The sequence below is a fragment of the Thalassophryne amazonica genome, chromosome 15, assembly GCF_902500255.1.
Source record: "Thalassophryne amazonica chromosome 15, fThaAma1.1, whole genome shotgun sequence".
Lineage (NCBI taxonomy): Eukaryota > Metazoa > Chordata > Actinopteri > Batrachoidiformes > Batrachoididae > Thalassophryne > Thalassophryne amazonica.
Window position 1 is genome coordinate 27301344 of NC_047117.1, and position 72089 is coordinate 27373432.

Consider the following 72089-nt stretch of genomic DNA (forward strand, 5'->3'; position numbering starts at 1 on the left):
ATGTTACGGCTGCAAATAAGTATTTGAACACCTGTGAAAATCAATGTTAATATTTGGTACAGTAGCCTTTGTTTGCAATTACAGAGGTCAAACATTTCCTGTAGTTTTTCACCAGGTTTGCACACTGCATCAGGGATTCTGGTCCACTCCTCCATACAGATCTTCTCCAAATCTTTCAGGTTTGGAGTTTCAGCTCCCTCCAAAGATTTTCTATTGAGTTCAGGTCTGGAGACTGGCCAGGCCACTCCAGGACCTTGAAATGCTTCTTACGGAGCCCCTCCTTAGTTGCCCTGGCTGTGTGTTTGGGGTCATTGTCATGCTGGAAGACCCAGCCATGACCCATCTTCAATGCTCTGAGGGAAGGAGGTTGTTTGCCAAAATCTCGCAATACATCACCCCATCCATCCTCCCTTCAATACGGTGCAGTTGTCCCGTCCCCTTTACAGAAGAGTACCTCCAGAGTATGATGTTTCCACCCCCATGCTTCACGGATGGGATGGTTTTCTTGGGGTTGTTCTCATCCTCTAAACATGGTAAGTGGAGTTGATTCCAAAAAGCTCTATTCTGGTCTCATCTGACCACATGACCTTCTCCCATACCTCCTCTGGATCATCCAGCTGGTCACTGGTGAACTTCAAACGGGCCTGGACATGTGCTGGCTTGAGCAGGGGGACCTTGCTGCCCTGCAGGATTTTAAACCATGACAGCATCATGTGTTACTAATATAATCTTTGTGACTGTGGTCCCAGCTCTCTTCAGGTCATTGTCCAGGTCCTCCTGTGTAGTTCTGAGCTTTCTCAGAATCATCCTTACCCCACAAAGTGAGCTCTTGCATGGAATCCCAGACCGAGGGAGCTTGACAGTCATCTTGTGTTTCTTCCATTTTCTAATAAATAATCATAACAGTTGTTGTCTTCTACCAAGCTGCTTGCCTGTTGTCCTGTAGTCCATCCCAGCCTTGTGCAGGTCTACAGTTTTGTCCCTGGTGTCCTTAGACAGCTCTTTGTTCTTGGCTATGGTGGGCATATATGTGGCCCCCCCCCACACACACACAAAAGTTCTACTCAAACCGTTACTATTTATTAAAGTGTTTAAGTTTAGCATTTAAAGCTACATCAAATCAGCAAAGCCAACGCAACCTAGCTTAAGCAGCACCACTGAACATTAAGTAATCAAAACAATTTAAACCTTTAACACGTACTTACCAGCAAGGGATGCACGGGCATCATCTTTTTGTTTCTTTTTCCTCCGTTTTTCAGCTCCAGACTCCTGCTGTTGCTTCATTGTTTAATTGTGGCATAGTGGCAACTTGTCCTCTCGTGTCAGAATCGAATGTGGGCTAGCAGTGCTACTTCAGTTAGGCGCAGGGTTGCCAGATTGGGTGTTTTCCCATACAATTGGTTTGTTTAGGGTAAAAATATGGCACTGGACGAGTTTTTTGTATAGAACTGCCACACACATTTTAAAAATCAGTTCAAATTGTGCAGGATTTAGTGCCTTCATGCATTTTTGAGCATTTATTGGACTGGAAATCGTCACATCTGGCAACCCTGGTTAGGCGACACAGCGAACAGAGAAAGACGCAAACAGGGCTGTACCATTTCAGGAAATCGGGGCGGGGTGGATGGGGACTTTATATTAGGCAAAAAAAAAACTGTTAATTTGCCCCAATTAAGTAATGGGGTAGGGGCCGACACAATGTTTAAAGACAAAAACGATGGGCTTATATCATATTGATTTTGAAATGTAATAATCAGTGTTGCCACAGTTACTTTGATAAAGTAATCCAATTACTGATTACTGATTACTCCTTGAAAAAGTAACTTAGTTACTTTACTGATTACTCAATTGTAAAAGTAACTAAGTTAGATTACTAGTTACTTTTTTAGTTACTTTCCCCAGCCCCTGCTTTGGCGTTTGAGCACAAAGAATGGATAATATTTATTTATGCAGAAAACATGACCAGATTTACAGGTAAGAAGGTTTTATTGTGTTTTCACATCATGTGGTCCTCAGAAAGAGAGTTTAGGTGCATTTGAGTGGAAAATAGTGTTAGTTGTTGACACGTCGCGGAGGATCAGCTGTTTTTAACGAGACGATACTGAGCGGCTCAGCTCAGAATTCTAAATAAAGGAGAAAAATAAAGCATTAAAATGACTTTGTAAAGCTCAGTGCAGGTGTGCTGTTTTCACCGCGCTTTAAGAGGTGAGGACGAGTCGTAGCTGATGAAAAGCTCACAGCTCGCTGGGCAGTTCATTCGAGCCCCGACCTCCTGCCCACGGACCAAGTTTAATGCTGCTGTGGACCCACAATGAAAAATAATAGTAACGCACAGTGATTTGGAGAAGTAACTTTAATCTGATTACTGATTTGGAAAGATTAACGCGTTAGATTACTCGTTACAAAAAAAAGTGGTTATCACTGGCATCACTGGTAATAATGTAATAATTTCAACACATTTTTCAGTCAATTGGAGGCCCTGCACACTAGTGCAACATGGTTGGTGCCCCACGCAGGCTGCGTAGTCTGCTTATGCCGAACGGCGGCTCTGTGTGAACAGGTGTCTTTTATACAGGTAACAAGTTCAAACAGGTAAAGAGTGCAGAATAACAGGGCTTCTTAAAGAAAAATTAACAGGTCTGTGTGAGCCAGAATTCTTGCTGGTTGGTAGGTGTTCAAATACTTATTTGCAACAGTAACATACAAATAAATTATAAAAAAAAAATCATACATTGTGATTTCTGGATTTTTTTTTTTTTTTAGATTATGTCTCTCACAGTGGACATGCACCTAAGATGAAAATTTCAGACCCCTTCATGATTTCTAAGTGGGAGAACTTGCAAAACCAAAATACTTATTTTCCTCACTGTAGATAGACAAATCATAAATTTGTACTTCCATAAACCCTACTTCTCTCTCTCTCTCTCTCTGTGTGTGTGTGTTTTAATTTCTGTGGCTTCCAAAAGGGTCAGCTTTTTTGAGGGCCAAAGATATTGGAGTGTATAATGCAACAAAAATATAGGTTCCACTAAAGAGACCTCATGGAAGAGAACTGATGTGCAGAAGCTACATTGGTATTTTAATTTACTCCTGTTTGTTTCTTCAAGTCCTTAGTTGTTGACAAGAGCTTTTTCATGTAATTTGAATGTAGCTGCTGCTGGAGAAAGTATTTCAGACTTTCACTGTTTTTAAACTACTCCCTAATAAAATATGTTAGCAATGTTTTAGTCTTGAATTATTAGTCCTTGTAAATCTGAGTGTCTCTCCACAAAATGCATTACTGCATTGCTTTTTCAAATAACATCCCTTTTCTGTATTTTCATGAAAAAAAAAACCCTGCAATGCCTGCATACTGGATTTGTCTTAACATATTATTTACCTCTGCCAAAGAAATTGGAGGAGTTAGCTAATCAGCTATCTCAAAAGTTAACTTTTATAATGCTAAACTGATAAACCACTAAAAAAACTTAGTGGAAGCTACAGCTAACCAATAACTTCAGTATTGTCTCCAGTATACGCTGCTATTGACAGGCCAGTTTTGAGTTTAAACACTGCCCATTGTCAGATCCCGTTATATAAAACCAGCTCTCCGTCTCTGGGGTCCGACCTTTGTGTCTCCGCGGGTATTACCCGGCAGGGCTGCACAAAGGCTGTTCAAGCTGGTGGTGAGGAGATTCGTCTAGCCGCTCACTGCCTCCATCCGGACGTCCACCCCGCTGACGCTGATCTCGCACCCCGGTCGAATAGCCTCCTCTGGAACCAGGATATGAGCCGGCCACACCCGTTAATGGCAGCTCTCTTCTTATGGATCAGGGCTCTTGGAATGTTGCTAGATTTTAAATTTAGTGACTCGTACAGCGAGTCCCCAGGATGCGTTAATTTCATTAAAAACCAGACTAACCTTTTAGAGCACTTTTTGATGTTATACACCCAAAAAACTTTAACTTTTACACCTTAAGAAGAATCAATAAATCCAATGTCCGAGCCTTAACACTTTAACTGCATGCTTGGAAATTTATTTCAGGTTTTGCAAGTGCTGACAACATAATTTCACAACAGTAATTCAAATATAATCAGAATAATAATTGGCAGAGATTTTTGTTTTTGATTCAATAATGCTGTCTGATCTTACTCTGACTGGACTGGATTAACTTCTTAACAATTTTTCTAGGAGTGAGGGAAGGAGGTTTTTTGATGTTAAAATCCCCAGTTCGATGAACTTGATTTCCTCTTCATCAGCTATTAGTTGTTAGCTGACCACGATCCTTGTGTGATGTTGTAATCCTTCAGGAAATAAATCCACATAAGAGTTTATTCCTTCTTCAATCAACCAAAAGTTGATCTAATCCATTCTGGTATGATGTGATGATCCTTGAGAGAGAAAACGTTGAAACTTCCCCACTCAGACTTAAGGCCAGTGATTATTCTCCAATGCTCTGCTACTCTGTGACTGGACGGCCTGAGTGGGAGTTGAAAACTCTCTCAAATAATCTCTTATGTCTCCAATCCTCTCGCTCCTCGATTCCAATTGCAGCTCACAAGATGGTCAAGTCTTGTGATCTCCTCGTAGCAGTGGAGAAGTGACAACAGCACCTCTCCCTGGAAGAATAACCGTTTCCTGTTGTTATACAGTTTTTATATGAAAACTCTTGTTGTTGTTGAGTTGATCTTGGTTACCATGGGGATGATGGTGACTCAAAACCTCCCCCCTACTCCTTCCTTTTACTGGAAGACATCTGGAGAACTCATCTCCTGGCTGCCAGTAACTCTATTGTGCAAGTTCCTGTTTTCTGCTTAACACAGCTTTTTCCGAGAATTCATTCTTTTTAAATCATGTCTTTTAGAATCACATCAATCATATTCAATCATTTCATTACAACTTTCTTTCACATAAAAACAATTCATATGATCATATACAACATTTTCATTCCTTATTATTCATTTCATATCTTATCACATCTTAATCATTTTCAGTTGTTTTTATCATCAGCTCTTCTGGCCTCGCTTGCGACATCACTAACTTCCTCTTTTTTCTCTGCCTCTACACTAAAAACAACTTCTTTCAGTTCCTCTTTCTCTGTAACTGCACCCTTTATGAAAAACAACTCTTTCCTCTTTCTTCTGACTGCATGAAAAACAACTCATATAATCATTCATTTTACTTATTTGTTAAATACTTTTTCTAATCAACTTTTACTTTTTATTACATTAATAGTTCATTTAATCATACTTTGTCATTTTAGAATCATCTTAAACATATTCCATCGTCTTCACCACTGAGTTCATTCCATGGGCCTCCCCATCTGCAATGGAAAAGTCCGGTATGACCTCACTTACTCCAGGAAAGTACCAAACACTGTTCAGTTTATTCCAACAACATGTGTATTAATCCCATGGCACGTATTATATATATTAATATATATATAATATATATATATAATATATTATATTATATTTTTTTTACAGATGATTCAACTACCTACAGAATAAAAATTATTAGATTTGCAAGGTCAAAGGCCATGGTTAATGGCCAAGTGGTTAATGCCCTTGGTTTCAGTGCAGAAGGTTCCGGGTTCAAATCGCACCCCTGCCACATTTCTCCATGTAATGTGGAGTTGCGTCAGGAAGGGCATCCGGTGTAAAACCTCTGCCAATTCAACATGCAGATCCACCTTGGAATTGCTGTGGCGACCCCGAGTGCAAACAAGGGAGCAGCCGAAGGGACTTACTAAAGGCCATGGTTAGTGTAATGCAACATGTGGAAAAATGTAACTGGCCATAATGCTGGAACTAGGAATCGCAGGGCCTTCCAACTTGGCTCATATTGCTTCTCGTAGGAAGGCGCTTCTTATGAGACTTTGACCTTTGACCTTGACATCCAAAAGTTCAGTCAGTGTTAAAGTTGATCAAAAATGATTTTTTTCCCCCCATTTTTAAATCTGCTGCTTGGAGAGGATGCCTTGGCTCACTCTTTATCAGAATGCCAATATTGAGTGCTAACAGTCCAGTTGATATGATGTAATTGACGTTTTCATGTCAGTATAAGACAATAGATGATTTTCAAGTTTTCAAGTTACATATGCATATGCATGATGATGTCATATCTATATCCACTTAGGGAAACCCACATGTTTGACATATTCAAGCCAAACAAATTCCTTGTGTATAGTCGCTGTTTGGAGCTGTGAAAGGTAAGAATTGCTTTTAAAATGTTTTGCTTGATGACAGCAGACATTGTTATTGTTTCTTGAGGCTGGCAAGCATGTGAGAGAGCGCTCCCTAACCAGAACTCTTGGTTCCACGACTTCCGGTTAGTGAGCGCTCTCTGTTGACGTATCTTGAAAATCCCCCATTTCATCAACATGTATTTGTAATTTTCAAGTGGAAAGTCTAAATGACCTTGAGCTGGTATTTGCAAATGAGCCTGTAGCAAACTCCACTATAACATAATGATATATTTGGAATAAAGGATCAATATAATTTTGTACTACACCAGTATGACATTGAAAAATGTGACCACTATGTTGGTGGAAGTACTTACGCTTTCTGAGCACAGCTCTAGTTTTTTTCTTTTGCTTTGATATGACTACTCATTTGTCTAGTGCTGTGCAATGTACTTTATACTTTCCAGTGACATCACTTGCAGCTTCACTACTATACAACAATACAAGGAGGTTAGAATGTGAAACCTTTTGTTGTGACGGTAATGATTCATAGTTTTATTACTGAGACAGTATTGTTTATGATGAGATGAAAGCAAGGAAAAAGAAAAGAATGGGGCACTAAGTATAGAAATTAATAAGAATAAACCTGGTTGGAATTTAGCAGTGAATTTTGGGTTCACAAATTATCGTTATTTCAAGTGTTTTTGATCCATAGGGACTGTTTGATGAAGCTTTCCTAAGGCGTCGTAAATTCAGCCAGGAAATGTTTAGAAGACTGGTCACTTTGTGAAAATTTGAAGGCTTTGGTGCTTGACACCAAGCCACGTGACAGCACAATCATTCAGCTTAAGACATTCCGGCTTTAGAAATGTCTGGAGAGTCAGTTGTTTGTTAAAAGTGGAAAATCATGGCAACTTTTGATTCTGTGGCCATATTCCTTAAAGTACATCCATGCACAAAAGCTGCCCTAAACAGAGTTTGCTTCAAACTATCTGATCATGATCAGTGTACCCAGAAGGACCACACATAAAGCCTTGGTCCCACCAAATAATAAAGCCATGAATTATTCAGCTCGGACTGAACCACGGGTTCCTGAACAGTCATCTCTGCGCTTCTTCTCACTGGCTTCATTTCTTCTGTGGCTTTACAGTCATTTTGATACCTTGATCCAACTTTTAACTTTGTGTTCATTCATTATTGTCTGCAAAATCGCTCTTTTGCATGCTCACGTTGTGTGTAAATGCTTGTCTTGAGTGCGAGTCATTGCGTCAGCGCACACAGAGCCTGCCTTATCTGATCCATTGTATCATAAACATACATTTACAGCTGCTTATTTAATTAAATTTAATTAGCTTATAATGCGCCAAATCACAGCAAAAGCCGTCTCAAGGCGCCTTACATAAAACAAGTTAACATAAAATTGAATAATTAAAAATGAAAAAAATAAATAAATTCAAATACATAAATAAAAACAGAAGTAAAGAATAAAACAAATAAAAATAAAAACTATCCAGAAGAAAGAGAATAAAAATAGGTTTTGAGTCTTGACCTAAAAGTGTCCACGGACTCAGATTGCCTCACAGTCGCAGGAAGACTGTTCCACAGGGTGGGTGCACGATAAGAAAAGGCTCTCTGACCTGCTGACTTCTTCTTCACCCTGGGAACACAGAGAAGTCCCGCATCCTGCGACCGCAAAGCCCGGGCCGGCACATAGAGTTCCACCAGATCAGCCAAATAAGATGGCGCCAGTCCATGAACAACCTTATAAGTCAATAGCAAAACCTTAAAATCTGCTCTCACAGAGACAGGGAGCCACTGCAAAGATGCCAAAATGGGTGTGATATGTTCAGACCTTCTGCTACGTGTCAGAAGTCTGGCGGCAGCATTCTGAACTAGCTGAAGACCCCTAATGCTGGACTGTGGTAACCCTGAAAATAGAACATTACAATAATCTAGTCTAGAAGAAGCAAAAGCATGAATCAGGGTCTCAGCATCAGCCATGAACAGGATGGGGCGGATCCTCGCTATATTTCTCAGATGGAAAAAAGCAGTCCTAGTAACATCCCTGATGTGGAGGTCAAAAGACAACGTGGGATCAAAAATTACCCCAAGGTTCCTCATTTTGTCCATATGATGTATGACACACGAACCCAGGCTGAGCGCCAGCTGGTTAAACTGATGCCGATGTCTCGCTGGACCAAGAACCATCATTTCAGTCTTATCAAAGTTTAAAAGTAGGAAGTTACTAGACATCCAACTTCTCACTGATAGAAAACAGTCCTCCAGGGATTTTATGGGAGTGAGATTTCCCGCAGTTATCGGCATGTACAACTGAGTATCATCAGCATAACAATGAAAGGCAATCCCAAAACTCCGCAGTATACGCCCAATGGGTGCCACATACAGGGAGAAAAGCAAGGGGCCTAAAACAGATCCCTGTGGAACCCCAAATCTCATGTCAGCAAGGTCAGAGGTAGTGCCATTATACAAGGGCTTTGGGCCTTTGGCCCTTGCCAAATTTTTTTTTTTTTCCATGGCCCACATTCATCACTCATATTAAAATGTACTGTATGTGTTGTCCCTGAGTGTATTTCTCTATTTGCTCTAACATTACAGTTATACAGCAAAGTGAGCCTGTTCCAGTGTTTTAATCAATTATCTTTATCTTTTAGATTTGCTTTTACACTCTTTAAAAGGACACCCACTCTAAAAAGGATCTGGGAGATGCAATAACTCTTTTCTCTGTTAGAATGTTCATCTAAGTCATCTGAGTATTTCTCATCACCACTGTCATCAGATGATGACAAGAAGAAGAGGAAGACCAAAAACAGGATGAAAGAAAGATTGTCAGAGGGGTAAATTTGTTACAAAAGCACGAAACAAAAACGCATGGGAAATTAAGTGGCAAACACGTGATAGAATGTCAGAGTTGTTCAGAGTTGGACCTGAAAAGAACAACTGTTTACACAGAGAAATGATCACGCAAGAGACACTGAATTTCTTTGTCCTGTACAGGAGAGGACCAACGAGAAGCTCCTTCAGAAAGAACTGTCGTCCGTCCTAAAGGTCCCGCCCATTTGCCTCTCCTTTTTATTGAATATCATTACATACAGCATATAGGAGTGACAATATCACAAAACAATGGAAAGACACAAAGTCTGGTCTCACATTGATATGAAAACTGTTATGGCTTTTGAGCCCTCAGTCTCCTAAGCTTTCCATAACAATGTCCAGCCCTTGAACCGTGTTCCAGTTACAATGCTCTTCTTCAAGGCTGAGCCATTAATTAAAAGTACACATCTGCGATTAGCCAAACATGACCCTAGCTAACCAGTCTGACATTCTGGCAAAACAATCTGCACATTGAATGGTCAAAGATCATCTGCTCACTTTTCTCGTTTGACAGTCTTAATGATCACTTGAACCATTCAGCGTGTATGATTGCTTTTGACACTAAGTAATTATTTAAAGGAATAATGGTACATGAACTTTCACACATGCATATACGTATATATGAAAAATAGAGAACAGAATCAAAGACATGATTACAGAGAGTACATCAAAGTGAAGACATTAATATTTGATAATACATATATTGACAATATAGAGAAAAACCCTGTCATACAACTCGATGGACAAAAACAACTTCTTTCGGCTGCTCCTGTTCAGGGACGCCACAGCAGATCGATCATTTGTATCCTTCTCCATCTTCTTCTTCGCCCAGCCGTAGCCCGATTTCTGCCGGCACTCTGTTGGGCAACGGCCCTGTTGTTAACCCGGGCCTCGACCGTTCCGGTATAGAAATCAGATTTTTCATCTGCATGGTTGGGTTGGCATGTTTTAAGCCAGATGCCCTTCCTGATGCAACCCTCCTCATTTATCCAGGCTTGGGACTGGCCCTCAGAATGTACAGGTTGGAAAACGGTGGTCATAAAATAATGGACAATCGAAGGTGAGAGGGAAATCAAGAACAAAACCCCACACCAAACAGTCAGAAGAAAAATAACCACATGGAAATAATCTGACACTAAAAGGTGAGTGAAGCAGAACAAACATGAATGAGAACAACCAAGAAAGCAATAACAAAGTGATCAAACATAAATCACAATCTGTACAAAAATGATGACAAAAACCAAACAACAAGTGACAAATGTTAATGATAAATCTAAACCAAAGACGCAGGATCAGGAACCGGATCAGAGACAATAAATTACGTGCAGTGGGCGGAAACATACACAACACGCAGCCATAGCCCAGAGCAGAGAAATGGAGATCGCAGAAACACACACACACACACACACACACACACACACACACACACACACACACACACACACACACACACACACACACACACACACACACACACACACACACACACACACACACACACACAGGATGCAGGGAGCTGAATTACAAACACACACACAGATCCACCCAACGGAGGAGTGAGACGACAAGACATCCACAGATACACTAACAGTGTACACTATGGACGCCAAGAGACGCACCCAACACTATGACAACACACCCACACGAATGTCACTGACAAGACACACACACCCGTCCACATGACACAGACGAGGGACACACCTACACACATCGGGGTAACAAGGAAACACTCCCACACAAAAGAACCAAAAATAATGACATATGATGAAAAACCCCAATGACAAACAAACTCAAAGACACAGGGTGGAATCACCACACAAGTATTCACAACCTTTGCCATGAAGGTCAGTCAGACACAAAGTTTTTAAACACAGGTTTATTATGAAGCTTGATAACACAGCACAACACCATTCAACGTGTAAAAGAGAAAAATAAAGACAGTAAATTAAGAAACGTAATTTACCCGTATCATTGCAAAAATACAACATCAGCACTTTTGTGGCACTTTCTACTGTTACTGGAGATTTTGTAATGAAAGACGTGTGGAGGATTTCGTGCGTCGGCACGGAGCCGTTCATAGCGCGCAACAAAAAAAAAAACACCTCCGTGTTGGAAACCATTCAGAAAATTCAGACGGCTTTTGATGGCTTTCAGTTGAGTGAGTATCTGAGAAATTGTGTAACAGTTGGACATGCCACAACATGTCCTGTGAGACTTCCAACACGGAGGTGTTTTTTTTGTTGCGCGCCATGAGCGGCTCCGTGCCGACGCGCGAAATCCTCCGCACGTCTTTCATTACAAAATCTCCTGTAACAGTGGAATGTGCCGCAAAAATGCTGATGTCCAGCTCTCTTGCCATTTCTGTGGTAGTCCTACAATGTCCCGGATCAACACAGCGTTCAGTTTAGAAATGATCTGGTCGTTCCAGCTTGTCGATGGCCGCTCGGGGCGCCGCGCGCCCTCCGCCGCTGTGGGCCGTCTTTAAAAAGGTTTTAACACTCCTTATTTCATGTGACGCAGACAGAATCTTCACCGAAATCCATCTGAATGACGAATGACGCAACCGACAGGCGTGAAAAAACTCACGCATGCGCACGAAGGTTCAAGCTTGGCTGATGCAATCACACGTGATTCGAATCCATATAGTTTTTGAAAAAAATAAAAAGGTCCGTTACTTTTTGGACAGACCTCGTACATGATTTCACATTGTGTTCTCTTTCATTGTAAACTGATGTTTATTTCTTTTATAGCAGACAAAATTGAGTGGAAAAAGATAGATCCCTCATAGATCTTTACAATTGATAATCTGCTCTGTAAATGCAGCATTTATGGTCAAACACAGAAGTGGATTACTATTTAACTCATTTTCACACATAACAACAAAGCTGCTTTTGTTCCACTTGACCATCAGCTCAAAACAAATCACCTCTTTTGATGCTCAAATGGCCACGCTGTTTTCTGTCTGTGCTGGATCCAGGTATGTGTACGGGACTTCCAGACCCTTATTTCTGAGTTTGATCGCTTGACTCAAATTTTTAAGCTCTTCTTGGAAATCCTTGATCAGCATACGTGGAATCTCCTCCGTGAAATGCTCTTCTGGGTAATTGCCAAGAGGAACCTGAAGTCAACAACGATATATATGAAAAACTAGTGTTATTTCTCCTAAATACACCTCCCCCCCCCCCCCCCCCCCAAAAAAAAACAAAACAACTAGCAGCTACGCTTGGGTGATTCTTAGACTACGGGCACTTTTATGTCCCTTGATCATATTTTATGAAAAAAAGAAAAAAGGGGAAATTTCACACTTTTATAGTTATCTTTACAATGAAAGTGTTTTAAGAAATTTGTCCTAGTAGTCTATGATGACTTTTTCACCTTTTTTCAGCATCATTATATGCAAATATTGCCGTTTTGTGCTTGTCCCACACCCAGACTTATGATCTTCAATGATAAAAATGAATAGTAAACAAACGTTTTTTTCTAATGTTTTAAAATATCTCTGAATAAAATATCAGTAAAATAATCAAAACATAATTGGGGTATTCAATGTCATACAACTGTTGATTTTTTTTTAAACGAAATGTAGTTGTCCCACACTATTGCCGTAATTTCCACCACAACAATAATGTCCCTTTAAAAAGTTTGTATGAAAGGTTGTGTGGGTAGTTTCTATGGAGATAAACAGTAACATCAGAGCACATGTATATAGCGCCAAATCACAACAAACAGTTGCCCCAAGGCGCTTTATATTGTAAGGCAATGGTGTGGTGGAAATTACATTTACAAGGCCAATAGTGCCCGTAGTTAAAGAATCACCCGCTTATAGTTGAGGTTGGCAATGAAGGTCATGGTATTCGCCTCTTCGGGCATTTTGTTTCTGGTCTAGTTCAATTTCAAATTCCAGTTTGTTAATCGGTGTTGCAGCTGAATCACTAAACCTGAACTCTGAGTCCAGCCTCAGGTCTGAATCCAAGTCTCTGAAGAAGAGACCAAGTCAACTTCCTGTTCCCTGAGTCCGTGTCCTCAAGGTCGAATCTGAGTGGAGGTCTTCTGAGACTAGTTCCAGTACTTCAGTCTGACACAAATGACACGCCTGTCACTTTTCAAATGTCAAATAGCACCAGTGCGGAACTATTTAGAAGTGAGCAGTGTGAATCTGTCAGACATTATGAACAGTTAAAAAAATAAACAATCAGTAATTTTCAGGTATTTAGTTCAGGTTTAGATGACGATACATAAGCAAACGTTACTAACGTTACTAAATGTGCCCCACCCATTTTTTTGTCCTGTATTTCTGGTGGTGGAAATGCACAGATGGCTTTGAGCACATGAGACAAGTCACAAATATATCAAACTCGGAGATGATTAATTAATCAATGTTGGGGGCTTTGTTTTCATTCAGCCATGTGTCGCAACTAAACCAACTCAGTTCACATTAAAGAATCACACTTTTACACTAAATTTTGCTTTCATATGAAAATGACTTTGTAGCAACCAACATTCATCACCATTCACAACAACACTGAGCAGCATTGGTTTTTACTCACATAAAAATAGTTCACCTTGTGTGCACCTGTTAACGCTCAGAGAACAAAGGTTTTTTTCTGGATTTTATGATTTTTCATGCACTTCCCTTGCCAATTTCCACTAACTAGTAGGAAACGAAACTTTAGGTCCAGGTTCTTCTTTGTTTGCATTGTTGGGAGTTGTTGCTCTGAGCCAAGTATTGTCAGAGCAGCAAATACCTCTTGATGTAAATGGGCTGCCTCAAGTGACGCAAGCGCTTTTCGGTTGGCTCATAACCCTCCCCAATTGTCACAATGCATTTGTTATTTTCTCACAGCAGATGATTGATTTGTTAAGGTAATGATTACAGTAACTGGAAGTGACATTTAAGACTTGACATGACCTAATGCTGCCTTCCATGTGGTGTTTTCTGTGCATGCACAGAGCTGTGCCTTGCTGATTTTGTCTGAGTGCAGCTCATGGCTCAGAGCAGGTGGGCAATGGGTGCGCATAAATCACCTCAATTGGAGGAAAATATTGCACTTGCTTGATGAGCCACTCTGGTAGCACCTGATACAGATATGATGACATGCTGCTAAATTCAGTCATGTGGCTGTGATGTGGATATCCACCTTGGCTAATGCAGTCAGAAGGCTTTTCGATGTAAGTGACATATTAATTTGCTTCAACCATGGAAGAAATAAATGATTTACGTATTTGATTTTTGGGACACTTACAAAGTCGCTGGACTGATGGCTGAGCAGCCACACAGTGGCCATGCCTTGAGCTGTTACATTAACATCAGGAAAGGTCTGCAGCATTGTGGCTTCACTTGTTGTCCCCTTTTTTGTTGGTGGAGGATGTTGCAAAGAAGAGGGGCTGTTGGGCATCCAGCCACCATAGTCAAACTATAACGATTAAATTCACTGGTTATTACTGAATATTTGAAGGACAGAAAGATTATAATGTTGACAGAATTCTGATACCTGTCCTGAGTTTACAGCAGCATGCTGAGCTGAGCCCGTGAAAATCACCATGGTGACAAACTTGATCAATTCAGCCACAGTGGACAAACTCCTGGGAATTCCTGAGAATTAAAAACAGTCAATTATTCTACAAGCTGTTCTGACTTACAGATGTCTCCATATATCTTAATGCATTTTATGAGAGTGTGAAATAATTATGGCAAATTAAAATATTATTTACTGTCACAATGACTTTGGATGTCTTGTGCCCACCTGAGTTTTCTTGTGAAAACAATCCATATTCAAATATGTCACTGATCCACTTCTGCAGTTCAGAGTCTTTCTGGACATCAGTGTCACTCTTGTAGTAGTATTTAAGTATTTCCTGGACAAACCTTTGAAAAATGTGAATAAGGGCTCAAATAATACAAAGATTATAGGTTTAATTATGTTCGTTCTGGAAACAAAATGTGTTGATGCTCTGCTATGCTGCATTTCCCACACTATGTAACAGCCTTGGATCTTGAATGGCAACCACCCATGCAGACAGCCAGTCCATCCCCACCTTTCAAAAGTCACAACTGTCTGCTGCAGCCAGGTGAAATGTGGGTGTCCAGTTGCCCTTTTCCACTTGCTGGAGTACCAACCATTATAGCACCTGCATGTTACATCATGCACAGGGAAAAGTGCCACGTGGCCAAGATGCTGTATTTGTGGTTCCCTCAAAATGATACTCATCACCTTAAGTGTCACAACTACAGTGTAATCAATCAATCAATCTTAATTTATTCTGATGGCTGAGTCTGATGGCTGACCCAGTCAAAAGCCTGGCTCTTAGTCTTGATCCAGTATAACCCCAATCCCGTAAAAGAAAACATACAAACAAACAAACCCTGCTTTTTACAGGAGGTGGTCTGGATAATAACAGTGAGAACAGAAATATGCAGATCTTCCAGTGAATTATTGAGTGTACTGAGATGATGCGCACCAGCACATATGTGTATGTATACATACGTGTACGTATGTATAAGGGAAAGCTACGACTCTATGTGTAAAGTGTGAGCAACTGCCTAAATTAAAGTACCTATGCTTTAAATAGATGGTGCCCTAATAACTTTGAGGTAATCCTTGTGAACACCAACAATCTTTCACTGACAAATAAAATAAAAAAATCCCCCAACTGTAACACGTGGACATCGGGACCTTAAATATGTCATTCGCTTCAATATGGCATATTTTACTGTGTAATTCATTCTAACAACAAAATCATAAAAACATGATTAAAAACAACATGACACAAGGCGGCCAACAGTACCTGTGGATGATGTCCCAAAGTCTGAGCCCGTCATCTCTGTAGTAGAATTTCGGCACAGACTCCAGACCACGCTCGGCGATGTCATCTGGTATACAGAGTGAGGTGTAGGTGAGTGAAGACAGTGATCTCTTCAGGAAGGTCATCATTCCCTCTCCGCCAGATGCTGCAAACTAGGAAACAGACAAATATACAGCAGATATTTTTAAAGGCACAAAGAAAAACATTGAATTGCTACTTGTCTAATAACAATGCATGTCATTTGATACCTTTGTGAAAATTCCATCCTCTGATATGAGAAGAGTTCGGGCTAAGAAGTTAATCTGCAGGGTGTAGCGAGTGTGAGCAATGAGGAGCTGAAGAAAAGAAGGGATAAGTCACAAACTATCACATTATTACCATTTAAAATGAAGACGACAAGGTAAAAGGCAAATTTAAAAAATCTGTAATATGAAAAAAAAAGTTTAAATGTAATAATTCTGTATCTTCTCTTGCTCACCTTGTGGAGAGGATGCACCATGGGTAGGTTGCAAAGCATCGACACTGCAAAAACTTCAGCCAGCAGGTGAGTGCGCAGCAGGTGAACATTGAGTTGATGTTCATTGAAATCCGCACCTCTGACAAAAAGCTTTGCTGTCAGCCAGTCATACTCAGAATCAGTTGGCAAAAAGATCGGATTGTCTTCTGCTGGTTTCTGCTTCAGCTGCAGAGGAAGAAAAGTGATCATAGGAAATAAGTCATCACATGTTCTATTACCCCAAAAAATTTAAGTGATGTTATACTACATTCTACTTTGTACAGGCCCAGTCACACCGGGGGGGAACAAACACCCTGATATGGTAGGGGGATGGTTACTGAACAAGAGAACCCCCAATATGGAGGTCGGCCCGACACAAGGATGGAGGAAACAACAGTTTATTTACACAAGGATTATACAGATCAACTCAGTCACATGCCGGTAAAAGTCAGAGGAGCCTTCTTCAAGGTAGGAACAGATGTAGGGATCTACAGTGAGTAGGTGAGCAGAAACAGAGGGATCTTCTTCACAAAAGGTGGATTCTGAAAAGAGGTATCTTTTTAATAGTTGATGTAACAAACTCAGGCTTCATACAAGGAAGTGCAAATAGGAATCTTCAAGGTGGGAATAAACACAAAATCCATCTTCAGTACACAGTGAGGAAGAACAGAAAAATCTTCTTAGAAAGTCAAACCAACAGAGTCATTAATGCCACAGGTGCTTGCAAACTCAGGAAGCCTTAATAGGACAGGGGAAACCAACCTGAAGAATAGTCTTCATAAGCAAAAATACAAACTAAGGAATCTTCTTTATATAAACCAGGAGAGTTCAATTGCAGTCACAGGATAACTGAGGAAAAAAAAAAATCTATTTTAGGGCCCGGTCCCACTGGGGAGAGGATTAATTGCGCATGAATTGAGTATACAAATTTCAGGCGTTTGTTGTCGTCCGCAACAAAATTGGCCTGAAATGACAAATCCTCAGTATGCATTACGGATATATTAATAATGCATAGCGAATATATGACGAACAATCACAGATGTATAATGCATGTATTGAGGAAACGGATTGGACGCATTGCGATTATCACGGAAGTATTACAGATGTATTGTGAATATATTGTGCACGTGATGCGAGAACAGCACTTGCATGCGCATGCAATTGCTGTAATCACACAGAGAGCCCGTCAGGGTGAAGCAGATATGCGCCAACTTAGAAGGCCAACACAGACAAAGGCTCATAGTAATAATTTTAACCTGATGATCACACAGAACCATAAATAATGAAGGAAAATGCACAGATAAAAAACAAACCAAGTAAAAAGTGAAATAAGAAGATGTAGAACAGGCGGGCGCTGGGATAAGCAGAGGAGCTACACAGGAGCTCCACTTAAAAATTTTTGATTGCACTGAACACAGATTTCATAATATTGAATATAATATAGATCCGGATTGTTTTTTTCTTAAAAATATTACTCATCACTGCAATTATTTTTCTGAGGAACAATTTAGCAAACTTACTGTGTTAAATGGGACATTCTCCATCATACATTTTAATAGCAGAAGTCTTCCCATGAACTTGTCAAACATTCAGGATTGTTTAAATAGTGCAAATAAACAGTTTTCAGTTATAGCAATTTCTGAGACGTGGTTGAAAGAGGAGCATATGGATATTGTCCAGTTTGAGGGTTATGATTTCTTCCCAATAAATAGGATGAACAAACGGGGTGGTGGTGTCGCACTTTATGTTAATTCTGCTTGTCACTGTGAAATCATTCAAAACATGTTTCTCTTTGGAAAACGTCATGGGATGTGTCACTGTGGAAATTAAATGCGAAAAATCAAGAAATATAATTGTAAGTTGTGTTTACAGAGCAACAGGATGAAACATAAAAATGTTTGTGGGAAAGTTGATTGAGATGTACAACACTATTAAAAATAAGTCTGTATTTGTTTGTGGAGACTTGAACATTGACTTCTTAAATCCTCACGGTCAAATACATATAACTGAATTTATAAGTTCTGTGTTTTGTTTGGGAATGTATCCAGTAATTACTCATCCAACTAGGATAACTGCAAACACAGCGACACTTATTGATAATATACTTACAAATGTTGCTGTGGGGAATTTAGAGGGGGGATTACTTATTAGTGATATCAGTGATCATTTGCTGTTTTTTGTAGTTTTGAATTCTTTAATTGACAAAATTGACCATACTGAAAGTACAAATTTCAAGAGGAAAATAACAGAGGAGACTTTGGAAAATCTTAGAATGGACTTAAGGGATCAAAACTGGAGTGACATTTACATTGAGGATATTGATCAATCCTATGAGTCATTAATTTCTATTATTTCAAATTTATATGATAAACATTGCCCTTTGGTATCAAATGTTGGAAATAAGCATAATGTTGACAAACCGTGGATTACTAAGGGACTGCAAAATGCATGTAAAAAGAAAAAATTTTCTGTACAAGCAATTCTTAAAACTAAGAACATTTGATGCTGAGAAAAGATATAAGACATATAAAAATAAGCTAACTAATATTATGCGATCTTGTAAAAGGCAGTATTATAGTGATTTATTGGAAAAAATAAAACAAACATTAAGGGTACTTGGAAGATTTTAAATGAAGTCATAAATAAGAGAAAAGGTGTTAAAGAATATCCTGCCCTTTTTTACACAAGTACTGGTACAGTTGTTAAGGAAAATAAAGGTACAGTTGTTAAGGAAAATAAAGCTATAGCAGGGTTCAGTTCTGGGGCAGTTGTTGTTTCTTCTGTATATTAATAACATATTGCCCATATTGGCCTCTCTTCATTGGCTTCCTGTTAATTCTAGAATAGAATTTAAAATTCTTCTTCTTACTTATAAGGTTTTGAATAATCAGGTCCCATCTTATCTTAGGGACCTCGTAGTACCATATCACCCCAATAGAGCGCTTCGCTCTCAGACTGCAGGCTTACTTGTAGTTCCTAGGGTTTGTAAGAGTAGAATGGGAGGCAGAGCCTTCAGCTTTCAGGCTCCTCTCCTGTGGAACCAGCTCCCAATTCAGATCAGGGAGACAGACACCCTCTCTACTTTTAAGGTTAGGCTTAAAACTTTCCTTTTTGCTAAAGCTTATAGTTAGGGCTGGATCAGGTGACCCTGAACCATCCCTTAGTTATGCTGCTATAGACGTAGACTGCTGGGGGGTTCCCATGATGCACTGTTTCTTTCTCTTTTTGCTCTGTATGCACCACTCTGCATTTAATCATTAGTGATCGATCTCTGCTCCCCTCCACAGCATGTCTTTTTCCTGGTTCTCTCCCTCAGCCCCAACCAGTCCCAGCAGAAGACTGCCCCTCCCTGAGCCTGGTTCTGCTGGAGGTTTCTTCCTGTTAAAAGGGAGTTTTTCCTTCCCACTGTAGCCAAGTGCTTGCTCACAGGGGGTCATTTTGACCGTTGGGGTTTTACATAATTATTGTATGGCCTTGCCTTACAATATAAAGCGCCTTGGGGCAACTGTTTGTTGTGATTTGGCGCTATATAAAAAAAATTGATTGATTGATTTATTGATGTTTGGTTTCCAAGTCCATCAGTTGTATTTTGTTTGCTGATGATACGACTGTGTTTTGTAGTGGGGATCACTTGGGACAGACCTTGGACATGATGGAGAAGGAACTACAGAAACAATGGTTTATAATAAACAATGGTTTGATTCAAACAAATTATCACTCCACTTTGGTAAGAAAAAGTGTATTATATTTGGAAACAAGTCCAGGATTTCCTGCAGAAATTTATTATTAAATGATATTGAAATTGAAACTGTAACTGATACAAAATTTATTGGTGTTGTTATTGATGATAAACGGAGCTGGAAAATGCATATTAATTTTGTTAAATCCAAAAAGTCAAAAGCCATTGCAATTCTACATAAAGCACGAGATTTAATTTCCCAACACTCATAACTATTTTATATCACTCAATGCTCGTTCCATACATGACCTACTGTATTGAGGTATGGGGAAATACATATAAAACTAATACTAATCCAATATTTTTGTTGCAAAAGAAAGCTGTAAGAATTATTTGTAACAAATCACATTGTGAGCCAATGAATCCATTGTTTGCCTGTATGCATATTCTAAAATTCTGGGACTTGGTTGATTACTTTACAATACAAATTATGTATAAAGTTAAAAATAAACTGCTGCCACAACATGTCCAGAATCTGTTTAAACTGAGGGACTCCAGTTATAATTTGAGAGGAATTTTATTGTTTGAAAAATCAAGGATCCGAACTACTGCAAAAAGTCATTGTGTATCTGTCAAAGGTGTTAACATCTGGAACAACTGTCCCGACAACATTAAAGTACTTGGTACGTTAGTAGGCTTTAAAAGACATTACAAGAATAACAAAATTGCATGCTATAGTTGAAGACTTAGGTCTTGTTATTACTTTCGGGTTTGTGTGTTGTGTGCCAGTATTGTCTGGTTATATTTTGTAAATTTGAGTTCATTGACTAAGTTTGCATGTTTTTTCTTTTTGGTATTGTCATCGTGTGTGCGTATGTATGTATGTACATCTAGGTATGTGTTCGTGTACATATCTGCGTATGTGTATGTATATATGTGTATGTACATGTGTATGTACGTGTGTATGTGTATATATATATATATATATATGTATGTGTGTGATTGTGTAGATATGTATTTATGAAATTTTGTTTGTGTGTATATGTTTGCTATTTTTTAGTATAAAGGGTGGGTATTTATAAGCTCTGCTTTTGCCCTTACTCTTTCGGCCACGCAGGACTTTTGTAAAGTTGCTTTGTTATGAGTTTTTTTGTTTTTGTTGTTGAACTGTGTGCCGAATAAACTCATTCATTCATTCATTCATTCAGAACATGGGAAAGAGAAAAGAGCAGAAGTCAGAATATGAAAAATCCGACATGCCAGAAGGAGGCAGGAACTAAAAGATGATTACACACTCAAGCCTCACAAGCAACACACGCAGCAGGATGTGGGAGAGAGAAAGCAGTGCAAAACAAAGTGAGGGGAATGCCCACTCACAGACCAGAACTGACAGGACAAGACAAGTGAGTAAAAGAACCAAAAAAGGATGCAGGACAGGAAACACCTGGACAGAAGTCAAAAAACAACCTGACCAGGACTAGACCCTGCCACACCCTGCCACAGGTGTGTGCCACACATGCACTCAACTGTCCCTGAAAAAATGTACAAAATACACTCAGTTACTTCTGTGACTCTAGAATGAGGTGTTTTTTTTTTTTTTTTTTGATGTGCCACAGTGTTGCCACAGTGGTGCCACAGAGGTGTGTATGTTCGTGGCTGGCACAATAAGGTTGGACGGAAAAACTGATTGTGGGACAAGGGCATGAAAAGAAAAAGAGACAAACAGCTCCAGTGCTGACATTTAGAAAGCAGTTATTGTGAAAAGCATCATACTACAAAAACAGACATGGTTGGATTATTTAGTTAGTGATTGATTTATTTATTTATCTATTCTGCATTCAGAGCTGCAGACTATTTTGTGTGCAACAAGGTGGGCCAAAGACACAAAGTGTGTTTAGAAAATGCCTCTTTTTATTCACTTCTATGCCAGGACATAAACAGCTGAAAACTTAATATAGCTGAGGCATTTCTGATCATTTTACAGAAGGTAAAGAGGTAAAAAAAGAAGGTTACAAAACTGTACATGCATTCTGTATTCAGCACATTCCAAAGACCGTCCTGCCTGAATGATAAGTCCCTTCGGCTTCTCCCTTGTTTTTCACTTTGGGTTGTCACAGCAAATCAAATTTAGATTTAGTCATGCCCCCCCACCCGTCTTAGTCTGCTTCCCTCTCTTTGTTCTTCTGTTCTGTTCAGTCTGGCCCTGATTGTTGATGTTCTGTGTTACCACTTTAGTCAATGATTGTATTATGTTATACTTTCACCACATGATGAGTTCCATTCTAGTCTCTGTCTTTTTCCCCAGCAGTGGGGAATAAGTTTCATTACACTAGAAGTCTTTCAGAAAGTGCTGTAACTAGGTTTAAGGATATGATTCCTTCTTTATGTTCTCTAATGCCATATACCAACACAGTGCAGAGTAGCTACCTAAACACTGTAAGTGAGATAGAGTATCTCGTCAATAGTTTTACATCCGCATTGAAGACAACTTTGGATGCTGTAGCTCCTCTGAAAAAGAGAGCTTTAAATCAGAAGTGCCTGACTCCGTGGTATAACTCACAAACTCGTAGCTTAAAGCAGATAACCCGTAAGTTGGAGAGGAAATGGCGTCTCACTAATTTAGAAGATCTTCACTTAGCCTGGAAAAAGAGTCTGTTGCTCTATAAAAAAGCCCTCCGTAAAGCTAGGACATCTTTCTACTCATCACTAATTGAAGAAAATAAGAACAACCCCAGGTTTCTTTTCAGCACTGTAGCCAGGCTGACAAAGAGTCAGAGCTCTATTGAGCTGAGTATTCCATTAACTTTAACTAGTAATGACTTCATGACTTTCTTTGCTAACAAAATTTTAACTATTAGAGAAAAAATTACTCATAACCATCCCAAAGACGTATCGTTATCTTTGGCTGCTTTCAGTGATGCCGGTATTTGGTTAGACTCTTTCTCTCCGATTGTTCTGTCTGAGTTATTTTCATTAGTTACTTCATCCAAACCATCAACATGTTTATTAGACCCCATTCCTACCAGGCTGCTCAAGGAAGCCCTACCATTATTTAATGCTTCGATCTTAAATATGATCAATCTATCTTTGTTAGTTGGCTATGTACCACAGGCTTTTAAGGTGGCAGTAATTAAACCATTACTTAAAAAGCCATCACTTGACCCAGCTATCTTAGCTAATTATAGGCCAATCTCCAACCTTCCTTTTCTCTCAAAAATTCTTGAAAGGGTAGATGTAAAACAGCTAACTGATCATCTGCAGAGGAATGGTCTATTTGAAGAGTTTCAGTCAGGTTTTAGAATTCATCATAGTACAGAAACAGCATTAGTGAAGGTTACAAATGATCTTCTTATGGCCTCAGACAGTGGACTCATCTCTGTGCTTGTTCTGTTAGACCTCAGTGCTGCTTTTGATACTGTTGACCATAAAATTTTATTACAGAGATTAGAGCATGCCATAGGTATTAAAGGCACTGCGCTGCGGTGGTTTGAATCATATTTGTCTAATAGATTACAATTTGTTCATGTAAATGGGGAATCTTCTTCACAGACTAAAGTTAATTATGGAGTTCCACAAGGTTCTGTGCTAGGACCAATTTTATTCACTTTATACATGCTTCCCTTAGGCAGTATTATTAGACGGTATTGCTTAAATTTTCATTGTTACGCAGATGATACCCAGCTTTATCTATCCATGAAGCCAGAGGACACACACCAATTAGCTAAACTGCAGGATTGTCTTACAGACATAAAGGCATGGATGACCTCTAATTTCCTGCTTTTAAACTCAGATAAAACTGAAGTTATTGTACTTGGCCCCACAAATCTTAGAAAAATGGTGTCTAACCAGATCCTTACTCTGGATGGCATTACCCTGACCTCTAGTAATATTGTGAGAAATCTTGGAGTCATTTTTGATCAGGATATGTCATTCAAAGCGCATATTAAACAAATATGTAGGACTGCTTTTTTGCATTTACGCAATATCTCTAAAATTAGAAAGGTCTTGTCTCAGAGTGATGCTGAAAAACTAATTCATGCATTTATTTCCTCTAGGCTGGACTATTGTAATTCATTATTATCAGGTTGTCCTAAAAGTTCCCTAAAAAGCCTTCAGTTAATTCAAAATGCTGCAGCTAGAGTACTAACGGGGACTAGAAGGAGAGAGCATATCTCACCCATATTCGCCTCTCTTCATTGGCTTCCTGTTAATTCTAGAATAGAATTTAAAATTCTTCTTCTTACTTATAAGGTTTTGAATAATCAGGTCCCATCTTATCTTAGGGACCTCGTAGTACCATATCACCCCAATAGAGCGCTTCGCTCTCAGACTGCAGGCTTACTTGTAGTTCCTAGGGTTTGTAAGAGTAGAATGGGAGGCAGAGCCTTCAGCTTTCAGGCTCCTCTCCTGTGGAACCAGCTCCCAATTCAGATCAGGGAGACAGACACCCTCTCTACTTTTAAGATTAGGCTTAAAACTTTCCTTTTTGCTAAAGCTTATAGTTATGGCTGGATCAGGTGACCCTGAACCATCCCTTAGTTATGCTGCTATAGACGTAGACTGCTGGGGGGTTCCCATGATGCACTGTTTCTTTCTCTTTTTGCTCTGTATGCACCACTCTGCATTTAATCATTAGTGATCGATCTCTGCTCCCCTCCACAGCATGTCTTTTTCCTGGTTCTCTCCCTCAGCCCCAACCAGTCCCAGCAGAAGACTGCCCCTCCCTGAGCCTGGTTCTGCTGGAGGTTTCTTCCTGTTAAAAGGGAGTTTTTCCTTCCCACTGTAGCCAAGTGCTTGCTCACAGGGGGTCGTTTTGACCATTGGGGTTTTACATAATTATTGTATGGCCTTGCCTTACAATATAAAGCGCCTTGGGGCAACTGTTTGTTGTGATTTGGCGCTATATAAAAAAAATTGATTGATTGATTGATTTTATTTTCTTGATCTTTTTTATCTTTATATCTTGGGCATTTGGAATTTGTCTTATCAGTGTTCCTTCTTGGGAGTGTCATTGTCACATTTTTGTTGCTGCTGCTTTTGTCTGTCACGTCCAGCTGTCACTCCACTCTTGTTTTGTGTCTTACCTTTGTCTCGTCCAGCCATGCCCTCTTCCGCACCTATTTCACATCATGCTCTGATTACCCCCTGTGTATGTAAGCCTCATGTGACCTGTTGTCCTTTGCTAGTTCGTTGTGTCACCTGCCTTGTGCGTTTGCCCTCGTTTCAAGCCTTTTTTGTATTGCCATAGTTCTGTCCTCTCGCCTCGTTCTACCCTTGCTCACTTTGTTGACCACGCTTCTGCCTACGCCTGTGAACCTGCTTCTCCGTGACTGAACCTCACTTGTTTGTTGACCTTGTTTTTGCCACCACCATGTGCAAATGGAGCACATAATGGAGCTTTTTTGCTCTTGCTTGCCTCTACTGGTGGTTGGCTCTCACTGCGGTATTGTATCACTTCCTGTTCCGGAGCACAGCGGTGTTTTTCTGTATCTGTTAGCTGTTTAATCTGCGCAGTTAGATTGATCTAGTTAACTAGATAACGATTTGTTTCACAGTGTAATCTTCACGTGCCTTAACTAAAGCACTCCCTCTGCTGAATCACCTCTAAATTATTTACACATTATTCACTTTGTGTGTTTTTAGGAATCCGCTAGCTTAGCGCAGCTACTAGCTCTTAGCCGGTTTAGCATGGCGGCTTCTCCTGTCTCTCCCGCACTTTTCTGCTCTGGGTGTGAAATGTTTAGTTATTCCTCTGCCTCCTTTAGCAGTAACGGTACTTGTAATAAGTGTAGCTTATTCGTAGCTTTGGAGGCCAAGCTGGGCGAATTGGAGACTCGGCTCCGCACCGTGGAAAATTCTACAGCTAGCCAGGCCCCTGTAGTCAGTGCGGACCAAGGTAGCTTAGCTGCCGTTAGTTTCCCTCTGGCAGATCCCGAGCAGCTGGGAAAGCAGGCCGACTGGGTGACTGTGAGGAGGAAGCGTAGTCCTAAACAGAAGCCCTGTGTACACCGCCAACCCGTTCACATTTCTAACCATTTTTCCCCACTCGGCGACACACCCGCTGAGGATCAAACTCTGGTTATTGGCGACTCTGTTTTGAGAAATGTGAAGTTAGCGACACCAGCAACCATAGTCAATTGTCTTCCGGGGGCCAGAGCAGGCGACACTGAAGGAAATTTGAAACTGCTGGCTAAGGCTAAGCGTAAATTTGGTAAGATTGTAATTCACGTCGGCAGTAATGACACCCGGTTACGCCAATCGGAGGTCACTAAAATTAACATTGAATCGGTGTGTAACTTTGCAAAAACAATGTCGGACTCTGTAGTTTTCTCTGGGCCCCTCCCCAATCGGACCGGGAGTGACATGTTTAGCCGCATGTTCTCCCTGAATTGCTGTCTGTCTGAGTGGTGTCCAAAAAATGAGGTGGGCTTCATAGATAGTTGGCAAAGCTTCTGGGGAAAACCTGGTCTTGTTAGGAGAGACGGCATCCATCCCACTTTGGATGGAGCAGCTCTCATTTCTAGAAATCTGGCCAATTTTCTTAAATCTTCCAAACCGTGACTATCCAGGGTTGGGACCAGGAAGCAGAGTTGTAGTCTTACACACCTCTCTGCAGCTTCTCTCCCCCTGCCATCCCCTCATTACCCCATCCCCGTAGAGACGGTGCCTGCTCCCAGACCACCAATAACCAGCAAAAATCTATTTAAGCATAAAAATTCAAAAAGAAAAAATAATATAGCACCTTCAACTGCACCACAGACTAAAACAGTTAAATGTGGTCTATTAAACATTAGGTCTCTCTCTTCTAAGTCCCTGTTAGTAAATGATATAATAATTGATCAACATATTGATTTATTCTGCCTTACAGAAACCTGGTTACAGCAGGATGAATATGTTAGTTTAAATGAGTCAACACCCCCGAGTCACACTAACTGCCAGAATGCTCATAGCACGGGCCAAGGCGGAGGATTAGCAGCAATCTTCCATTCCAGCTTATTAATTAATCAAAACCCAGACAGAGCTTTAATTCATTTGAAAGCTTGACTCTTAGTCTTGTCCATCCAAATTGGAAGTCCCAAAAACCAGTTTTATTTGTTGTTACCTATCGTCCTGCTGGTCGTTACTGTGAATTTCTCTGTGAATTTTCAGAACTTTTGTCTGACTTAGTGCTTAGCTCAGATAAGATAATTATAGTTGGCGATTTTAACATCCACACAGATGCTGAGAATGACAGCCTCAACACTGCATTTAATCTATTATTAGACTCAATTGGCTTTGCTCAAAATGTAAATGAGTTCACCCACCACTTTAATCATATCCTAGATCTTGTTCTGACTTATGGTATGGAAATTGAAGACTTAACAATATTCCCTGAAAACTCCCTTCTGTCTGATCATTTCTTAATAACATTTACATTTACTCTGATGGACTACCCAGCAGTGGGGAATAAGTTTCATTACACTAGAAGTCTTTCAGAAAGCGCTATAACTAGGTTTAAGGATATGATTCCTTCTTTATGTTCTCTAATGCCATATACCAACACAGTGCAGAGTAGCTACCTAAACTCTGTAAGTGAGATAGAGTATCTCGTCAATAGTTTTACATCCTCATTGAAGACAACTTTGGATGCTGTAGCTCCTCTGAAAAAGAGAGCTTTAAATCAGAAGTGCCAGACTCTGCGGTATAACTCACAAACTCGCAGCTTAAAGCAGATAACCCGTAAGTTGGAGAGGAAATGGCGTCTCACTAATTTAGAAGATCTTCACTTAGCCTGGAAAAAGAGTCTGTTGCTCTATAAAAAAAGCCCTCTGTAAAGCTAGGACATTTTACTACTCATCACTAATTGAAGAATGTAAGAACAACCCCAGGTTTCTTTTCAGCACTGTAGCCAGGCTGACAAAGAGTCAGAGCTCTATTGAGCCAAGTATTCCTTTAACTTTAACTAGTAATGACTTCATGACTTTCTTTGCTAATAAAATTTTAACTATTAGAGAAAAAATTACTCATAACCATCCCAAAGACGTATTGTTATCTTTGGCTGCTTTCAGTGATGCCGGTATTTGGTTAGACTCTTTCTCTCAGATTGTTCTGTCTGAGTTATTTTCATTAGTTACTTCATCCAAACCATTAACATGTCTATTAGACCCCATTCCTACCAGGCTGCTCAAGGAAGCCCTACCATTATTTAATGCTTCGATCTTAAATATGATCAGTCTATCTTTATTAGTTGGCTATGTACCACAGGCTTTTAAGGTGGCAGTAATTAAACCATTACTTAAAAAGCCATCACTTGACCCAGCTATCTTAGCTAATTATAGGCCAATCTCCAACCTTCCTTTTCTCTCAAAAATTCTTGAAAGGGTAGTTGTAAAACAGCTAACTGATCATCTGCAGAGGAATGGTCTATTTGAAGAGTTTCAGTCAGGTTTTAGAATTCATCATAGTACAGAAACAGCATTAGTGAAGGTTACAAATGATCTTCTTATGGCCTCAGACAGTGGACTCATCTCTGTGCTTGTTCTGTTAGACCTCAGTGCTGCTTTTGATACTGTTGACCATAAAAGTTTATTACAGAGATTAGAGCATGCCATAGGTATTAAAGGCACTGCACTGCGGTGGTTTGAATCATATTTATCTAATAGATTACAATTTGTTCATGTAAATGGGGAATCTTCTTCACAGACTAAGGTTAATTATGGAGTTCCACAAGGTTCTGTGCTAGGACCAATTTTATTCACTTTATACATGCTTCCCTTAGGCAGTATTATTAGATGGCATTGCTTAAATTTTCATTGTTACGTAGATGATACCCAGCTTTATCTATCCATGAAGCCAGAGGACACACACCAATTAGCTAAACTGCAGGATTGTCTTACAGACATAAGGACATGGATGACCTCTAATTTCCTGCTTTTAAACTTAGATAAAACTGAAGTTATTGTACTTGGCCCCACAAATCTTAGAACCATGGTGTCTAACCAGATCCTTACTCTGGATGGCATTACCCTGACCTCTAGTAATACTGTGAGAAATCTTGGAGTCATTTTTGATCAGGATATGTTATTCAAAGCGCATACTAAACAAATATGTAAGACTGCTTTTTTGCATTTACGCAATATCTCTAAAATTAGAAAGGTCTTGTCTCAGAGTGATGCTGAAAAACTAATTCATGCATTTATTTCCTCTAGGCTGGACTACTGTAATTCATTATTATCAGGTTGTCCTAAAAGTTCCCTGAAAAGCCTTCAGTTAATTCAAAATGCTGCAGCTAGAGTACTGACGGGGACTAGAAGGAGAGAGCATATCTCACCCATATTGGCCTTTCTTCATTGGCTTCCTGTTAATTCTAGAATAGAATTTAAAATTCTTCTTCTTACTTATAAGGTTTTGAATAATCAGGTCCCATCTTATCTTAGGGACCTCATAGTACCATATCACCCCAATAGAGCGCTTCGCTCTCAGACTGCAGGCTTACTTGTAGTTCCTAGGGTTTGTAAGAGTAGAATGGGAGGCAGAGCCTTCAGCTTTCAGGCTCCTCTCCTGTGGAACCAGCTCCCAATTCGGATCAGGGAGACAGACACCCTCTCTACTTTTAAGATTAGGCTTAAAACTTTCCTTTTTGCTAAAGCTTATAGTTATGGCTGGATCAGGTGACCCTGAACCATCCCTTAGTTATGCTGCTATAGACTTAGACTGCTGGGGGGTTCCCATGATGCACTGAGTGTTTCTTTCTATTTTTGCTCTGTATGCACCACTCTGCATTTAATCATTAGTGATTGATCTCTGCTCCCCTCCACAGCATGTCTTTTTCCTGGTTCTCTCCCTCAGCCCCAACCAGTCCCAGCAGAAGACTGCCCCTCCCTGAGCCTGGTTCTGCTGGAGGTTTCTTCCTGTTAAAAGGGAGTTTTTCCTTCCCACTGTCGCCAAGTGCTTGCTCACAGGGGGTCGTTTTGACCATTGGGGTTTTTACGTAATTATTGTATGGCCTTGCCTTACAATATAAAGCGCCTTGGGGCAACTGTTTGTTGTGATTTGGCGCTATATAAATAAAACTGATTGATTGATTGATTGGTTGTACCAAACGTCAGTCAGTTTTTCGCTGAAGTTTTTAGAAATCCAGCACCTGAGTCACGAGTCTACACGTGTCCCGTGCCACGCATCCTCAGTTCCTGACAGATTTGCATGTTCAATTGGCACAAGTTTTACACGGAATGCCTTTCCTGACACAATTCACCATTCCATGGACAATGGGCAGTGGTGGGGTTTGACTGGAAATCTTCCACACTGGAAAGAAATGCACTAACCACTTGGCCACCACCCTGTCCCGCCTGAATAATCAATCAATCAATCAATCAATCAATTTATTTATATGAATAACTGATGCAGTAAGGTATTTATCAATCAATCAATCAATCAATCAAACTCACAATGTGAGAAATCAGACCTGGTTTTAGCCTAAATGTTGCTGAATCAAATGAAGACTGTATTATCCCATTAGTAATAATAATATTACATCAAGTAGTGATGTCAGTTCCGACTGGACATTGAACTTAATGTTGCCATGCCTCTGCGCGACTCTGTGCCACAGACACATTCCTTTTGGAAATCTGCCAATTAGGATGCTGACTATGAATTATTTAATTTGGTTCTTTACTTTCAAAGAGTTTAAACCAATTGAAACAATTCAATTAAGTCGGATCAAGTATTTTCTTTTTTTGGTGTAAGTATAACCAAGGAATGATATGTTAACACCTTATTTTGAATGATGCTCTTCATTATCAACATTAAAGTCTCAGAATTATTCCCGAGTATTAGCAGTATTTGTGTAAGATACTTTTGAGAGGGCAGCATGATGGCTTTGAGGATAGCAGCGTTACCTCACAGCAAGAAAGTTCCCAGGTTTGCTTCTGACGTGGTCATTTCTGTGTGGAGTTTGCATGTTCTCTCTCACATGCATGATCCTTAATTGGAATAAGTGGGTTTAGAAAATGAAAGTTCACCTGAATAGCGATTGGCATCATCTTGTCATCAGTAGTTTTGTGCAGCAGGACAAGGGGAGCCGCTAAGTACTGCTTCTTCCCATTGATGGTGTTTGTTTCTAGTCCATCTAGACGACTGTAGTCACACAGGAATATGTTGCCATTCTGTTTTAAAGAACAACCCGTTACAGTGAAGATCAGAAACAAATTGAATAACAGTGTGTGCAGTGTGAATATTACACTACAACTATTGTATAATTTAATTGAAACAAATACCATTCTCACATAATATTCACATACTATGTCCAGTGACAGAACATGGACATGAGAACTCATCCCTCAAACCAACAATCAATCAGTACACCAAATAAAAGCATACCTGCATTTCTGTAGCCAGGGATTTTGCACCATGCAGGAACACCATCTCATCAGTGACAGGGAAATTCTTTGGCAGGGCTTTGCAGCGTTGGATCAACATGGTGTTGACTCCATTTAGATACTGGTAGCCAAAAAAAGCATCTTCCTTCCAATGTTCCTCGACATAATCTGTTAACAAAAAGACTTAGCTTGTAAACTATAGCTTTACTGATGCACTTGTGTTATCTATAAGCTGCAGTGTCTAGTTTTTCCAGTCAGTTTTTTTATTGAGCACTCTCCTGTCCCAATATTTATGAGTCAGTTTCTCTAATCACCACCACAAAAAGCTATAACGGCTTCAGGGTTGCCATGGGTTTCTTGGTGATGTCCCTAATGAGTCTCCTTGTTACATGACCATTCAGTTTTTGAGAACTACCTACTCTTGGCAAATTTACAATATAGTCCCATTTGCCCTATTGAGGTATCAAATCCCACAAAATCTCACAAAATGGCTTTCACAATGAGATGTCAATAACATTGAGAACTGCACTGAGACCCTCAGATAACACTGCAATGTAACCACTGCACATGGACAATGGCATTAACATTGTAAGGTAAAACTGCTTGTACATTGTGCCTAAACCTTTTGTGAATATATTATCTAGGTTTTTAAATGTTATGGTTTTTGTTTCATGTAAACATGCAAGAATCTCAGATTGTTTTAATGTTTATTACCATGGGAATTGCTGTGAGCCACGATCGCTTCCTGTTTATGTCATTGTGGGGGAAAGTGAACTTTGCTCTCTTAACGCCCTGCTTATTGTCCTTTACAACACTGTTTGTACTGTTTGTTCCAGAGTAAAATATATAAGATGTCTAAAATTTGGTTTGAGTTAATGAAGTTCCATGTGGGTTGAAGGTAGCAGACATGGAATATTTGGAGTATTTGTTTTAGCAAATGTTCAGGGGTCTCATGCATGCAGTCTCTTATAAATGTTTGTACGAGACGCACTATTAAAAAACTCTCACCTTCCTCCTCAAAATATTGTCTTTGGAAAAATTTGACATATTCACTGTCAGAGTACACAAAAATAGTGATTTCCACACATGCTAAAAAATTTTGTTTTTTCCCATTCCTTTCAATAGAAGGCCTGGAGGGCTGTTACTGTGCATGATGTCATTAAAGTCCACATTGCTTACAGCTTGACGTTTCTGAGAGTTTAGAGCAGGTGAAATCAAGCTAATTTCTCCATGATTATGACTTAATTTCTCAGGGCACATGGCACCAAAAATAAAATGAAATACAGCAATGTTTTCATAATTATTTATTTATTTAGAATAGTCAGCTCATTTGACATTTTGTTTACTAGTGATAAGCACTTTAAGTTCCTTGGTTTCTTCCAATGTCTCCCAGTTCACACTTCTTCTGTCAGCCCTGTGGATATTTGTGTGTGTGTGTGTTTCAGCATGCATGGTACCTGATATGTCAGTCTGGTGGCAGGAGAACATGCGGCGAATGTCATCAATATTTTTCCAAGGCTCCTTTTGGTCAGCCAGCCCCTCTAGTTTGAGCTCAGTCATCCTACATTGAAATAGAAATTGAGAGAAACTAGATGGGCAATCTGAGAGTGTGTTCTGATGTCTTTCCCCCATCTACTCAGTACACATTGGAATGTTAATGCAGATTTACTGCAGACACCAAATCATACATCAAAAATTACACAATTCAGTGCATCCGGAAAATATTCACAGTGCTTCAGTTTTTCCACATTTTGTTATGTTACAGCCTTATTCCAAAATGGAGTGAATTCACTTTTCCACCTCAAAATTGTTCTCACAGCACTCCATAATGACATGATCTTTGTTTTTAATTGTTGCTCATTTATTAAAATTAAAAAACTAAGAAACCACAAGTACATAAGTATTCACACCCTTTGCTCAATACTTTGTGGATGCATCTTTGTCAGCATTTACAGCCTCAAGTCTTCTTGAATATGATGCCACAAGCTTGGTGCATCTATGTTTGGGAAATTTTGTCCATTCCTCTTGCAGCACCCCTCAAGTTCCATCAGGTTGGATGAGGAGTGTCGGTTCACAGCCATTTTCAGATCTCTCCAGAGATGTTCAATTGGATTCAGGTCTGAGCTCTGGCTGGGCCACTCAAGGACATTCACAGAGTTGTCCTGAAGCCACTCCTTTGATATCTTGGCTGTGGGCTGAGGGTCATTGTCCTACTGAAAGATGAACAGTTGGCCCAGTCTGGAGCAGGTTTTCATCCAGGATGTCTCTGTACATTGCTGCATTCATCTTTCCCTCAATCCTGACTAGTCTCCCAGTTCCTGCCACCGAAAAACATCCCCACAGCATGATGCTGCCACCACCATGCTTCACTGTAGGGGTGGTGCCTGGTTTCCTCCAAACATGTCATCTGGCGTTCACGTCAAAGAGTTCAATCTTTGTCTCATCAGACCAGAGAATGTTGTGTATTATGGTCTGAGAGTCCTTCAGGTGAGTAAAGGAATGTCAGTGCAACACAGTTGCCTACATAATTATATGATTTAGTTAAAGATATTAACATACACATCCCGACTTGTCTAAAAAATAACTGTAAAAGTGTAAAAGTGATGATCTGTATGAGAAATTATCCTTGTTTGTATCATTGTAGGACTCTGATGAAGATGTAATCTTACATCCAAACATTAGTTACTAGCCACTGTTATGCACCTTTAAATAAATCCTATAATCACAGACATCTGTGTTTCATCGGCATTCCATTACTCTACTTTGTTTTGTCTTGACCTGGTTGCACCGGATTGTTGTGTTTAGCAGAAGTGTGGAGGACCTTTCTGTTTTCTACTTAGTCCTTCATGTGACTTTTGGCAAACTCCAGCCCACCTGGAGTTTGCCAAAAGTCACCTATTCCAAAAGTCACCATGTTCCTTTTACTAAGGAGTGGCTTCCATGTGGTCACTCTACCATACAGTCCTGATTGGTGAATTGCTGCAGAAATGGCTGTCCTTCTGGAAAATTCTCCTCTGTCCACAGAGGAATGCTGGAGCTCTGACATCGGCCTCTCTGTCAACTCCAACTAAGGCCCTTCTCTCTTGATTGCTTAGCTTAGACAGGCAGCCAGCTCTAGGAAGAGTCCTGTTGGATCCGGACTTCTTCCTTTTACAGCTGTTGGAGGCCACTGTGCTCATTGAGACCTTCAGTGCAGCAGAAATGTTTCTGTACCCTTCCCCAGATTTGTGCCTCGAGACAATCCTGTCTCAGAGGTCTAGAGACAATTCCTTTGACTTAATGCTTGGTTTGCGCTCTGACATGCACTGTCAACTGTGGGACCTTATACGTCGACAGGTGTGTTCCTTTCCAACTCGTGCACTCAACTGAATTTTCAGCTTCATGGCAAAGGCTGTGAGTACTTATGTACATGTGATTTCTTAGCTTTTTTATTTTTTTCTAAATTTGCAAGAATCTCAAAAAAAAAACTTTTTTCACATTCACATTATGGGGTATTGTGTGTAGAATTTTGAGTCAAAAAAGAATTTTATCCATTATGGAATAAGGCTGTAACAAAGAGTGTGGAAAAAGTGAATACTTTCTGGATGCACTGTCTGTCACATATCCCACGACCGAGCTCTGCTTGATCACATCTATGTTAACAGCAACCATAAAGTGTATTGATGTTTGTGCCATCATAAGGCATGCATGTAGCAGCATGGTGGCTGAGTGGTTAGCACTGTTGCCTCACAGCAAGAATGCTGTGGATTGCTTCCCACCTGGGGTGTTTCTGTGTAGAGTTTGCATGTTCTCCCCATGTTTGCGTGGATTCTCTCTAGATGTTCCAGCTTCCTCCCATATCCAAAGACATGCAGCTTAGATGAATTGGAAACTTTAAATTGACTGTAGGTGTGTATGTGTTTGTCTGACTATATGTGGCCCTGCGATACACTGGCGTGCTCAAGGGCGTAGGTTTGGTCTCAGCTTTGGTAGGGACAATACCACCCCCCCCCCCACCCGGCCCCCCTGCTCACCACCATCACCCCCTAACCCACTCATACCATTAGACGCACAAGTACAGCATAATACATAACATATGACGACATAATGCTGAATAATTTAACACTTTATTTACAATATTAAGTGTGTAGGCAAACAAACAAATAGCTTAAATAACAAAATTGCACCCAAAATCACGAATCTATTCTATAGGCCTACACCCGAGAGAACAAGACAACAACAACAAAAAAAAATACTTGTGGAGCTAACAAAAAAAAAAAGTTTTTGCAAACAAGATGTATAATCTATTCTCTTCATCAATAATGCAGTTGTAGGTATCTGGCAACCTAATTTGCCAAAAAAAAAAAAGGGATTTCCAATGATATATATGGTGTATTACGGTAAACGTAAGCCTGTGATGTCATAACGCAGAGGAAAAACACGGAAGTTTCACACTAGTGCGCCGCTGATTCTCATTACCGTAAGTTCTCATGTAAGCCCTCACTCTGAAAAATTTCAACACTGACAGCAAGCCAAGAACCCGTGCTTTCCAACAGTATGCTATATGTTGCATATATTACGGTAAAGTGCGTTCGGTGACTTTTGAAACGAGGGAAAAGTATGAAAAAGAGCGCAAAAGTGACAGAAAAGTACATAGACAGACAGCAAACATAAATGTATTTTTTAAGGAAAAGGCAGGATGTTAGTGTCATTTGTGAAGGTGTGTGTGCGTGTTTGTGTGGGTGTGCAGTTTATTTTAAGTGTGGCGCACAGCATTGTTCGCAACCCCTCCCCCCCGCCCTTCTTGTTTTTCTGCACCGGAGCAGTGTTGCCAGATATGAAATATGAAACTATCGTACCAAAACCTCAAAATTATCGTATTTTGGGAGAAATTATCGTACACAAACAAAACGCATACAACGTAGCTATTTTAGCGTTTTTTTTTTTAAATTTACAAAGAATTTTATGTCACATTTTTAAACAGTAATTATATTAATGGGGAAACTATGGCACAAAAAGAACGCAAATGCACAAGCAAATGCACTACCAGACTGTGAAGTAACACAAACATGTGTTAATTACCAGACTAGAAAGAGTCGAATTCAACCTCGAGGTCGCTGTCGTCATCCGATGCCATGGCCACTTGTGCAGATTTTGTTGAACACAGAAAAAATGTTGACACCTCCATAAGGAACTTGAACTTTTTTTATTTTTCTTGTATATCTCTTTGCTCTTGTGTTTTGTTCGTTTGTTATTGCATTTGTTGAAATACAGTTTCGAAAAAAAAAACAAAACAGATGTTGGTTGGGGAATCTTCCTGTCCTGTCCTGCAGAGATTGGATGGGAACTCATTACTTTGTATGGGGAGGGGGCGGGCTTTCAAATGACTGTCCCGGCAGCCCAAAGCCAGCAGCAGCCCTGTGTGTGGTGTGTCTTTGATGCCGCCTGAGTGCAACGCCTGCAAAATGATTCTTGGGTGTCAGAGAGAGATGCGTGTTTGGGCAACCAACTGAAATTATCGTACATATTGGGTTTTTTCCCATTATAGATCGTACATCGTACAGATGGCAAAACTATCGTACAAATACATCTGGCAACACTGCACCGGAGCCACCCATCCTCTGCGCTCCGGGACCTCCCACTTTACAAATTAAGCACTGCCTGCCACGAGATGCACTTTGTTTACGTCCATGTGAGAAGAACGTGAGCCAATGAAATTGCAACATGGGTAACCCTGTCATTCTGGCACGTCGAAAACACAAAACGTGACGACTAAAATTATAGTATCGAGTTCGCAAAAAAATAGTGAATGATTTTGTTATATAAACAAAAATGCTAAATATTGGTAGGGACTATTTTGCCATCCCAAAATATTGGTTGTGACTTGTCCCTATGGTCCATATGCAAACCTACGCCCCTGGGCGTGCTGTCCAGGGAGCACCACCTCTCACGTCCTATGACTGCTGGGATATGCTCCAGCTTTCCTGTGACTCTTAACTGAAATAAGCAGGTATAGACAATGGACGAATGGAAGGCATGAATAATCACCAAAGAGATAAAAGGGAAATACACAAAATTTGATCAACTCTCTCTTTTGGCTTAGCAATGTTGCTACACAAAGTTCCCCCTGAACTGTGGCCTATTCCTCCAGAACATGATATGTGACAACATTCCAAAAAATCTCTGGTGTGTGATGGAATGTAAAGACTTTACGCTGTAGCTGCAGTGAAGAAAAACTCTGTTGTCTTGGTGAAGGAGAACTGGACCTCACTTGGCAGTGAAAGTGGACCTTCTGTTTTGATGCAATAAGGTATCCCCTCCTTATAAACATCCCAACTAGGATAAAAACAGAGAAAAGAAAACTGGTGAAGAACATTAAACAAGTGAAACCTCATTACAGCTATTACTTGAAGAAAATATTGTACTTCATAACATTAAAGTGTGCAAGGATATATGTTCATGCACTATGCCCATTAGTAAACCATTGCAGACCTGCATGGGACCATTCAAAAATTACAAAATGCAAAAATAGGCCATTTTTGACACCCCTTCCCCCTGTAACACCTTGTAACACAGGCACATGCGCCCCCTCCCTGTTACATAACACCTCCCCCCTCATTTTTTTCATTCTAAGTGACACATTCTAAGTGACAGTATCAGTGACCTTGTAATTTGTTTAAAAAATTGTGTACTTATTGTCTGATGCCTTGCACAATATAAGTTTGTTGGTGTTATGGTTTTGCTGTACCTGTTGGAGACTGTTCAAAGAGATTATATTGAACATTCTAAGTGACACTCTGTATCAGTGACCTTGTAATTTGTTGGTAAATTTTGTTAATTAATTCCTGTCTGATGCCTTGCACAATAAAAGTTTTGTTGGTGTAAAATACAGATTTTATTTTGTTATGTAACATCTGACCATACCTCACACCACTGTAACACTCCATAACAAAGTACTGCAGCTCCCCCCACCCAAGGCGTTACACATTTCTGAATGACCCCCCATGGTGTTTTCTTGTTATTCATTCAAATATCTCAAAGTGTACAGTTTGGATGTGAGATCCTCACCAATAGACCTCTGCTCTCTGCTTCAGCTCCTTCTCCCGACTGTACCTTCCAAGATTATGATTGTCTTCAAAGATTTTCAGAGCTTTAAAGAAGAGAAGGCGCACAATGAAAACTAAAATGATCAAGAATTATTTCAATGTTTGTCTATAAGCTTGAGGACTGCACCCTGCATTCTACAGCCATTGAAATTGTACAGGTTCCACACCTTTTCCATCTCGAAAATAGTGAACTTCACTGTCTGTGATCCACTGGTAGACAGGAAAGGTATAGGTGTGTCCCTCTGGAGATCTGACTTCCACCTTGGCAGAGAACCAAGAATCTTCTGGGAACAAAGGCAGTTGCTTTTTGTCAAGTTCGATCAGCACCAGCTTGCCAAGCGAAGTAGGGCACCACACTTTGAAAACCGTCACCTGGAGTAATGAGAGTGGAAAATGTTCAAGATATGAAGAAAAAAGCACATTTGACAACCAAGAGTTGAGGTGTCACATCCATGTCTCAGTAATTAGCTTTAAAGCTACAGTGCAGAAGGTTGTGGAGGATTTACTGACGTAATGGTGAGGTTGAAGATAGCAATCAACCAAAGACTTCCTGTTCATCCACATAATGCAACTGCGGTGACCGTCAGATGTTGTGATACTTCCAAATTGATGCCGGCCTGGGACAGGCTCCAGCTCCCCTGTGACCCTTAACTGGAATCAGCAGGTATAGAAAGTGTATGAATGAATGAAAGAATGAATGAATTCCCCTTCTATGACTGCACTGTATCAAGTGAGATGAGTTGAGGTAGCCTATATTGGCCCGAATATAAGATGTGCCTAATTATAAGGCAACGCCCTCCCCCCCACCGCGTGACTATATTCAACATACGAGGTCTATTAGAAAAGTATCCTACCTTTTTATTTTTTTCAAAAACTATATGTATTTGAATCACGTGCAATTACATCAGCCAACCTTGAACCCTCGTGTGCATGCATGAGTTTTTTCACGCCTGTTGGTTGCGTCATTCGCCTGTGGGCAGGCTTTGAGTGAGAAGTGGTCCACCCCTCTCGTCAGATTTCTTTTTCGGAGTGGGACCTTGCGCAGCGCTCCGAGGCGCCGTCGTCAGCCTGTTTCGAGCTGAAAACCTCCAAATTTAAGCCTCTGTTGATCCAGGATGTCGTGAGAGAACAGAGAACTTTCAGAAGAGGTTGGGGTCAGCAGTTTATCCGGACATTCCACCATTAAAGGACATTTTGTAATGAAAGACGTGTGGACGGATTGGCGCGTTGGTAGGCAGCCAGCGCGGCACGCCACCACAGGAAAAACACCTCCGTTGGAAGCCTTAAGGACAAGTTGGAACATGTCCAGCTCTTAAACAATTTCTCAGATACTCACTCAACTGAAAGCCATCAAAAGCCGCCTGGTTTTTACAAATGGTTATCAACATGGAGGTGTTTTTCCTGTGGCGACGCGCCAATCCGTCCGCACGTCTTTCATTACAAAATCTCCTTTAACAGTGGAATGTCCGGATAAACTGCTGATCCCGACCTCTTCTGAAAGTTCTCTGTTCTCTCACGATGTCCTGGGTCAACAGAGGCTTAAATTTGGAGGTTTTCAGCTCGAAACAGGCTGACGACGGCGCCTCGGAGTGCTGCGCGACGTCCCGCTCCGTGGGAAGTCCTTAAAGCGACAGTAACACTCCATAATCTCTCATCAGCCGTTAAAATTTTCACCGAAAACCAGTTGAATTTCTCGAATGGTGTCCACTTCTATGTGCCTCACAGGTTCTGAAAAAATTTTGATCAAGCAAAGCGCCAGTCTCTCAGGAAGTTCCCAAACAAAAGAAATCCGATGAAAGGGGTGGACCACTCCTCATTCAAAGCCTGGCCACAGGCGAATGACTCAACCAACGGGCGTGAATAAACTCACGCATGCGCACGAGGGTCCAAGGTTGGCTGATGTAATCGCACGTGATTCAAATCCATATAGTTTTTGAAAAAAATAAAAAGGTCGGATACTTTTCTAATAGACCTCGTATATCTTTGGAAAAATAACTTCATAACACCAAATTTTGTGTTTACAAGCGAATACTTCAACAAATGTCGTCAGTCGATTCTCCACATGTGGAACTTTCTGCACATGCTCAGCAGTTGCATAATGACATCAGATCTCCCCAAAAATGAAGGGACTGTGTAAGAAAATGGCTGCATTTCCAAAATGGAACATGTGATACTGTGTTAGATCAGATCACTTGAATAAAATCTAAAACTGCAACCACATGCTGAATGTTGTATTTCAATACCACAGGTCAAATTACTAAAAACTGTCTCACTGTCCAAAGATCTGTAACCTGACTGCAGCTGTATTTAACGTAAAATCACGACAGTTGCTGTCACAACTTATCTGTCCTAAAAGTTACAAAGGGACAAGTTGTAGTAAGAAAAAAATATTCCAAACTCACTGCTCCTCTGAAGAAACCTGCAAGCATTTTGCTGGAGACAAGCCATGTGCGACTGCTCTCCCCGTCGGTGCCCACCAGCTTAACGTAGACATTGTTGAAAGTGGTGGCCAGAGACAGGTTACCAGTAAATACAGTCACTTCATAAAGCAACATTTTCACACTGGATGAAAATGAATCCTGGTGAGAAAACAATAATAACAATCATCCACAGTGATGAGAAGAACCACATAAACACACACACACTCATCTTCCACCGCTTCGTCCAATTAAGGGTTGCAGGGAGCTGGAGCCTATCCCAGCAGTCACAGACCGTGAGGCGGGGTACACCCAGGACAGGACACCAGTCTGTCACAGTGCCAAAAACAAACAAACAAACAAACACAGTCACACCCACATGCATACCTACGGACAAATTTAAAGATTCCAATCCGCCGAACCCACATGTCTTTAGATGTGGGAGGAAATCGGAGCACCCGGAGGAAACCCACTCGAACACGGGGAGAACATGCAAACTCCACACAGAAAGGCCACAGGCGGGAATTGAACCCATGACCTTCTCGCTGTGAGGCAACAGTGCTAACCACGAAGCCACCGTGCTGCCCGCACATATACACCCGACAGAAATCTTTTAAGACAATGGTGTACTCATGAAAAAAGTATTATAGGAAATAGTGCAGAACAAAGCTGAATTCATGATATTAATTGTCTTTATGATACTGTGTTACACACATTAATATCTCAAACTGAAATAATTCTCTGCTCCATGTCTTACCTCTCTGTGCCTGTGAGACTCAGAAGACCTGACGATAACACGGTATCTGGTACAACTGCCTCTCCTCTTACTATTTATATAGTCACTTCTGTAGGAGTGTCCTTCAAAAGTAGACAACGATGTGTTCATGTGACTTACACAAAACCTACATGACAGTCACACCAAAAAATGCATAGCATGTTCAAACATGTGAAATAGCCAAAGGTGAATGTGATGTTGAAATGTTCTCTGGCACACACCCTAATGTCCTCAGACCACTTCGTGTTTTAAACAGGTTTGACCTGGCTGCCATGTGAGGTCAGTCCGCCCACCTGGGGGCAGGTCGACTGCAGGAATAAGAACAGCTCAGCTCTAAGGGCCCCTATAACACATAGTATAAATAAATACAAATCAGGGTGAATCACCGATGAACAGGTCGTATGATGAACCACAAAAACATCGAGCCGACGGGCAAGCGTAAATGATCCCGATGCAATGATTTCGTGCACGCGATGGTATCGTGCCCAAAACCATCACAGCAGCAACACAGTGCAAGCAGCTGGGATGGGTTGCACCACATTGTGCCGATGATGTGGAGAAAAATAAAATAAAAACCAGCTGTATAATTAGTGAATGTCACTGGGTTGATATCAATTATAAATAACAAGGGTTGCAATACAGAACCCTGGTTAAATACAGCTGTGACGTCCAGGACCAGAGACAGCTAGCCATGCCCTCTTTCTGGTCAGCACACAGACCAAGGTGTCACTCTGCAGAAGTCCAAGACGGCAGCTCTGGCTTCTGGTGGGATGTACAATCGGTTCTTAGGGCCTCCCGGATGGTCTTCTCCACGTCCCAGGTGAGGGTGGCCACGACAGTGGACTCGGGGATGATGGTCTTGGTTGGATCCGACAGCTCAGCCTTGGCTTCCTCTTCGTGCACCCGGGACAGTGCGTCCGATCGTTGGTTCTTAGTCCCGGGGCGGTATGTTATCTGGACGTCAAGGCCCCCGAAGAACAGAGACCAGCGGGCTTGCCTGGGGTTCAGCCGCTTGGCGGTCCGGATGTACTCCAGGTTCCGATGGTCCGTGAAAACCGTGAAGGGCAACGCCGCTCCCTCCAACAGGTGTCTCCACTCTTCAAGAGCCTCCTTCACCGCGAGGAGTTCCCGATTGCCCACGTCATAGTTGCGCTCAGCTGGGGTCAACCTGCGGGAAAAATAGGCACAAGGATGGAGAACCTTATTGGACTCCCCGCTCTGGGACAGCACGGCTCCTATCCCCGAGTCAGAGGCATCCACTTCGACAATAAACTGGCGATCAGGGTCAGGCTGCACCAGAACTGGTGCAGTCGAGAACCGACGTTTCAACTCCTTAAACGCGGCTTCGCACCGATCCGACCAGGTGAAGGGGACTTTAGTGGAGGTCAGGGCAGTCAGGGGGCTAACTACCTGACTGTACCCCTTAATGAACCTCCGGTAAAAATTTGCAAAGCCGAGGAACTGTTGCAGCTTCCTTCGGCTTGTTGGTTGGGGCCAATCTCTCACCGCCGCGACCTTGGCCGGATCAGTGGCGACGGAGTTGGAGGAGATGATGAACCCCAGGAAGGACAAAGAAGTGCGGTGGAACTTGCACTTCTCGCCCTTCACGAACAACCGCTTCTCTAACAACCGCTGTAGGACCTGACGTACATGTTGGACATGGGTCTCAGGGTCCGGAGAAAAGATGAGTATATCGTCCAGATATATGAAGACAAACCGATGCAGGAAGTCCCGCAAGATGTCATTAACCAACGCTTGGAACGTCGCGGGGGCATTACTGAGGCCGACCGGCATGACAAGGTACTGACCTAACGGGGTGTTAAATGCCGTCTTCCTCTTCTGGCGGCCCACACAACAAATAAAATGATTTGCAAATCCTCTTCAACCTATATTCAATTGAATACACCACAAAGACAAGATATTTAATGTTCAAACTGATAAACTTTATTGTTTTTGTACAAATATTTGCTCATTTTCAAATGGATGCCTGCAACACATTTCAAAAAAGTTGGGACGGGGCAACAAAAGACTGGTAAAGTTGAGGAATGCTCAAAGAACACGTAATTGGAAACAGGTGAGTGTCATGATTGGGTATAAAAGGAGCATCCACAAAAGGCTCAGCCATTCACAAGCACAATTGGGGCGAGGATCACCACTTAGTGAACAACTGCCTGAAAAAATAGTTCAACAGTTTAAGAACAATGTTTCTCAACGTTCAGTTGCAAGGAATTTAGGGATTGCTGAAAGGTAGATCCAGGTTTTGGAGCAACACATGCTGCCATCCAAGTAACATCTTTTTCAAAGACGTTGTGACTTACACAAAACCTACATGACAGTCATCACTTACACCAAAAAATGCATAGCATGTTCAAACATGTGAAATAGCCAAAGGTGAATGTGATGTTGGAATGTTCTCTGGGACACACCCAAATGTCCTCAGACCACTTCTTGTTTTAAACAGGATTTGACCTGGCTGCCATGTGAGGTCAGTCCGCCCACCTGGGGGCAGGTCGACTGCAGGAATAAGAACAGCTCAGCTCTAAGGGCCCTTTCAACACATAGTACAAATAAATACAAATCAGGGCGAATCACCAATGAACAGGTCGTATGATGAACCACAAAAACATCGACCGATGGGCAAGCGTAAACGATCCCGATGCGATGATTTCATGCACGTGATGGTATCATGCCCAAAACCATCACAGCAGCAACACAATGCAAGCAGCTGGGATCAATTATAAATAACAGGGGTTGCAATACAGAACCCTGGTTAAATAAAAAATAAATGCCACTCACTGGATTCGAATGTGCAATTTACAAAATCTCTGATTACCAGATGGAAACCTTACCACTGCGCTAAAATCACTGTCTATCAGAAGCATGAAATAACTAAAATCAACAAGGACATAAACGTATTTTTTTTTTAAAAAAAGAGAAAAAAGCGCCATGATAACATATAGTCATATAGTTCTGCAGCACGCCGCTCACAAGACATGCGTGTCCGGCCAACACGTGTATCCTGCCACACAGAGGTGACATTTAGATTGCCTGCTGCATGTCCACATGAACTGTCGGTCCGTTTTAGCTGGGACAGCCTGTCAATGTGCGCGCTGTACGCGCTCTCCAGCCCATCACAAAAGCGATATATGGTTTTATGTATTTCCATGTGAGGACAGCAAGCACACACACATGCGTGTCCATCAACACGGTACGTGTTCTACAGCTGTGACGTCCAGGACCAGAGACAGCCAGCCACGCCTCTTTCTGGTCAGCACACAGACCAAGGTGTCACTCTGTGATCAGATAAAAACCAAATGACACTTAATGACTTCATGAATGTGTCATGTAACAGTTATGACAGTGGCACGTCATTATTATGACAATATCTTCAAGTAAAGTGCTACCATGAACTGTAGGGAGTGACTCTTTGCTGCATGCAGTGAACAATTTGTGAAAAGTTATTGCATTGCCTTGCATATTTAGAGATAGCATCTTCAGTTTCAGTTTAGACAATCATTGCTGTGTTTTCTGGCCATCATGAAATGCTGACTGACCACTGATCATCATAAGTAATAGTTACCAGTTGTTTAACATCAGGTGCCAGACACTTGTAGACAGTGCATACTTGCCTCAGCCAAATTATGTAATCAACATCAGCTTCATGTTTGATGTGATTTAATGCATGTTTTAAATTATTTGGTGTTTGGTAATTTCCATCACTTCACCTGATTTCCAGGGCTTACAAACAGCTGTCTCTCCTATCATGATTTCAGGTGCATTATAACCATCGGACGGTTGTTTCTGTCATCTATGACTTATTTTCCCTTTATCATCTGACGCCTGTTTTCCTTTCTGCCAGTGAATTTAAAGCACATTTAGACACAGGAATAGTCCTGTCTTCTACAATGAACACAAATGATCAGGTTGATTCAGCATAAACTTACAACCCCAATTCCATTGAAGTTGGGACGTTGTGTAAAATGTAAATAAAAACAGAATAAAATGATTTGCAAATCCTCTTCAACCTATATTCAACTGAATACACCACAAAGACAAGATATTTAATGTTCAAACTGATAAACTTTATTGTTTTTGTACAAATATTTGCTCATTTTCAAATGGATGCCTGCAACACATTTCAAAAAATTTGGGACGGGGCAACAAAAGACTGGTAAAGTTGAGGAATGCTCAAAGAACACCTAATTGGAAACAGGTGAGTGTCATGACTGGGAATAAAAGGAGCATCCACAAAAGGCTCAGCCATTCACAAGCACAGATGGGGCGAGGATCATCACTTTGTGAACAACTGCCTGAAAAAATAGTCCAACAGTTTAAGAACAATGTTTCTCAACGTTCAGTTGCAAGGAATTTAGGGATTCCATCATCTACAGTCTATAATATAATCAGAGAATTCAGAGAAGCTTGAGAACTTTCTACATGTAAGCGGCAAGGCCGAAAACCAACATTCAATGCCTGTGACCTTCAAACCCTCAGGCGGCACTGCATTAAAAACCACCATCATTGTGTAAAGGATCTTACCGCGTGGGCTTAGGAACACTTCAGAAAACCATTGTCAGTTAACACAGTCCGTCGCTACATCTACAAGTGCAAGTTAAAACTCTACCATGCAAAGCGAAAGCCATACATCAACAACATCCAGAAACGCCGCCACCTTCTCTGGGCATGAGCTCTTTTGAAATGGACAGACGCAAAGTGGAAAAGTGTGCTGTGGTCTGATGAGTCCACATTTCAAATTGCTTCTGGAAATCATGGACACCGTGTCCCGTGGACAAAGGATGAAAAAGACCATCCTCATTGTTACTAATGCAAAGTTCAAAAGCCAGCATCTGTGATGGTATGGGGTGTATTAGTGCCCATGGCATGGGCAACGTACACATCTGTGATGACATCTGTGATGACACTATCAATGCTGAAAGGTAGATCCAGGTTTTGGAGCAATACATGCTGCCATCCAAGCAATGTCTTTTTCAGGGACATCCCTGCTTATTTCAGCAAGACAATGCCAAGCCACATTCTGCACGTGTTACAATAGCGTGGCTTCGTAGTAAAAGAGTACGGGTACTAGACTGGCCTGCCTGCAGTCATAACCTGTTGCCGACTGAAAATGTGTGGCACATTATGAAATGCAAAATACAACAACAGAGACCCCGGACTGTTGAACAGTTGTACATCAAGCAAAATTGGGAAAGAATTCAACATACAAAGCAGAACACAATGATTTGTTCTGTTTTTATTTACATTACTCTGCTGAATCACCTCTAAATTATTTACACATTATTCACTTTGTGTGTTTTTAGGAATCCGCTAGCTTAGCACAGCTACTAGCTCTTAGCTGGTTTAGCATGGCGGCTTCTCCTGTCTCTCCTGCACTTTTCTGCTCTGGGTGTGAAATGTTTAGTTATTCCTCGGCCTTCTTTAGCAGTAATGGTACTTGTAATAAGTGTAGCTTATTCGTAGCTTTGGAGGCCAGGCTGGGCAAATTGGAGACTCGGCTCCGCACCTTGGGAAATCCTACAGCTAGCCAGGCCCCTGTAGTCGGTGCAGACCAAGGTAGCTTAGCCGCCGTTAGTTCCCCTCCAGCAGATCCCGAGCAGCCGGGAAAGCAGGCTGACTGGGTGACTGTGAGGAGGAAGCGTAGTCCTAAACACAAGCCCCGTGTACAACGCCAACCCGTTCACATCTCTAACCGTTTTTCCCCACTCGGCGACATACCCGCCAAGGAACAAACTCTGGTTATTGGTGACTCTGTTTTGAGAAATGGGAAGTTAGCGACACCAGCAACCATAGTCAATTGTCTTCCGGGGGCCAGAGCAGGCGAGACTGAAGGAAATTTGAAACTGCTGGTTAAGGCTAAGCGTAAATTTGGTAAGATTGTAATTCACGTTGGCAGTAATGACACCCGGTTATGCCAATCGGAGGTCACTAAAATCAATATTCAATCAGTGCGTAACTTTGCAAAAACAATGTCGGACTCTGTAGTTTTCTCTGGGCCCCTCCCCAATCGGACCGGGAGTGACATGTTTAGCCGCATGTTCTCCCTGAATTGCTGGCTGTCTGAGTGGTGTCCAAAAAATGAGGTGGGCTTCATAGATAATTGGCAAAGCTTCTGGGGAAAACCTGGTCTTGTTAGGAGAGACGGCATCCATCCCACTTTGGATGGAGCAGCTCTCATTTCTAGAAATCTGGCCAATTTTCTTAAATCCGTATCTCACCCGTGTTGGCCTCTCTTCATTGGCTTCCTGTTAATTCTAGAATAGAATTTAAAATTCTTCTTCTTACTTATAAGGTTTTGAATAATCAGGTCCCATCTTATCTTAGGGACCTCGTAGTACCATATTACCCCATTAGAGTGCTTCGCTCTCAGACTGCGGGCTTACTTGTAGTTCCTAGGGTTTGTAAGAGTAGAATGGGAGGCAGAGCCTTCAGCTTTCAGGCTCCTCTCCTGTGGAACCAGCTCCCAATTCAGATCAGGGAGACAGATACCCTCTCTACTTTTAAGATTAGGCTTAAAACTTTCCTTTTCGCTAAGGCTTATAGTTAGGGCTGGATCAGGTGACCCTGGACCATCCCTTGGTTATGCTGCTTTAGACGTAGATTGTGGGGGGGTTCCCATGATGCACTGTTTCTTTCTCTTTTTGCTCCGTATGCATCACTCTGTATTTAATCATTAGTGATCGATCTCTGCCCCCCTTCACGGCATGTCTTTTTCCTGGTTTTTTCCCTCAGCCCCAACCAGTCTCAGCAGAAGACTGCCCCTCCCTGAGCCTGGTTCTGCTGGAGGTTTCTTCCTGTTAAAAGGGAGTTTTCCCACTGTTGCCAAGTGCTTGCTCAAAGGGGGTCGTTTTGACCGTTGGGGTTTTTCATAATTATTGTATGGCCTTGCCTTACAATATGGAGCGCCTTGGGGCAACTGTTTGTTGTGATTTGGCGCTATATAAGAAAAAAGTTGATTGATTGATTGATTGAAATCCTCCAAACCGTGACTATCCAGGGTTGAGACCAGGAAGCAGAGTTGTAGTCTTACACACCTCTCTGCAGCTTCTCTCCCCCTGCCATCCCCTCATTACCCCATCCCCTTAGAGACGGTGCCTGCTCCCAGACCACCAGTAACCAGCAAAAATCTATTTAAGCATAAAAATTCAAAAAGAAAAAACAATATAGTACCTTCAACTGCACCACAGACTAAAACAGTTAAATGTGGTCTATTAAACATTAGATCTCTCTCTTCTAAGTCCCTGTTAGTAAATGATATAATAATTGATCAACATATTGATTTATTCTGCCTTACAGAAACCTGGTTACAGCAGGATGAATATGTTAGTTTAAATGAGTCAACACCCCCGAGTCACACTAACTGCCAGAACGCTCGTAGCACGGGCCGAGGCGGAGGATTAGCAGCAATCTTCCACTCCAGCTTATTACTTAATCAAAAACCCAGACAGAGCTTTAATTCATTTGAAAGCTTGACTCTTAGTCTTGTCCATCCAAATTGGAAGTCCCGAAAACCAGTTTTATTTGTTGTTATCTATCATCCACCTGGTCGTTACTGTGAGTTTCTCTGTGAATTTTTGGACCTTTTGTCTGACATAGTGCTTAGCTCAGATAAGATAATTATAGTGGGCGATTTTAACATCCACACAGATGCTGAGAATGACAGCCTCAACACTGCATTTAATCTATTGTTAGACTTGGCTTTGCTCAAAATGTAAATGAGTCCACCCACCACTTTAATCATACCTTAGTTCTTGTTCTGACTTATGGCATGGAAATTGAAGACTTAACAGTATTCCCTGAAAACCCCCCTTCTGTCTGATCATTTCTTAATAACATTTACATTTACTCTGATGGACTACCCAGCAGTGGGGAATAAGTTTCATTACAGTAGAAGTCTTTCAGAAAGCGCTGTAACTAGGTTTAAGGATATGATTCCTTCTTTATGTTCTCCAATGCCATATACCAACACAGGGCAGAGTAGCTACCTAAACTCTGTGAGTGAGATAGATTATCTCGTCAATAGTTTTATATCCTCATTGAGGACAACTTTGGATGCTGTAGCTCCTCTGAAAAAGAGAGCCTTAAATCAGAAGTGCCAGACTCCGTGGTATAAGTCACAAACTCGCAGCTTAAAGCAGATAACCCGTAAGTTGGAGAGGAAATGGCGTCTCACTAATTTAGAAGATCTTCAATTAGCCTGGAAAAAGAGTCTGTTGCTCTATAAAAAAGCCCTCCGTAAACCTAGGACATCTTACTACTCATCACTAATTGAAGAAAATAAGAATAACCCCAGGTGTCTTTTCAGCACTGTAGCCAGGCTGACAAAGAGTCAGAGCTCTATTGAGCCGAGTATTCCTTTAACTTTAACTAGTAATGACTTCATGACTTTCTTTGCTAATAAAATTTTAACTATTAGAGAAAAAATTACTCATAACCATCCCAAAGACATTTCGTTCTCTTTGGCTGCTTTCAGTGATGCCGGTATTTGGTTAGACTCTTTCTCTCCGATTGTTCTGTCTGAGTTATTTTCATTAGTTACTTCCTCCAAACCATCAACATGTCTATTAGACCCCATTCCTACCAGGCTGCTCAAGGAAGCCCTACCATTAATTAATGCTTCAATCTTAAATATGATCAATCTATCTTTATTAGTTGGCTATGTACCACAGGCTTTTAAGGTGGCAGTAATTAAACCATTACTTAAAAAGCCATCACTTGACCCAGCTATCGTAGCTAATTATAGGCCAATCTCCAACCTTCCTTTTCTCTCAAAAATTCTTGAAAGGGTAGTTGTAAAACAGCTAACTGATCATCTGCAGAGGAATGGTCTATTTGAAGAGTTTCAGTCAGGGTTTAGAATTCATCATAGTACAGAAACAGCATTAGTGAAGGTTACAAATGATCTTCTTATGGCCTCAGACGGTGGACTCATCTCTGTGCTTGTTCTGTTAGACCTCATTGCTTCTTTTGATACTGTTGACTATAAAATTTTATTACAGAGATTAGAGCATGCCATAGGTATTAAAGGCACTGCGCTGCGGTGGTTTGAATCATATGTATCTAATAGATTACAATTTGTTCATGTAAATGGGGAATCTTCTTCACAGACTAAGGTTAATTATGGAGTTCCACAAGGTTCTGTGCTAGGACCAATTTTATTCACTTTATACATGCTTCCCTTAGGCAGTATTATTAGACAGCATTGCTTAAATTTTCATTGTTATGCAGATGATACCCAGCTTTATCTATCCATGAAGCCAGAGGACACACACCAATTAGCTAAACTGCAGGATTGTCTTACAGACATAAAGACATGGATGATCTCTAATTTCCTGCTTTTAAACTCAGATAAAACTGAAGTTATTGTACTTGGCCCCACAAATCTTAGAAACATGGTGTCTAACCAGATCCTTACTCTGGATGGCATTACCCTGACCTCTAGTAATACTGTGAGAAATCTTGGAGTCATTTTTGATCAGCATATGTCATTCAATGCGCATATTAAACAAATATGTAGGACTGCTTTTTTGCATTTGCGCAATATCTCTAAAATTAGAAAGGTCTTGTCTCAGAGTGATGCTGAAAAACTAATTCATGCATTTATTTCCTCTAGGCTGGACTATTGTAATTCATTATTATCAGGTTGTCCTAAAAGTTCCCTGAAAAGCCTTCAGTTAATTCATGATGCTGCAGCTAGATTACTGACAGGGACTAGAAGGAGAGAGCATATCTCACCCATATTGGCCTCTCTTCATTGGCTTCCTCTTAATTCTAGAATAGAATTTAAAATTCTTCTTCTTACTTATAAGGTTTTGAATAATCAGGTCCCATCTTATCTTAGGGACCTCATAGTACCATATCACCCCAATAGAGCGCTTCGCTCACAGACTGCAGGCTTACTTGTAGTTCCTAGGGTTTCAACTCCCTAAACGCGGCTTCGCACCGATCCGACCAGGTGAAGGTGACTTTAGTGGAGGTCAGGGCTGTCAGTCACTTGTAGTTCCTAGGGTTTGTAAGAGTAGAATGGGAGGCAGAGCCTTCAGCTTTCAGGCTCCTCTCCTGTGGAACCAGCTCCCAATTCGGATCAGGGAGACAGACACCCTCTCTACTTTTAAGATTAGGCTTAATACTTTCCTTTTTACTAAAGCTTATAGTTAGGGCTGGATCAGGTGACCCTGAACCATCCCTTAGTTATGCTGCTATAGACTTAGACTGCTGGGGGGTTCCCATGATGCACCCAGTGTTTCTTTCTCTTTTTGCTCTGTATGCACCACTCTGCATTTAATCATTAGTGATTGATCTCTGCTGTCTTCCACAGCATGTCTTTTTCCTGATTCTCTCCCCTCAGCTCCAATCAGTCCCAGCAGAAGACTGCCCCTCCCTGTGCCTGGTTCTGCTGGAGGTTTCTTCCTGTTAAAAGGGAGTTTTTACTTCCCACTGTCGCCAAGTGCTTGCTCACAGGGGGTCGTTTTGACCGTTGGAGTTTTTCCGTAATTATTGTATGGCTTTGCCTTACAATATAAAGCGCCTTGGGGCAACTGTTTGTTATGATTTGGTGCTATATAAATAAAATTGATTTGACTTGATTTTACACAATGTCCCAACTTCATTGGAATTTGGGTTGTAAGTTCAGTTGCTGACTTAAAACATAAGTAATTCAACATCAAGAATATCTAACTACAATTTGAAAACACACATTTTTAAGTTATGTTGACACAGTTAAATTTACATCAACCTGGAGTTGAAATATTCATAAGTTTAATGTGAAATTTAAGTTAACGTGAAATGAAGTTAAGGTAACTCATTATGCTAACTTGAAATAAATTATAGAAACATGTTACAGCAACTAATTGAACTTATCACTTCTACAGTGTAGTCCTGTTTCCAGCAGTATCGGTCTGTGTTTTTTCTCACTGTCTTTTCTCTTCTCTGGACTTCTGCTTGTTAGGTTTATCTATCTATCTAGGAAAATCCTGAAAATCCTCATTCCACATGCACCCACACTCAAACATGTAACAACACACTCTCACTTGCACGTTCACACTCACATACTACCAGCCTTCCAGTCTGTCAACTGAAACCACCAGAGTTGAGGGTCAAAAACATTCTCATATCTCTTAGTGAACTTTATGCTTTTCTGTTTTATGCAGGTACTGTATTTAAATTTTCCACAAGACCATCTACTTTCTTGCTGGATTTCTCCTTTGCTGTCTATCTTTATTAGTTTCAACATTGCTGTTCACACTGAACACACACTCTCGTTGTTAGTCAGAAAAACAACAACAACAACAGTCCTTTCAAATTTTAGGCCTATATCTCAACTCCCCTTTTTATCCATGGTGTTAGAGAGAGTGGGCTACACACAGTTGCAGTTGTTTTTAGCTCAGCATGACATTTACAAAAAGTTTCAGTCTGGCTTCAAACCCAGACATAGCACTGAAACCGATCTACTGAGAGTTTTTAATGATTTGATTTCAGCTGCCTTTGACATAGTGGACTACGCGATTCTGCTGTGCCATCTCAATCAGTGTATGGGCATTGCAGGCTCTGCTCTCACCTGGTTCAGTTCTTACCTCACAGAGTAGAGCTTTTCTGTGCATCTGGGCAATTTTTCTTCAGATGTGGCCCCACTGACCTATGGAGTCCCACAAGGCTTCATTCTAGGTCCTATTCTTCTTCCTATTGGTTCGCTGATTAAATTTTGGCTGTGCTTGTTTTTTTCTTGTGTTTTTTTTTCCTTTTGGTACTTGTTGTTAAGAGTGTGTGTGTGTGTGTGTGTGTGTGTGTGTGTGTATATATATATATATATATATATATATATATATATATAGTAAATGATAAAAGGGGTGAGTGTTTAAAAGCTTTTGCTTCTGCCTACACCCTTTTGGCCACACAGACTGGGAAATTGAGTTTTTTTGTTTGTTCAGTGTTTTCATTTTTCGTTTTTGATTGAGTTTTTTGTTAAGTATGCGTGTGTGCAGAATAAATAAATTCATTAATTTATAAATAAAATTATTTCATTCATTCATTCATTCTTTTCCTTTTGTACATCTTTCGAAAATACCAAACTTCTTTCCATTGCTTTACCAATGATGTCCAGATTTACCTGCCACTACGGTTGTTAGGCAATGACCCATTGCAGCCATTATTGGATTGTTTGAGTGAGGTCAAATCTTGGATGAGTGCTAACCTGTTAAATCTTAATGAATCCAAGATGGAGGTTATCCTGTTTGGGGGCAGCACTTCCACAGCCTGCTCTGCTGATGTCCTGGGTCCCCTGGGTTCCAACATTCATCCCTGTGTGAGGAAACTTTGGGTGATTATTGACATCCATTTTAAATTTGATAAGAAGATCAGTGCTGTTCAACTCAAATCAAATCAATTTTATTTATATAGCGCCAAATCACAACAAACAGTTGCCCCAAGGCGCTTTATATTGTAAGGCAAAGCCATACAATAATTACGGAAAAACCCCAACAGTCAAAACGACACCCTATGAGCAAGCACTTGGCGACTTGTACTTGCCACTTGTAGTTCCTAGGGTTTGTAAGAGTAGAATGGGAGGCAGAGCCTTCAGCTTTCAGGCTCCTCTCCTGTGGAACCAGCTCCCAATTCGGATCAGGTAGACAGACACCCTCTCTACTTTTAAAATTAGGCTTAAAACTTTCCTTTTTACTAAAGCTTATAGTTAGGGCTGGATCAGGTGACCCTGAACCATCTCTTAGTTATGCTGCTATAGACTTAGACTGCTGGGGGGTTCCCATGATGCACTGAGTGTTTCTTTCTCTTTTTGCTCTGTATGCACCACTCTGCATTTAATCATTAGTGATTGATCTCTGCTGTCTTCCACAGCATGCCTTTTTCCTGATTCTCTCCCCTCAGCTCCAACCAGTCCCAGCAGAAGACTGCCCCTCCCTGTGCCTGGTTCTGCTGGAGGTTTCTTCCTGTTAAAAGGGAGTTTTTCCTTCCCACTGTCGCCAAGTGCTTGCTCACAGGGGGTCGTTTTGACCGTTGGGGTTTTTCCGTAATTATTGTATGGCTTTGCCTTACAATATAAAGCGCCTTGGGGCAACTGTTTGTTGTGATTTGGCGCTATATAAATAAAATTGATTTGATTTGATTTGATTTTACACAATGTCCCAACTTCATTGGAATTTGGGTTGTAAGTTCAGTTGCTGCCTTAAAACATAAGTAATTCAACATCAAGAATATCTAACTACAATTTGAAAACACACATTTTTAAGTTATGTTGACACAGTTAAATTTACATCAACCTGGAGTTGAAATTGTTGTGAAGATGTAGGAACACGGACCCACAACAGGGGGCGTTAAATGAACGGGCAATGGATAAGCCAAACAGTAACAATTTAATGTTGTGAAGTGCACAACGGAATACAGGCAAATACAGTTTTGGTACTACAAACAATTATATGTTGAGTGAGGTGTGGGCAGGCTTGAGGACAGGAGACGTCCGTCCAGAACCGAGCCGGATCCCACACGGCCCTCACCGCCAACGGATCTGAAGAACACCAGAGCCGCCAAGTCCTGGATCCCCAGGTGGCCACCGTCTCCAGCTGTCAGACCTGGTACTGCTGGCAGAGAACAGAAACAGTATAGATGAGTGTGAGTTTGCACACACAGTAATCCCACAGTCTGTGTTCTTTTGGGAGGGAGCACCTCCACCTCCAATCACACACTCGTGCAGCTCCTGTCTAACCACTTATCTGGTTGGGGTGTGAAGCGAAGCCGTCGCTGATCACACCAAACGCCAGTCCCACAGATAAGGCAACTCCACAGGATAATGGTTGCAAAGAAGTTCAGACTATAAGTCAGTGTTGAGTTCAGCAGAGAAATTACCTCTTCTGGTAGCTGATGACGAGTGACAGCTGTCACTCCCGGTTGCTATGACACCCTCTCTTGCTTGAAGCCGCACTTCAAGCAGGGCGCCATCTGGTGGTGGTGGGCCAGCAGTACCTCCTCTTCAGCGGCCCACACAACAGGACCCCTCCCTCAACGGGCGCCTCCTGGCGCCCGACCAGGCTTGTCCGGGTGCTGCCGTTAGAAGTCGGCCAGGAGGGCCGGGTCCAGGATGAAGCTCCTCTTCACCCAGGAGCGTTCTTCGGATCCATACCCCTCCCAGTCCACCAAATACTGGAACCCCTGGCCCTTCCGACGGACGTCCAGGAGCCGGCGCACAGTCCAAGCCAGCTCCCCGTCAATGATCCGGGCAGGCGGCGGCGCCGGTCCAGGGGCACAGAGGGGAGAGGTGTGGCAGGGTTTGAGTCGTGACACGTGAAAAACCGGGTGTATCCGCAGTGCAGCTGGCAGCTTTAGCTTCACTGCGGCAGGACTGAGGACTTTTAGGATGGTGAAGGGTCCTATGAATCTGTCCTTAAGTTTTTGGGATTCCACCTGCAGGGGGATGTCCTTTGTAGATATCCAGACCGCCTGCCCGGGCTGATACATAGGGGCCGGGGCACGCTGGCGGTCTGCATGGGCCTTAGCCCTCGTCCGGGCTTTGAGCAGGGCAGAGCGGGCAGTACACCATACCCGATGGCACCTCCTCAGATGGTCCTGGACTGAGGGCACCCCGACCTCTCCCTCCACTAGCGGAAATAATGGGGGCTGGTACCCCAAACATACCTCGAATGGGGAGAGGCCGGTGGCAGAGGACACTTGGCTATTATGAGCATACTCGATCCAGGCTAGATGGTCACTCCAGGCCATCGGGTGTGCGGAGGTCACGCAGCGGAGGGCCTGCTCCAATTCCTGATTCGTCCGCTCTGCCTGCCTGTTCATCTGGGGGTGGTACCCGGACGAGAGACTTACGGTGGCCCCCAGTTCCCTGCAGAAACTCCTCCAGACCTGGGAGGAGAACTGAGGACCACGATCAGAGACAATGTCTGATGGAATCCCATGCAGACGCATGACATGGTGGACCAGGAGGTCTGCAGTTTCCTGGGCCGTCAGGAGCTTCGGGAGGGCCACTGTTAAAGGAGATTTTTTTAATGAGAGACGTGCGGACGGATTGCAGCGTCGGCTCGCAGCCGCCGCGACGCTCCGCCACAGGAAAAACACCTCTGTTGGAAGCCTTAAGGACAAGTTGGAACATGTCCAGCTGTTAAACAATTTCTCATATACTCACTCCACTGAAAGCCATCAAAAGCCGCCTGGATTTTACAAATGGTTATCAACACGGAGGTGTTTTTCCTGTGCCGCTGCACCGCGCCGTCCGCACGTCTTTCATTAAAAAAATCTCCTTTAACAGTGGAATATCCGGATAAAATGCTGAAACCGACTTCTTCTGAAACTTCTCTGTTCTCTCACGACATCCTGGATCAATAGAGCCTGAAATGTGGAGGTTTTCAGCTTGAAACAGGCTGACGACGGCGCCTGAGAGCGCTGTGCGATGTCTCGCACCGTGGGAAGTCCTTAAAGCGACAGTATCACCTCAAAATCTCTCATCAGCCGTTAAAATTTTCACTGAAAACCAGCTTAATTTTTCGAACCGTGTCCACTTCGATGTGTCTCACAGGTTTAGAAAAAATTTTGATCAAACAAAGCGCCAGTCTCTCAGCAACTTCTCAGACAAAGGAATTCCGATGACTCCTCCCACAAGGAGTGCTCACAGGTGAATGACGTCACCGACAGGCGTGGAAAAACTCAGGGTTGTCTGACGTAAAAACATATGAATGAAATCCATATAGTTTTTGAAAAAAATAAAAAGGACCTATACTTTATTGACAGCCCTCGTATGTGCCACGACAGGGCTATGTTCCCTTTCATCACCATGCAGGAGACTGATTCACTATGTAACACAATTTTTGTTCCTGGCTTCTAAGTGTTATATTTCAACTGCTTATGTCTAAAGCCTATGGAAAAATGACTACATTCAGCACAAACTTTGATTTTTTTTTTTTTAATGTTCTAGAAAGTTCTAAAAGTTTCTTGAAATTTCTATATAATTCTGGAAACTTTTGGACAGTTCTAGCAGTTCAAGAATATTCTAGAAGACTACTCAGTAGTAGTGAAGGCGAATCGAGAATATTCTTCAAAACAGACAAATTTCAAAATATCATTGTCCTGATCACAGAAGCAAAGTTTCTGTGGAATAACAGCTATTTTCTATTTATTTAAGGTGTAACAGGTTAGGAAAACACTGTGTACCCAGGAACAAAACAAAAATAAAAATTTGTTACATAGTGAACAGAATCGTCTGCAAATTTTAATATATGGCGATTCTTATAGTGGCTGCGGCAGTCATTTGTATACAAAATATACCATAGAAGGGACAGCACACAACCCTGTTGTGAGCCAGTTGGGGAATACAAAACATCAGAAAGGCAACCATTTACCCTCACTCGCTGAGATCTCCCTGTTAAAAAGTTCAAAATCCAACCTGCCATAGTAAAATTCAGTTTAAAATCCTTAACAAGCTTATTTATTAAAATATGTGGTTGGATAGTGTTAAAAGCAGAAGAAAAGTCTAAAAAAGAAGACGTGCATGTGCCTTAGGACTTTCTAAATGCTTCAGGACCAAATTTAAGAGAGTGGCAGTAGCATCCTCCACGCCTCGACCAGCCCTATAAGCAAACTGAAGAGGATCGAGTAAATGCTCTACCTGGGAAAGAAGTTCGTTCTTCATCAATTTTTCAAAAGACTTCATAACTAGTGAAGTCAGTGCCACAGGTCTAAAGTCATTGAAGACCTTGGGGGATTTGATTTTGGCCACAGGGATTATTGTGCTTTGTTTCCAAACATTAGGAACCCTCTGTTCATTGACTGACCTTTGAAATATATCAGAAAAAGACTGGGCCTAGTTGTTCTGCACAAGAGGATAATAAACGGCCGCAGATATTGTCTGGCCCCGGACTTTTTTTGGCCTTGGTTCTTCAGAAACAAGTAACCACAGCCTGTTCATTAAAAGGAGGAGAACCTGGGCATAACAAGTCATTTTTCCATTTACAAATTTCATGATTAAAATCCAGAGTCTCAAATAAAACAAATTAAAATCTTGGGCCAGTTCTTTTCCAGATTTAGTTCCATTAAGAGTTATCTTGTGATTATTATTTTTCTTCCTATTTGATCCTAAAATCCAATTTAAACCATTCCAAATGGAGCCCATTTGGTTTTGGCTAAGTTGTTTTTCTAGTTTGGTCTTGTAACCCAATTTAGCCTTCCTGATCTCAGTTTTAATCTCCCTTTGTAGCTTTAACACCTCTTCCCGATTTCCGTCACGAAAGGCTTTCATTTTCCTGTTGATTAAAATTCTTACAGATCTTGAAAACCAAGGTTTACTGTTGGGATATATTTTAACAGTCTTTTTAGGAATCAAAAGGTCTTCACAGAAGGTTACATAGCTGCTGATAACATCAGTCAGCTCATCAATATCAGATGAGCTTTCTTTAAAAATATCCCAGTCAGTGCATTCAAAGCAGTCTTGAAGGCCCATAACAGCATCCTCCGTCCAAAGCTTGGACTGCCTGGTCAAAGCTCTGCCCTTCCTCAAAACAGAACGATACGTTGGAATCAGCTGCACGACATACTGATAAAAGTTCCTCAGAGCATGTTTCAGAGAGCATTGGTTAAAATCACCAAGAACAAAGATGGGCGCATCTGGACATCTAGACTGCAGCTTTTGAGTCACTTTAAGAATAGTCTCAGACGCTCTGTCGACTTTTGCTTTGGGATGCACATACGCCACAATAACAAATATTTGTGGAAATTCTCGGGGTAAATATGGTGGGCGTAAGGACACTGCTAAAAGCTCTACATCTTCAGTGCAGTGTTTGTCTCTCACAATGACATTCTTACACCAGTGCTCATTGACGTAAAGACACACGCCTCCCCCCTGTGATTTACCAGTCACATTGTTAAAGATTTTGTATATATGTTATCACTGTTAAACATTTGTACCTTTGTCTTCTTTCTCATGAGAACGGTGTTGTTCTGTTTTGCACCAACCCTGAGAATGTACGTGTTATTCAACCTTGTTTTAGCATGCTGGGGTCAATCTGAACTGGGAATGAAGAGCTGGATGTACTTATTATTATTATACAACTTGTTTTTGTAGCCGCTAACGACTGGGAGTGAAGCATGATGGGGTCAGGCTGAACTGGGAGTAAAAGAACTGAAGGTTGTTTTGACTGTTGTGATGTGATGCTTAGTGTTCCAGGCAGATGCAGAACAGCTGATAACTGCAACAGACGAACGAGATGTGCTGACCTTCGACGATAAGAGTAAAAGAAAGAAACTGTTTTTCCTTACAGCTGCACTTATTGACGTATGTGTTTATGTTACGGGAAGAAACTTGTCTCGCGTTGTCCCCCCCCCCCCCCTTAGGACAAGTTTTATGATGTAATGAGGGCTTCTCTAATAAAAAGAGCGGGAGCACATGCCAGACTTTAGTGTAGCCTTGGTGTACAGCCTGGCTGCACTCCGCGCGAGATTAATTTGACTTTCTGTCTCACTGGTGTTTCTTGACTCTGTTTGTCTTGTCAAGGTTTTAAGAATGTTTGGAGGAGAAAATACCCAACATTGACTGGGGGCTACGTCCGGGATCTCAAGAACACCGGAGGTGTCCGGCGGAGGTCGTCAAGTCCAGACGTAAAACCTTGGCCAAGGTCCGATCGATTGATCGTGTCTGCAATTGTCGACCACCGTTGGCATCGTCTGGTTGACGAGATTTTCCCGAAGAAGACAGACAGGGGGTCGAGTCAGTGAGTAGAATTTCTTTGTAACAGTACTGAGTGAGTGGTGATCAGATCACATAAAACAGTTAAACTCCGTAAGCGATGATACAGAATCGTCTGTTAATGAAACACAGTTAAACTCTGTAAGGAGGGCGGACTCCTCTACGGTTGCGAGGAGCGCACGTAGTTAAATTCCGGAAGGAGGGTACAGACTCCTCTGTTTTAATACGTAAAGGAAATCCCGGGTAGAAATACGTGCACTGTAAAAAGGCAGTTAAATCTAGCAGGGACGGCGGAGTCCCCTAATGCAGGACATTAGTTAAATTTCACGGGAGGGCGAGCTCCCCTGACCTAAGAATACGAATACGAATACGCGTACGGTTATTAAAAGTGTTTCTATGTGTAAATAGTGTTTTGTGTAAGTGTAAATAGAATAACTGTGTGAAAGTGTAATACTTTGGACAACGTTAGTGACAACCGTGTGTGGATGCGGAGGCAAGTGATTCCGCTTCCTACGGGGAGGTGAAAGGAATCAACCACACGACGGCAAATTAATTGTCACGTCCAAAGAAAGTGTGAAAACTTCAGATTTAGAACACCCTAGGTGTGCCCCCGTCTGAAGTCCAAATTATAACAAGGGATAATAAAAATGGGGGGTAAGACGTCTAAAAATAAGGAAAATTTATCAACTGACGACTGGAAATTTATGGAAGCAAAAAATCCAAAAGCAACAAAGAAATTGGAGACCTGGATAAATAAACATGACTTTGACGGACGACTGAACCTGATCAGCATACAGAAGCTAAAGAAGGAGTTAGAACAGGAACATAAAGGTGATGAGAAAAAGATGCAGAAAGTAGGGGCAGATTTAGTGGCATTTTGGGAGGAGGAAGCAGAGAACAGACGGAAGGGAGCAGAGAAGCGACGATTAGAGAAAGCAAGGAAAAAGAAAGCTGTAGGTAAGGCAGAAGAAGATGTGATAATTCAGCACAGAGAATCAGAACAGCCTCAGCAACCACCGCCGGCTGGATCGGCGGTGACAACGGAACCTTTATATCCCTCTCTACCAGAGGATGACGATGTACCGCCACCACAGTATGATTTGGCAGTAAAACCTAAGGTAAAAAGTGAAAAACCAGAAAAACCAGAAAAACCACAAACACGCAGTCAAGCGAGAGTGCCTACAGCCCCTCCCATGGTGGAACACAGTGACCAGGGAGGTGCCTATCCTATGATAGAAGTACCAAATCCACGTGCAGGAACAGCAGGACATCGATCAACCATGCTCGTATATCGAACATGGAATGCTGATGATATCAAAGCAGCAGTCGACATGATACCATCGCCACATGTCGATATCGAGGGATTTATGCAGGATATAGAAAACATTAGAAGTTCTTACCACCTTAGTGGACCTGAAGTCCAACAGGTGTGGATGAAAGCATGTGGCCCTAAATGGAGTCAGGTACGCGGAGACTGGAATCCTGCAGACCAGGATGGCGTACCGTTGCCACATGATGATCCAGTCTTGCAAACACGAGTGAAGGCTATGATTACACGAGCAAAAGGTGTGTTAGGACCAAAAATAAATTACACTGAAATTACCAGGACAACACAGAAAGCAGGAGAACCATGGACAGAGTTTAGATGCAGATTTGAGAGTGTATTTAGAGTCCATAGTGGCATATTGCCAGGAACACCTGTGTATGAACAACAATTGAAAAACGCTCTGATCCAACATTCCAACAAGGATATAAAAGCTTGGATACAGAAACATTGGATTGGACTGCCAACAGGCACATTGGAAGAAACACACACCCACTGTTGTCATGCAGAAGAAGTCTTAAGGCAGAAAAAGACAAGAAACAGCGACAAAGGAGTGTATGTAGCACACGGAGATGATGAAATATATTACCAACAGGGTAACTTAAGACAGCAGAAGCAGTGCAAATGCCCCCAAAAGCCATGGCAAAACAGACAAGGTGGACAGCCACAATGTCAAGGACCATGGCAACCACAACAGCAGCACAGACAGGGAGGGCCACCACGTGGTCCCCTGATTTGTTGGAACTGTGGAAGAGAGGGACATATGTATAGTAATTGTCCGAATCCACCTACTGATGGAGCAGCAGGAGGAATTCCACAACGGAATAATCCTCCGCAGCCACAGTATCCACAATGACTAGAATCCATAATCTATGATTCCACATCAGATAGGCAGTCTGATTGTGATATGGATCTGTGTGCCTTACTGGGAAATCCGGTACCAAAACCAGAAGTGACTTTGTTGGTAAATGGACGACCAGTGACATTCCTTTGTGATACAGGAGCATGTAGAACCACATGTAATGACAACATACCTGTCCATCAATTGAGCAACGAAATTTTTAGGGTTCGCTCTGCAAATGGACAAACATCAGACGTCCCTATCACTAAACCCATAACGTTGACAGATCCATTTGGCCTGACATGTACTATGTCAGTGTTGAACATGCCACAATGTCCAGTTAACCTCTTAGGACGAGACGGATTGACTGCATTGGGCTTGTCCATAATTGTGGAACAAGGGAAATTAGTCGTTGAGCGCACAGGAGGCGTTAACATGGTAAGAGAAGAAAGCGATGACCCCACATTCCACTATTACTATACATTTGACATTTCAGAAGAAGATGCTGCAGGATGGGGTAAAGATGTCGTCTTGCAAGCGACAGCCCTACTAAAAAATCCTGAACAAAAGATGTCACCACCTGACCTGCATGTCATAATGTGGCATAAAGACCCTCCAGGTCCGGATGGTGACTATGAAAACAAATTGAAAAACGTTTCACCTGTGAAGCTGACAATGACCGATTTGATTCATGATGGCAACTCAACAGCTGTCATAACAGTGACAGGTGCCACTGAAGATGTTTTAAAATTGAGATTCACAGGTATGCCATTACATGTGTCACTTTGTAAGCCATATTTGACAGAATGGCAAGAATTGGGACTGACAGTCATAACAGCTTTGTCAGCCACTGATTGGAGCAGAGTTGGACCACGAACGGAGTTCAGTCCATCAACTAAATTGTATAAAGTGCCAGTTAATGTCTCATTGGTGCTGACAGCTGGAACACATATTGATGTGTCCACTTCACAATCCTGAGTGTTTCAGTTGAGTCCTGAAGAGGATGATCTTCTCTCTTCGGTACCATCAGGATTGTGGACAACAGGTCCTTCAGACGTAGGACTGATAAAAAATGCACAACCTGTAGTTATACGACCAAAAACAGAATACAGACCATGTGTAAGACAGTATCCATTGAAACCTGATGCAATTGAAGGAATCAGGCCAGTAATAGAGGATTTATTAGCAGCAGGAGTAATAGTGCCATGTCCAGATTCACCATGTAACACACCCATATTTCCTGTGAAAAAGGCTCCGCCCTCAGTGGGGTGGAGAATGATTCAAGATCTGCAGGCAGTAAATGCTGCTGTGATTAAAAGAGCACCATGTGTTCCGGATCCACACACCCTGTTAAATTCACTGAGACCAAATTCTAATAGTTTCTCAGTAATTGACATAAGTAATGCATTTTTCTCTGTGCCAGTACACCCAGATAGTCAATTCTGGTTTGCTTTTACCTTTAAAGGACAACGATATACATTCACCAGATTACCGCAGGGTTACGCAGAGTCCAACTATTTATTCTCAAGTCATGTCAGCATGTTTAGCCAATTTCGTTCCGCCGGCAGATAGCCAACTATTAGTGTATGTTGATGACATTTTGATTGCCTCTGACACACGAGAAAACTGCATAACTGACACAGTAGCATTATTATGTTTCTTATTTGATAATGGCCACAAAGTGAGTAAAAACAAAGTTCAGTTGTGTAGGGGTAAAGTAAAATATTTAGGACATGAATTATCAGCCACTGGGCGCACGACCCTGTCTGACAGGAAGGAAGCAATTTTGCACGCTCCAAAACCACAGACCAAAAAGCAGATGATGTCATTTCTTGGACTGACTAATTACTGCAGGGCATGGATTCCCTGTTATGCAGAATTGACTAGTCCACTTTCTGATTTGATGTACAAGGATGATATTTCAATGTCAACCGTGTTGGAATGGAACAGAGATGCTGAGGAAGCTTTTGTACAAGTAAAACAAACATTAGTGTCATCCACAGTTTTGGCACTACCAGATTATAGTAAACCATTCATTCAAACAGTTGATTGTAAGAATAAGTTCATGACTAGTGTTTTGGTTCAAGTGTATGGCTCAAAATTAAGGCCAGTTGCCTACTACTCATCTAAATTGGATGCAGTGGCAAGTGCTCTACCACCATGCGTACAAGCTGTTATTGCAGCCTCTATGGCTGTTCAAAGTAGCAGTAATGTTGTTCTATTCCATCAGTTGACACTGAAAGTTCCACATGCAGTTTCTGCACTTCTGTTGCAGACGAACATGAGCCTCTTGTCCCCAGCAAGACATCTTTCGTGCATGTCCTTGCTATTATCACAACCACACCTTACGGTAGAGTGCTGTACAACATTGAATCCCTCCACATTGATACCTTTACCTGAGGATGGTGAGCTGCACAATTGTCTTGATGTAGCAACAGTCTGTACGAAAGCACGCCCGGACCTCCGGGACACACCCATCCCAAACAGTACAATTGTGTATGTGGATGGTTCTTCCACTAAAAATGCTTATGGACAAACGCAATCTGGATACGCTGTTGTCACAAATTCAGAAGTATTGGATTCTGCTTCATTGCCATCGTCATTTTCAGCACAAGCAGCTGAATTAGTTGCTTTAACTGCAGCTTGCTATCTGTTTAAAGGTACGGCTGTATCAATTTATACAGACAGCCAGTACGCTTTCAGCACAGTGCATGTGTTTGCAAAACTGTGGGAAGAGCGTGGAATGGTGACATCATCTGGAAAGCCGGTGACTCATGCCACTCTCCTAACTGCACTACTGCAAGCTGTGAAATTGCCTCAACAAATTGCTATATGCAAATGTGCAGCTCACACCAAAGGCTCTGACAGTGTTTCAAAAGGAAATGATTTTGCTGACAGAGCAGCAAAAGAGGCAGCAGCAGCTTCTTCTATTTTTGTTGTACAGGAAACCACTCCAGATTTGCATTTAGGTCGTACACTGCTTGCTGACATGCAACAGCAGGCAACTGACAGAGAAAAACAAATGTGGATAACTAAAGGAGCTACATATGCAAATGATTTGTACGTGTGACCACAAAGGAAACCCATATTGCCAAAAAATATGTTTAAATGGGCGGCTATTATGAGCCATGGCGTGACGCATGTCTCATCAGGGGGTATGATATCGCAATTGCAATCTATTTTTTGTCTTTATGGGTTCGATGCATATGCAAAACAGCATTGTAGAGCATGCATGACATGTGCAAAACACAACTCACAAGGCAATTTGAGACCCCAAAGAGGCAAATTTCCAACACCACAATATCCCTTTCAAGTGATTCATATGGATTATATACAGCTGAGTAAACATGAAGGGAAGGAATTTTGTTTAGTCGTAATTGATGCCTTCTCAAAATGGGTAGAGTTGTTCCCTACAAAACATGCAGATGCACTTACAGTGGCTAAGGCATTGTGCAAAGACATCATTCCACGATTTGGAATACCAGAAACAGTTTATTCAGATAATGGAGCGCATTTTGTTAATACAATAGTGCAATACGTAGGAGAAGCGCTACAGGTCAATCTCAAAAATCATTGTGCTTATCATCCACAAAGTGCCGGATTAGTGGAAAGGATGAATGGAACAGTAAAAAACAGACTTAGAAAGACAATGGAGGAAACAGGCAGACCATGGACACATTGTGTAGATTTGGTAAAAATGTATATAAACATAACTAGTACCATGGGGTTGACACCGTATGAAACATTGTTTGGCAGAAAATATCGATTGCCATATTATGGGCAAATTTGGGATGTACCTGAGGAAGCCAATTTGGTGGATTACATGAGAAAAATGTTAGAAGGACAACGAGGGAGAGTTCCAAACACTGATGATCCCATTTCTCCACAGGAGGACCCTAAAGTGGTACCTGGAGACTGGGTGTTGTTAAGAAGCATCAAGAGAAAACACTGGCATTCACCTAAATGGGAAGGGCCCCATCAAGTACTACTCACAACACCCACAGCCTTGAAAATTGGGGAAAGAAGTACATGGATTCATTTAACTCACTGTAAGAAAGTCATTTCTGCAGACACAGACAAACAGTAAGAACAGTAGGACAAGACTAGTAATAGTGTGTGAGCTTGGTGTTAAGATCCAGGTTAGACACGAAAGCTAGCAGAAGACATTAAGAAGCCACTGTTCTGAACATAGGTGTGCTGTAGAGTGCAGAAATGGCGAAAGAAAAAAACAAAAAGAACGAGGGTTTCTGGACCCCATGGACAGTCCTTGTTATGCTACTTTTCTTTTTTGGATTGGGCTTATTATTAAAAGCCATAAGCACGGGACATGATAATAAGGATCACCTCCGCAGATTGCAGAGACCAAAAAGAAGTAACGAAGACCCCAGTCCAATGATAAAATGCCACAGTACATAGCTGTGATAGGAACAATGCGTACCGATTTGGTGTACAAGCCTGCATTCCTAGAAATGCTTCTGTGGTCATCTCTGTACCATATAGTGCTCTTACCCATGGAATGCAGGATGGTGACAGAGGGACTAATTACGGAAATAGTTTCTCATGGTATATGACCAATGATCAACAAGATAAGAGATGGGAAACGTTGGTAGCCGATGAATGGAGTAGATGGACACCAAGATGGGCACAAACCGAGTGGGCTAGGTACCAGAGTCAAATTCTCAAAATGCATCAAACAGATGATAAGCTGTTTATAGTGGTGAATACCACAGAAAAAGGAACCATATTCCCACCTGATATAGAGGGAGACTGTTGGTTGTTCCTCCTTTGGGTATACAAACCAGGAAAAGATCCGTATTTTCATTTTTTCCTCTGTGAAACAGATAGAGTACAGCAACCAATATTGACCGAATTAAGTACGTCAAAGGGGGTGTCCATACAAGCAAAGGGGGTGTCCATACAAGCAAAGGGGATGTCCGTACAAGGCACAAAAGACATGAAGGCAGATGACTGGTTCCTAGTAACTACAGGAATTAGTGGACAAAATAACAATTGGCTTTTAATGGCAGAACAAGCAGGACTAGCAGCAAAGAAGGACTGTGTTGTATGTATGGGACCCAGACCTATATTACAGGTAATACCGGCAGCATTACCCAAAGACTGTCTGCTGACTGTTATGACACAGACATACATTACAGCAAACAACAAATGTTCTAAGTGGGACAAGAAGTATGATGACCCAGACACCGATGATGGTGACAATGATGACATCACCTCTGGGGTGTAAGCCTATAGAACATACCATGATGAACCTCTTAGTGAAAATCTCAAAAAGAAGTGCTAAGCTGGGTGATGCCTACTGTATGTTTAACAGGCGATAAACAGGAGGGGAATGTTAAAGATTTTGTATATATGTTATCACTGTTAAACATTTGTACCTTTGTCTTCTTTCTCATGAGAACGGTGTTGTTCTGTTTTGCACCAACCCTGAGAATGTACGTGTTATTCAACCTTGTTTTAGCATGCTGGGGTCAATCTGAACTGGGAATGAAGAGCTGGATGTACTTATTATTATTATACAACTTGTTTTTGTAGCCGCTAACGACTGCGAGTGAAGCATGATGGGGTCAGGCTGAACTGGGAGTAAAAGAACTGAAGGTTGTTTTGACTGTTGTGATGTGATGCTTAGTGTTCCAGGCAGATGCAGAACAGCTGATAACTGCAACAGACGAACGAGATGTGCTGACCTTCGACGATAAGAGTAAAAGAAAGAAACTGTTTTTCCTTACAGCTGCACTTATTGACGTATGTGTTTATGTTACGGGAAGAAACTTGTCTCGCGTTGTCCCCCCCCCTTAGGACAAGTTTTATGATGTAATGAGGGCTTCTCTAATAAAAAGAGCGGGAGCACAGGCCAGACTTTAGTGTAGCCTTGGTGTACAGCCTGGCTGCACTCCGCGCGAGATTAATTTGACTTTCTGTCTCACTGGTGTTTCTTGACTCTGTTTGTCTTGTCAAGGTTTTAAGAATGTTTGGAGGAGAAAATACCCAACACACATCTACGTCATGATCGAGATGAAGGGGTTTCTCGAAGTTATCCAGTGCCAAATTTGCGTCAGCGTCGTTATCTGTAAGCCAGGATTCCGTTATTGCTAACAGGCAGGCCTCCCTGAATTCATGTTGGAAACATTCATCAGAATCATAGACGGTAGGGGGATCCGATTCATGGCTTGTCTCCGCAGCCGCTGACGCGCGCCGCCCCTTTTCCCTCACTTCCTGGTTTTGCGAGGAGAAACATAGAGAGTTTTTAAAATAATCCGATAGATCAACTCTCGGTAAAAGGAGGTCCAAAGTAGGGTCCGCAGACAATGAATATTCCCATTGCAGAAGAAGATCCCTGCTATACTGGATCTGCGTAAACTCTCCAGTGGGAGGACTGAGGCTGCTGGCAGCATGACACAGTGTCCGCAGCAAAAACAGAGCAACAAGCTCTATTACCGACATAATGTTCAATGGACAATAAAAACAGGTCCTTCTCTTTAATGCACGTCAGAAACTGGTTACACACCTTGCATGCACTTATCTTCTTAACAGACAAGAAATTTCATCTCCCCTGGGATATCTCCCTCTAGTGTTAACCTCACAATAGAGTCTTGTATCATGTGGCCACCACTTACTTGCAGAGAACCCTATAGGCACAGCCCTCTGACCCTCTGAAATCACATAATTGCAGAAATATCCTATAGGCCCAAAATCTGTATAGCCCCTCACCAAAATTTGTCAGGCAAGATTCCTACGTGATTTTCAGACAACAGAGGCTAACAGCCCTCTGACCCTCTGAAATGACCTACTTGCAGAAATATCATAACTCCCAGACTTCATCAGGCTACCTTCTGATCATCATCAGACTCATCTGAAATTGATGACTTCCATACTGCCTGACTATTGAGGCTGCAAACCTCTGAATCACAGTTCCCGCATGACTCTGACCACAATCAGAGTGGAGCAACTGACTGCGTCACCACACATACACGGTGGACCAGCTCTCTTCAGGAATTTATCCCTAATCTTGGTTCCTTTCAAACTCAGTCACTGCACACTCAAAGTGGTGTTTTAATTCAACTCAACAAACAATAAACTTGAATTCCTTTAGTTCTTTCATTTAATATCTGCTTCCAGTGCCTGTCAACCCATCGCACCTGCCACTCCACATAATGGTAAGAACCATTCTTTATATCCTTTATATTTTAGGGCCCCTTCACACATAACACAAATGAGGCTGAATGGCGCACAAAGGAGGATTCAAACCGGGCTTGTGAAAATCTGAGCCGCACTCGAACGGCTCTTACAGCAGTCAGCACACGCACTCCACATTTGCGTCGTGCGTGTGCTGGAAACCCATTTGAACAGCAGTCAAGATGAGGTTGGACTGCCATCTGACCATGATTGCAACATTCATACGACATGTCAAACGCAGGTCAGACCATTCTGACCATGGTCACGCGGCTGCACGAATCGGGCACATTGAACCCTGGCCAAATGTTGCAAACAAGCCAGTCTTCACACCAGCAGCCGAATGTAGTATGTACGAAAGCAAATGAGTGAGTAATAGGGGTACAATTTGGGTGTACTACACTGACACCAACTCAAGCCTTACTCACAACTGATTGTGCGGGCTGCTATGGGCAGTCTATCGGGGAATAAATTGCAAAAACCATGCATGAGACCTAGGCATCACTTTCGTGTGTGCAGTATTTGAGAAGGTCACAGAATTACCATGGAGACGCCTTGTCCTGCACATGCAAACGGGTCTACCAAAAAAATCAAGAATGTATTCGCCACATACAGGGCCCATACTCCCATCGTACAACTGAACTAAGTCAGAAGCATGGCTAGTAGGGCTTTGTGATGACAGTAATGCCCGATCACACAGCAACAGCGATAAATGAAGGATAAAAAGTAAAAAATCATCAAGAAAAGGTGGATGAAAGATCCTGCACTTTTCCTGTCAAAAAAAAGCGTGAAAATCAAGCGAACTCAAACAGAACTTCAAACAAAATTTGTTGACAACATCTGTGAAGATTTCAATGAAGGATTGACGAAAGGAATGAAACAAAACCAAAACTAACAAAAGAAAAATGAAGCGAATGTCGACCTCGACGCTTTAAACAAAATCAAAACAAAACATTCACGATGACATGACCTAAAGTAGGTATAAAACCAAGCGCAGCCAGCCTTGTCCTCATTTCTGCAGTACTTGCAGGTGTGAGATTTTGTTTGTCTTGACACATTCACATTGTCTTCACATGTCTGTACCTTGTTATACTCTTTATCTGTGGTAGTACTTGTCCTGACAAGTACCGGTGACGAGTCCATGGCATCAGCCGTGGGGAACCGTCCGTATCAGATGAAGGCTACTCCAGAAGACACACACATGCAGGCACACGCAGGCCAGCCACAAATGGTTGAAAAATGTGTAAATTCTTAAAGTAGTTGATAAAATGTTCTTAATGCTTTTGTTTCTATATGAAAACGTTACATTTTCAAGGACATTCAACATTGCAATACAAGGATGTTTTGTTTAGCTTGTTGAAACTTTAGTTATTGATTCATTCAACTATTGTTGCGCTTGTCAACCTTTGTTCAATACGTTGGACTTGTGAGGTTGAATGAAGTTGGACGAAAGTCAAACGAAACGCTGATGTTGCGAAAAATAAGCAAATGATAAAAAACCCTCAAGAACGAAAGCAAAACAAAATACAGATGAATTGAGATTGTTGGTGGTATTTGTTCAAATCTTTCAACAGTTTAAAAATTCTGACAAAGCGCCAGCTGCAGGAATGAAGCTGAATGAAGTTTAAGCAATGCCTCCGAGAGTCAACGAAAGTCCAGATTTCTTGTTTCATTTGGGCTTCGTTGTCCTTCTTTAGTGCCAAACACGGTCGTTGTTTGGGTGATATGCTGCAGAGGTACTATACAAGTACTCCACACTTGCTATTTTTGCGGCATGCAAGACAGAAGTAGATCTCACATTCCACCCCTATGTGTGGCGTGCATATAGCACACACAACAGAAGTGGCAAAACTCCGTGTATATGTATATATTGGGGCGATCTTGTATCGTATTTATTTACAAAAAGAGGGGATGTGATCAGATGTGGCCTCCGTGGTGTTGAATACCAGAACTCTGTGCTATAATGCAGCACAGACCCACATGGCATGTTTTCATTCTGTCAGCACCTCAGACAGTGATGCAGCTTCGAGGAGCTTATCAAAAAGATATGTCACGCCCATACAAGGTATTTTTACTGTCGTAATATTGAATGATTTTCAGGAATAAAGTCATGAAAAAAATGTATGCACAGTACTTTCAGTATTACGGCTGAAGGTGCCAATGGCTGTCGCCATACCACTGCAAAATCAGAAGGTGTTGGACCTCCACAGGCAGGTGATAGCAGCTGAGGAGAGGCACGAAGCAGTGGGCCTTCTTTTCCACACACTCCTGGCTTGCCTCACATGCTAGTCAGGAGTGATTGGCACTTGTTAACCACCTGTGTTACTGGGCGGCCTGTACTCCTGGCTTACGGAG

General features: G+C 41.6%; 1 protein-coding gene across 1 annotated transcript; it reads right to left on the bottom strand.

The window, feature by feature from the left end:
• Window positions 1-11920: 11920 nt before the first annotated feature.
• Window positions 11921-41706, bottom strand: LOC117525901 (hydroperoxide isomerase ALOXE3-like). The gene is made up of 15 exons (XM_034187848.1): window positions 41652-41706; window positions 40880-41056; window positions 38645-38849; window positions 38440-38521; window positions 37585-37707; window positions 32850-32953; window positions 31394-31560; window positions 31036-31179; window positions 16339-16542; window positions 16109-16195; window positions 15843-16012; window positions 14801-14922; window positions 14549-14649; window positions 14300-14470; window positions 11921-12174 (listed from the first exon to the last, which is right to left on the bottom strand). The coding sequence occupies exons 2-15, from the start codon at window positions 41030-41032 to the stop codon at window positions 11995-11997; spliced, it is 2013 nt and encodes a 670-aa protein (XP_034043739.1). The 5' UTR covers window positions 41033-41056; window positions 41652-41706; the 3' UTR covers window positions 11921-11994.
• Between the last annotated feature and the right edge of the window lie 30383 nt (window positions 41707-72089).

Bases quoted from the DNA above. Each gene is read 5' to 3' on its own strand.
- LOC117525901 (XM_034187848.1), bottom strand. From the start codon at position 41,032: ATGTTGCTTTATGAAGTGACTGTATTTACTGGTAACCTGTCTCTGGCC. The intron at 32,954-37,584 runs GTAAAGTCTTTA...ATTTCAATGTAG, and splicing joins TTCTTCACTGCAGCTACAGC to GATGACTGAGCTCAAACTAG. The intron at 16,196-16,338 runs GTGAGCAAGAGA...TCTTTTCTTCAG, and splicing joins TGGTGCATCCTCTCCACAAG to CTCCTCATTGCTCACACTCG.